Raw genomic sequence first — 66639 nt, 5'->3', positions numbered from 1 at the left:
ATGACCAGCGGCAAACCTGACTAAGGATCAAGGGATCATTGAATTTAAAAGCGTGCCAATTTGTGGCCGGTTGTTGAGCTCGTAACTGAATGTCTGAATCATTGAATTTAACACCAAAGTTTTCTATTTACAAAATTTTGTTTGGGTTGGGTAAACTGATTGGGCCGTATTCATGCACCGGCCCAATGATAATTTCACATTCAACAAGAAACATCCACTGTCACAAGTCATAACTACTTGGATTATGGGTTTCTCTATTCTGACACCATTTTTGCTATTCGTACACCCTACTTACACGTTCTCTCTTACGTGCACCTTTCTAAAGGGTAAGAAGGTGTCTAAATAGCAGCTCCCTTATTAACGCCATTCATCTGTCATATAATCGTTCGAGAGTGTTCTTCCCCACATCACTCTTCCATCTATCCTCCACAGAAGTGGCATCCAGGGGTAGAGCTAGGCAATTGGCAAAACTAAATTGAGCAATTGCCCAGACATTACGGAGGCGGTAGTGGTTGAGGCAAAAGCCTAATTGGTTTCGACCAAATACCGAAGTTGGTCATCAACTTAACCGGTTTGAGTCCACGTTATTAAACTCATTGACACACTCTAGGTTATAAGTTCTAATCATAAAGTTAGAACATTACATTGAATGAGAAAAATATTAACACACATTAAACTAAGCAAAGTGGATTCGTAGTTTGGTTAGGTCACGTCATTGTGAACACCACGTACGCAGCAAGTGAGCTTTAACTAACCCACAATAATAATACAATTAGCTGAAAATGGGTGAACCCCGTCTTCTTTAGGCCTATGTTGCACCATGTTCTGATTTGGCTAATAAAATTGTGATGATGTGGTGTTGTTATAGATGACAATGAAGCTTCATGAATATGAAAGGAAGCATGTTTTTAGTATTTTACTTCACATCAAATATACAACTAGTAGCCTCACAATACATTTATCAATTATTTTAGTAAATGTTGCTGAATGCTACTTTATATTTTATATTAATAAAAACGTATCCTGTTTATTTTTACCAGTTAGTAAAATATAAGTTATAATAGAGAATGGATCAGATTTCTGGCTTGGTTTCTCTTTAATAAATATAAAGAGAAAAAAATAAATGCGCTCAGTATAAACAACTTCGATCATCTGGGGAAATAATCATCACTTCCATTGTAACATTCGTTACTTTTCAAACCCGAAAACCCGACTCGTTTTGAATTTTCGGTTTTTGTTTATAAATATACGCATATATTATTTTATATCTCAAGTTTGATTCATGTATTTTACGTGTCATTCGATTTAGGTTTATTGTCGTTCGTTTATTGTTCATTTTGTTCAAATAATGAATCTACGGGATTTATAGTTTCTATCTAAACGAGTTACGATATTACGTTAAACATCCAAATTATAATTTCTCATTACGTTTATTAACGCATCTCAAAGTTCGAGATCCATTTTTTTGTAAGACTCTATTTTAATCTTAATACAATTTCCTAAATACAATTTCAAGTAAAGGTTTCCTTGGTAAATATAACTTAAATCATGATCTTAAAATAATATGAAACTTCAGGGTATTAAGTTGTAACTCTATTATAAATCAGTTTTAAAGAAAACTTGAAACTAGAGGGGCTATATGTGTAAATTAAGTTTGAATTATATTATTATAATACTAGTTTTAGAGCCCGTGTTACACACGGGATAATTCAAATTATAAAATTATAAGTAAAACAAATAATTACATAGCGTATATGAAAAAAAAATGTATTACATCTATGCTTGTATCTATACAATGTGTACAAAAATTGATTTTATTTATATCACAAAATGGTTTTTTTAAATGAACTTAATAAAAAATGTCTGTGCAAAATCGTACCCGATAATGCTTCTTTCTATTGAAAAAATGTATTACATCTATGCTTGTATCTATACAATGTGTACAAAAATTGATTTTATTTATATCACAAAATGGTTTTTTTAAATGAACTTAATAAAAAATGTCCGTGCAAAATCGTACCCGATAATGCTTCTTTCTATTGAAAAATTCATTCTCTGTGTCATATGTGTATAATTGAAAGAATTTTGGTTATAAACCAATTTCGAAAATAAGACTTCTCATATGATAGTAGTTCTAACCACTCAGCCTAAATACAAAAGAGGCGTTACCTTTATTGATATATTTATCAATTTACTACCCATCAAAGGAAAGTAGGATATTAAATTGCAACAATGGATGTTCTTCAAGAACTACGATTTTCGGAGCTACACCATAAAAAAGATGTTGATAAGTTTCAGAGGGCTTCTCAACTTTGTCATAATGACAACATAAAAAATAACATGTTAACCCATTCAATTTTGTGAATATTTTGTTTTATTTGAGCATAGTTTTGCATGCATGCTTCTCATACAACGTTCTGATCACCATTGAAGGAAAAATTAATGTTGACGTGTATAAATATTTGAAATTTGATAAAAGTTAGAAGCATTGATAGGCATGGGGGTGACATGTCGAAAGTGTCGCAATCTTTTCTTAAGTTTTAATAGTTTAGGGAAAAATAGTTAATTTGCTAGATCCCGAACCTTTTGATTATTTCAAAAAATGCCCTTAAAAATAAACTTGAAACCCGAATCATGTTTAAAATTCTAACTTTCATACTTTTGACATTTTAAAGTCAACACTTTGAACCCATAACAAATTTGACGATAAATCTATTTTGCATTCTCAAACTTTTAAAAATATTCAAAATTTTCATTTTTGACCCGTAACAAATTTTGACCTAAATGTAGTTAACTTGTACCAAACAATCTATTTACCAACTTTTAACCCATAAAATCAAATTTAACTTCCACACAAAACCCGAAACAATTTTCATTTGAGAAACATGATTTGTCGTTGATTTTTGACATTCACCAAATATTTGAAATATATAGTAAAATAATATGTTAATATTTATATTTATATTTATATTTATAAAAATATATAGATATTATATAAAAATAGTGTAAAAGAAAAGTGGATAATTATTAATTTATTACATATATTAGGGTATATTAGTTTTGGAGGGAAAAAATTGTGAGAATTAACCAAAACATGACAAGTGTCCCTATTTATTTTACTTTATTAGAATAGGTAGATTAAACCCTACTCCCAGCCGTCCGTGACCCTCCTTATCCGCGTTTTTCCGGCCGGCGACCGCCGGCGACGCTGGATTTCCGCCGAAACAAAAAAACAGCCTTAATCCTCGCTTTTTGACCCAATAAAGTAGTAGAACGTTTTTAGTCTTCATTAACAACAGATAATCAGCACCTTAATTACATTATAACATCCTAATCCCGTGAAGTAATCCCCGATGAACCGGCCGGACTTTATGCTAAATTACATTAACGACCATTAAACACCACTCGTTGCAATTGACGCTATAAAAAGGACCCCAATATCCATCTAAACGTACCTGCAACATCTTTTTACCATAACACTCTCTATATCACTTAAATTATTCCGTCCAACATCTTTTTACCATAACACTCTCTATATCACTTAAATTATTCCGTCCAAGTCTGGTTCCGGCCAACTCGTCTTTCACCTTCATTCCATCACTTTAACAGGTATGTGTTATATAAGCCACAAATCAAAAGCCCTATCATAATCTAAATGAACACGAACCAGATTAACAGAATTGGATCTAGGGTTTGTATAGTGAAGAAGATGACCTTGAGTTAAAGTTTAAATAAAATAAATTTTGTTATGATTAACAAAATACCATTTGGCTCAACTGGGTAACTCACTTATGTCTAATCTACAAGACCTGGGTTCGAACCTTGCTCAGGTCTTAACTTTTTTGTTTTTTTTATAGGTCTTGTCTTTTAAATATTAGTTTGTTATAATGAATATAAATTAAATAAAATCATATAATTTATATAAACTAAATTTCTTTTAATATTAATTCGAACCTACAACTTTTTTTTTTGTTTTCGTTTCTCCAAAACCCGTAATAATATTATATTATTTATTTCCATTTCGTATGCTTTATAATTCCTTTTGTTTTTAATAAATATAAACGCTAAAATAGACGTATTAAGATAAAATTCATGCTTCGTAAATAATTAAATTCTTATATTAAAAATAATTTATTAGTCAAAATAATTTTAAATAATATAGTTCGTTGCAACTTTAATATTAGTTTTCGTAGCTTTGATTCCATTAAACTTTAATTCGGTAATAATAATACGTTAAACCATTAAAGATAACTTTATTCGTTTTCGTCAACCATTATAATTCGAGTTAAAACTATCGTTTAAAATCCGTAATATGCAAACATCATATTTAGTTCGTTAAAAAGTGCCGTTAAGAATATGTTAAAAACTTAAAATTATATTAATGCTTTAAGATATTAAAATACATATTAAAATAGTGTAACATATCTTAAATCAAAGTTAATTAAATCCCGAAAGCTAGCCTTGATTTCTTTGCATTTTCATTATAGTTCGTGACGTTTGACCGCTTTGGTTTTGTTATCATGCCTTCGGTTTTCATTGCAAAGTTTATCTTCGATTTCGAGGTGAGTTTTCTCACACCCCCTTTTTAACGCTTTTATTTTTGGGGGTAGCATATGTATCCTATTTACTCAATGATTTATTGAGTCATATACAAACTACAATTCATTACATGGACTTGTGTGTTTACTTGATTACTTGCTCAGTGGTTTCCTCAATAAGTATGATCATACGACCCCCTTTGCACTCAGATCCATTTGTATCGAGTGGAAAAGGGACCTCATATCCGAGTACGTTGGTAGCCCCAACTGGAAAGGACCTTCGTTTGTTCTTTACACTCAGCTCCATTGCATCGAGTGTAAAGAACCCTTATATGCTCATATCACAAGTTTCATGGAATTGTATGATTTTTACGTATTATATTAAACTATGGGAATCTCACCAGCTATGTTCGTAGTTGACTTTATTTTATACATATGTTACAGGTGTAGAAATACAAGGATGAAACTTAGAAGACACATAGCATGCTTATAGGATATTTAAAGAAACTTATCATTTTTGTTTATTTATTTGTTACAACTTGTATTATTTGATAAACTTGTGTTACATGATGATTTAAATGAAATAATGTTATTATGGTCACCTAATAGTGTCACGTGTGTTTGAGCAATCTGTACGTCACACTCAGACGTTTCCGCTTTAGCCGGGGTGTTACATCCATTCTCCATTCATCTTTTAACTAAAGTAAAATTCAACCAGCAAAAATAAAACTAAAACAAAAACAAAAAAAGTGTTGTGAAACCACCGACGATTTTACAAGTTGTATAACACCTTTTCACATTTGTCAAAAGTCTTGGCCACATGAACACTCCACATAAGTGTCATGAAAGTGTCGGTAAGACACATCCATGTGATGGATGCCAAATTTTCAATCCCAACTATATGGACATGTCCCCTAAATAGTATTACCTTTTTGTATATATATATCTACCTTTGTAATCTAAGTAGACACCATCAAAATTTACTGAATCATACATTTTCTTATTCTCTTGTTTTGTTATCTTCAAGTTCTCATATTACACTAATAATATTGTTATAGTTAGAGCTAATATGATAACACGTTATCAGCACGAGCCGCTTATATCCTAACCAAGAAAGGTAATAGACACAAAGGTATCTACATAAGCATCATAAACACTTCTTTAATTATGTACATTAGATATATATCTATGCATATACATATACTAACTAATATACTGAGTAATAGCAATAATGTGTATAAACATAGTTATTAAAATTTGATAACTATTCTAACTTTTATTTATATATGCACACTAATATCTCATTTAGAAGTTAGATTTATTTACACTAACAATTCTATTCTTATTATTGTGCATACTAATTACATATATTTTATAAAATAAACTGTATTTAATATCTTATTTATTATCTTACTTTAAAATAATTAATATTATATATTATATATATACACACACACAAACGGTAATGTTACCGTTATAAACGGTAATATAACCGTTATAAAAGGGTTATAAATTTTCACTATAAATAACCAATCAATAACCCCATTTCATTTACAACAAACATTCTTCTTATTAAATTTATCCAAGATAAAATTCTCAAAATGATTCACCCGGTTTTGATGTTGGTCACTGTAATGCTTATACTACTTCTCATTCTAATTTTTAATCTCCCATCTGAAGATTTCGGCATTTTCTTTTTCTTTTATATGTTTATAGCTCTACCAATGTATTGTATCTCATTGTTGATTGATATATATGGATTCTAATATTTATCTTATTATGTTTAGCAACAAAATGTCAAATATAGCAAAACTCGAATTCCCTGCACTCAACATTTCTGGAGAAAATTATATGTCTTGGACAGCAAATGTCAAAAGACATTTAAAATCTATGGATGTGTTAGACGCAATCCAAGAATACAATGATTGCTCTGACCAGGATAAAGCAAGAGCTGATGTTTTCATCCATAAACATATTGATGAATTACTACAGCATGAGTATTTTAATTATGATAACCCTTATATGATATGGGAAGATTTGAAAAGCAGATTCGGTCATCTAAAGGAAGTTTTACTTCCTACATCTAGAGATGAATGGAACAGTCTTAGGTTCCAAGATTTTAAGAGGGTAAATGATTACACCTCTGCTTTATACCGAATTTGTTCAAAGCTAGAATTTTATGGGTATCCCGTAACAGAGGAAGAAAAGTTAGAGAAAACTTTCTCCACGTTTCATGCATCAAATATAAACTTGCAAACACATTATCGTTTGCAGAATTTTAAGAGATACTCTGATCTAAATGCATTGCTCCTTGTAGCAGAGAAAAATAATGAATTATTGATGAAAAATCATCAATCTCGTCCCACGGGTTCATTAGCAATACCAGAAGCACATGTTGCTCACAAAAGTTCTCATAAAAATTCTGATCATAAATGGGAACAAAGTCGAGGACGAGGCCGTGGACGTGGACGTGGTCATTTTGACAAAAGGCATTTTAATGATCGTAAGCATCCATTCAAATGGAACAATAACTCTTACGGTCGTGGTCGTGGCCGTGGTCGTGGTCGTAACCAGAGAGCCAATAATTATCATGTCCCACACAATACCAATTCCAACCACCAAAATAAATGGAATGAAGCTGGTAGGTCCGAAAACAATGGCACTTCATGTTTTAGATGTGGAAGTACAAACCACTGGGCAAAGGCTTGTCGCACAGCTCCACATCTGTGTGAACTGTACCAAGCCTCTCTAAAAGGAAAAGAGAAAGAAGTGAACCATGTTGATAACTTTAATAATATCAATGCTGAGCTGAGCGTTGAAGACTTTGGGGTAGAACTTTGAAACAAAGTTGCTTAACTACTATAATTAGATGCAGTTATTAAGTGTGTTCTCATTATCTTTAATTATGTAGTTCCTCTTTCATGTACTACTTGTGTTTCAATTAAATAAAGTTCTTATTAAAATATCATATGTCTTCGTTATACACTTATTTTTTTTCTTAATATTTTTCAAGATTTAAAATGAAAATCACCGGAGCACAAGATCAAACAAATGAAGAAGATATATGTATAGCGGATAGTGGAGCCACGCATACTATACTTAGATCTAAAAAATATTTTTATAAACTGAAACCAACAAAAGGGATCATCAATACAATATCAGGTCCTACAAACTTGATAGAAGGAGTGGGAAAAGCTAATTTAGCATTATCAAATGGTACAAAGCTCAAAATAGAAAATGCTTTATTTTCCCCAAAATCAACAAGAAATTTGTTGAGTTTCAGAAACATATATCATAATGGATATGATACTCAGTCAAGGACTGTTAGTAATGAAAAATATTTGCATATCATAAGCAAAGATCAAATATTGGAAAAATTGCCAATGCTCCATTCTGGTTTGCATTATACATATATAAATGTGCCTCAAGCACATATGGCAGTCAAAGAAAATTGTTGCGATTCTGGTATCATAAACTTATGTCATGACAGATTAGGCCATCCAGGATCCACAATGATGAAAAGGATCATTGAAAATACACATGGGCATCCACTGAAAGGTCAAAAGATCCACAAAATAGATAAAATGCCTCAATGTACATCTTGTTCTCTTGGAAAATTAATTACAAGGCCTTCGCCATTAAAAGTCGATAAAGAAACACCAATGTTTCTTGAAAGAATTCAAGGTGACATATGTGGACCAATTCATCCACCATGTGGACCATTTAGATACTTCATGGTCTTAATAGACGCATCCAGCAGATGGTCTAATATCTCTTTATTATCGACTCGTAATGTTGCTTTTGCAAAATTTCTTGCTCAAATTATCAAATTACGTGCACATTTTCCGGATTATACCATTAAAAGAGTTAGCTTGATAATGCGGGAGAATTTACATCACATGCTTTTGATGATTATTGCATGTCTGTGGGGATTGTTGTAGAACACCCTGTTGCTCATGTACACACACAAAATGGCTTAGCCGAGTCGTTGATCAAACGCCTACAGCTAATAGCTAGACCATTAATAATGAGGACAAAACTCCCTGTTTCTATTTGGGGTCATGCAATTATGCATGCTGGATCATTAATCCGCGTGAGACCAAGTGCAAATCATAAATACTCTCCCACACAACTTGTTTCTGGAAATGAGCCAACTATCTCTCATCTTAGAATTTTTGGTTGTGCTGTGTATGTTCCTATTGCACCACCACAACGCACAAAAATGGGTCCCCAAAGAAGGTTGGGAATATATGTTGGATATGAAACATCTTCCATCATAAGATACCTTGAACCTTTAACAGGTGATGTATTTACAGCACGTTTTGCTGATTGTCATTTTAACTATAGTTTGCTTCATGTCCATATTCATGATGCACAAAACCCCAACTATTTCATTATCACCATCCGACTCTCTCGAGCGTTCCCAATTTGAGCATCCCATCTTCAAATCAAACAACAAATCTCGAATGTGATCGTGTATTTTTTGTTTATGATATGCTAACTACACCATTATGAGAAGTATAATTTGAAGCACTGTTAATAATAAATACATAATCAAAATGTTATATATGTCATAAAAAAGAAAATAATTGTTGTTAATGTGACATACATGTTTGAAGAACACAATTTTAAAAGTAAGACATGTATCGCGGAGCTAAACCGAACATGCCAAGTGTACCGCTGGTGTGCAGCATCACTACTTTTGCACCACCTTTTCTTTCCTGTTGACAAAGTCGACACGCTAACTCCCATCCAGCCAAAGTATATATCGGATCCACTAACACACCTGTTTCTTGAGCTACTTGTTGGCATGCTTCTATTTCCCCTTTCAACACATTCCCAAATCTGTATTTTAAGCCATAGAAAAGATTCCAACTTTATGAGAAAAAATGTCACCTTTATTAACATTATTAAGAGCTTATGATCTAACTATGCTTTCGATAATCAGATACAATAAAGACGTACTTTCTTGGATGCTGACGTTCTACCCAATTTACGAGTCCATTATGCATCATAGGCAAGTCAAAACATTGGCATAATTCGGACATTAAACTTTGTTCCTCTTTTTTGTACCCTTCAACGGTGTCAGCCAGCATCACCGCAGTTACTTCCCAGGGGAGTCTAGTACAAAACAGAAGCATTTGTTAATATTCCAATTAATTCTTTACAATAATTATATAAACATTTTGCGTAATGAGCACATACCCTAAACATAAGGCCCCGATTCCTAAACCAACAGCTGTCGTGCCAGTTCCCGCATCCACAATAATTTTCAGATGCTGGTCTTTTCCAAGTATATGATCTTGTGACAAGTATTGTACAAGGCGAATCAAGCCTATAAAGATTAATATAGTCAGTCGAAACCTATAAAACCAAATCAAGCCATTTTTTATATTCATTTTATAAATAACTAGTGGGCTTGAAGCTTACCTGGCAATTTTATATTCATTTTATAAATAACTAGTGGGCTTGAAGCTTACCTGGCAATGCAATGGCATCGCCTGCACCTCATTAACGATTACTGTCTTTTTTGAATTTGAAGACCGTTCATCGTCTATATCTAGAAAATTTGACCTCATAGAGTTGTGATTTGAAGAAGCTTTAAGTAAGTCATCAAGGTGTACTACACCACCGCCTATTGAATTGGCATGTGATGATAACATTTCTTCCCTGTTAGCATATATAGATCTTGGAACATATGTCATATTTCCATATAACTTGGAGATTAAATTGTACCCTGTTAGAATTTGAGGTTGTTCTCCACGTAAAAGCAAATGCGCCTTCAGTCCCCTTTCTGCACATGAAACAGCTGACAAACACACAAACATAATATCATGAACTGGCCTTTAAGATAGGCGTAATCCAACCCCCCCCCCCCCCCCCGGCTCTAAAATTTAGGGGTGTAAACGAGCTGAGCCGGAACTCGACTAGGCTCACGCTCATTTGAAGCTCTTTTTCTATAACTCGAGTTCGGCTCATGCGCTTTTTTTCAAGATCTGGCTCGGTTCATTTACTATTTATTAATTAATTTATATACATTTTTTATTATTTTTATATATTTTGAGAAAAACCTTAAACGAGCCTAAGCTCAGCTCAAGCTCGTTTAGCACCTAAAAAGAGCCAAAGCTAGGCTGTTAAGTGTTAATTTAATACATAGAAGTCCAAAACAGGTAAAACTTGAAAATACACAAGGCTCAAGCTCAGGCTCGATAACTAAACGAGCTTTATTTGACACTCTGCTCCGCTTCAGCTTGAAAAAGCTCGGCTCGTTTTGAGCTTTTTATCCGTCCGAGCTTGAGTAGCTCGTGAGCAGCTTAGCACGTTTGCACCCCTACTCTAAAAAGCCTCAAGTAATATATGTATGCATACCAACGGCTGCAGCGTGTGCACTTTGGCAACCTCCACATGTAACCTATAAAAACGGTGTAATTGGAACCTCAAGTCATCATTCCTAATAACATTTTATACACATTACACATACACAACGTATGCACCCGTACAAGCAATTGAATGAAGAACAGAGCCGGCTATGAGGCAGGGTCGGATGGTCGACGGAGCCCGGCCCGACACCCCAATAGGCCCGATTTAAAAAAAAGAAAGTTATTAATGTATAAACCCAGTTACTTAACTAACTTATGGCCCAAATTTTTTTTCGCCTTTGGCCTAAAAAATTTTAACGATTCTCGAAGACGGCCTTGACAAAGAACGTTATAGTCATCGACTTATCGTACGTCATCGGTTCCTGAATAATCTTCAACCCCAATAGGCCCGATTTAAAAAAAAATTATATATTTTTTTTTGAAAAAAAAAATATATTCTTAATGTTTAAACCCAGTTACTCGACTAATTTATGGCCCAAATTTATTTTTTTCTTTGCCTTCGGCCTAAAAAATTTTCACAGCGACGCCCTGACAAAGAACGCTATAGTTATCGACTTATTCTACCACATCGGTTCCTGAACAATCTTCGACAAGCGGAAGCAATGCATCAAGTTTCCTCGCCTTGTTACCATTCACCAGCGGATGCAACAAATCATCACGAACGATATAAAACGACGACGACTCGTCATTATCCCATTTCCTTACATTCTCCCCCAAACAAGGATGTGGATTGTTGGAAAATGTGGTTTTACCAAATTGCCCTAAATGATGTTGAGTTTGCATATTAGAAACCCTAATTTGGTGGATTTTGGTATCTGGATTCATTAATGCCCATCTCCTGTTTAATATTTTAAGCATAAAGTCTTCACTACTACAGGTGACCTATAAAGCAGCATAAGCTCGTTAGTTGTGAGTTTGGAGATTAATCGGATAGAATGAGAGTGATGGCGTACGGACCTGATGAGTAATTGAGTGGAATTGGTGTCTGACAGATGAAATTTGAGAGTTTCGTTGAACGATGAACTTCATTGTAAGCTGTGAAAGTTCGCAACAAATCTAACGTTTTAAGTGACTGGATTATGTAATGTTATGTGTTATTTTAATCCTACTTTAGTATTATTTTTTTTTAATTTCTTACAAATCAACAGATAACGTGTTCAGTTTGTTTTCCATTAAGTAAGGGACAACATAGTAATTTTTTTATTCCTCATGTACTTAACCCGTAGGTCAAAAACTAAATGAGTCGAACTAGTTTTTAATAAAAATAAACGAATCAAACTACTTTTTTTAACAAAATTAAACGATTTGAACTAGTTTTTTTAACAAAAATAAGTAAACCGAACTACTTTTTTAACAAAAATAAAAGAACCGAACCACATTTTTTAACAAAAATAAACGAACCGAACTGCTTAAAAGTCAAACAAATCAAACCACTTTTTTAACAAAAATAAATGAACCGAAACATTTTTTTAGCAAAAATAACCGAACCGAACCGAACCGAACCGAAACACTTTTTTTAACAAAAAAAATAAATTAACCGAACTACCTTTAAATTCATATTTTGCATCATGTAGTAGACATGGTGAAATATGGAAAAGATACATTTCATAAGTCATGAACTGAAAAAAAAAATATAATTCATAAGTTTTACTTATTTTTTTTAGGAACAACTTTTATTAAACCAAAACTAGCAAAAGCTAGAACAAAAACAAAAAAGTTACATTATAAGAAGGGGATTTTTAAGTCACTCGGTCAAACTAATAGTATTTTTGCTATCTGTATTTGTAATCCATGAAAACGAATAAACAAGAAGATTGTCGAAACTAAGGTCTTTTCTACTAACTTCTATTTGAAAAACAACTTCATTTCGAGCCCGCCATAAGTTTTACTTTGTTCATTAAATTAATTCGTAGGTATTTTAAGAATTACAATTATAATAACGGATCTTATTTATTTTTATCGTTTGACAAATTATGTGTAAACAGTGTAATACACGAGTTCAAAAACTAGCATGTTATATTACAATATAACATGATACATAGAAATAATCAAATTTTAAACAACAATCTCAAACACCCTTAACCAAACCCATAAGAGTATGTATACTATATGCATTAAATAATTATACCATCTAAAAATGTGAAAAGTAATGTTAACAAACAAATGAACTCCCTGATTGCAATTTCTTTATGTAAATATAAAGAAACATGCTAACTAGAATATATATTCTCTTTTTTCATGTCGTGTGACTTGAAAAAAATAAATCAAAATAACATTTGGACTAATAACACCTAAAGCCTCTCTTGCATCGGAGCACGCCTGCATTAGCTGTGATTGAGCCCACGAGGGAAGATGATCTTGCGCTCAGGCTCGATGCTCTTGCATAACTCTTGGAAGCTCCTTTACCAGATGGCGTGAAGTATGCACCATTTAACATGAGGTCGCCTTCCGAACGCCAATTCCAGCTTTTCCACTCATCCTCAGATGCTTCCTTCCGCTTTGTCACCTACACACAACATAACAAATTTAGAACCATATAAGATGATTGTAACTTCTTCTTATACATATGTACCAACTCTCACATCTTTGCCATCATGAGAATTAGGAGCTAGAAATCTATTCCCTTGACTATTGATGGTTGGTGAAGCACTTCCTCCAATTGCATCGGAGTATAGTCATTGTTCACCACATGGAAATATCCATGCCTACATCTATATTCATAAAAAGAACAGGTTTGTAAATTATAGATTTTTTATTTGTTGACTCTTAACTTGAAGGGGTTGTCAAATTGACTTGTTTATATATAACCCAATCCAAACATAATTCGTTTAATAAACGGGTTAGATGTATCAACCTTTTAATGATGTGAACCCCGTATAGACAACCCAAAAGCTAATTATTTTCTTATCTCGAGTAATGAGTTGTCACCCTACTATGTATGTATGTATGTATGTGGGACTTGCCTTGGCATCCTTTGAACAAGACCTTCACCAAAATGGTTAAATGCAATGGTGACTTGCATGTTTTTGTCTTGAGTGAAACTATCACTATGCCCTAATAGCATAACCTTTATCATGATGTGTCATGTAATTATTGGATATTGTGATGGCTGTAGATCCATGTGTGGCATCAATCAAGCCGTCATGACAATTAGACAATGAACAATGATCCACCCATATATGACTTCCACCGAAAATAGAGATCCCATCACCGTCTGATATTGTTCGCCGCCCATAGTGGTCAGGCGAGTCACGAACATCGGCATTCCCACCTTGCTTACAATCATGTATGTTGACTCCATGTATGATGATGTTTGTTGAATATTGGATGGTGATGCATGGTCCACCGGCTATATGAACATTGGCACCACGACCATCGATGGTCTTGAATGAGTTCATCATGAGTTCTTGTTTAAGTTTAATAGTCATGTCATGTGCAAATATGATCCATAATAGTTCTTCTTGGATCACACCGTATTTTAATGTTCCTTGTTTAGGGTTAACCGGATCATCATTTTTAGAATCCGTCACAACATATATTTTACCATCACGTCCTCCTATCGCCTGCTTGCCAAATCCAATTGCACAGTCGGCTAACCGTTGACGGTGGTTTTCCCAATTCTTGTCACATCGCCAACAATCATCAATCGGATTTCCTGTCCCACATAAGAAAAATCCCATATTTCTCCTAGATTCGTTTATACTCCTGCATTGCCACAAACAAATATTTATGAGTATAGGTGTCACTAATTAAAATGTTAATGTTTTCATCTAAAAAATCAATATTCGTTCACTAAAAATAACATTTTTTTCAACAAAAATTAAGTTTTTACAATTTGAAGAATCAAACTCACATTTTCCTAAAAAAAACAACAATTTTCACATCAAATAAACAAATTTTAGCCAACACATGGTCGATGGACCCTTATGACCCTCCCATGGTTCGTACATTATTTAAATAAACATTCTTTGATGAGAACTAAAAACATGAACACAAGCTAAATATAAAAAGAAGTAGCTTAGGTTATCCAAGGTTTACCTATGAAAATGATGCACTACAAGCTTAGGATCTTGTACATGTGAAGATAAGGTGGAAATAGGGGTAAGAAAAGCAAGAATGAGAGCTAAAAAGATTGTCAACCCCATGTTCTTCCTTCTTGAGAGATTCAAAGAAAGAAAATAGTATGTGTCAAAGGTGAGTAGTGAATGAGATTATTAATATTGAATCTTGAGTGTGCATTCAAAGGCACATGCACCTTCACGCATACAATAATAACCATTCTCAATAAATATTATTAACAATATTATAAACTGGAAAAAATATTTTTTTAGTGTATAAATTTTCGTAGAGACTGTATGAATAGGGATATGATTTATCTGTTTTTGTTAGAGAATTATATTTTTATAATTGTTTTAGTTGTGACACACTAATGCTGCATCTTTAACTACTTGATCTGTATATTAAAGATAATAAAGTTTAAAGCAATCTTTTCATGAACATATGTATGTGTTTTGGTTTTGATACATAAATTAATAAACCCTTAGTTTTAGAGTAAATTATGACTTATAAGTTATTTATATCTGAAAAATGTTAGTTGATTGAAAATGGTCTTTACAATAATGTATATTGAAAGCAACTCTTTAATTATTGTTTGGCATTAAACTTGAAAGTGACAAGAAAAACTAAAGGGAGAATTCATACACATTTTTTTAAACTTTATTAATGTGATCATATATGTAACTAAATTTTATAATATCAGCTATATCAGTGACCATTTATTAATAGCTTAACCTTTATAACAATCTTACATAAGGTGTATAAGGTGCATGCTTTTTCTCAAATCCGTCACGTTTGATAATTCTGTTACCCTAGACGGGTTACCATAAATTCAACTAATGTGATGGACGATTACAACTTTTACTTTTAAATGTGATAAATGTCGAGATCACAACTAAGTCTCTCATTCCAAAGGATACGAGTGGGGATCCGAATTAAACTCTATTCCCTCGCCATTTAAAAAGGATACAACCAAGTCTCTCATTCCAAAAGTTCACATATTCGATTCATACAACAAAAATGATTCGCTCATGCTTAACGTTTTTAGAAAACTTAATACAGACTTTTGTTTAAAGAGTCATAGAGATATAGTATTCATGCCAATGCATGATTTTATAACCATTTCATATATTTACTTAATAATCTTTAGCAATTCAGCTTACAATTGTATAGTGGGCCTTCTAATTTTTAAGAACTCATAAAATATAACTTTTTTTTATTATTATTAAAAGCGATTAAATCAGTATTAACAACATTATTTCTTCCAAAAACAATCTCTAATAGTGCATTACAACATATAAGTTATAGGACTTATATGAATACCATGTAATGTATAATTGTAATATATTAACAGACTTAACCGTGCCCATTAGCCCATTAACTTTTAACATCATGTAAGGTGGTCCCGTAAGTTTAGATTTTCTTCATAGTTCATAATTTCATATAGGTTGTGTGGACACTTTGCCCCTTAGCACATGCTAAATTGTAGATACATAAAAAAAAACTATTCTCGTATTGTGAGTTCTGACTTAACAATAATGTTGATACGAAGTCTACGAGTAAGACTTGAGGCTTTTTGTAACGACGGTGAATAAGCAAACGTTGATTGGGATATTCGACTTGGATGTATGATTAAGTTTGCACCCGTTAGCCTCGTCTCACACGCACACAAAGAGAAAGACCTTATGATCCAATTTATGTGTGAGAGAAACAAAGTCCATATTAGAAGAGTAAGAATGTATATCACGTATGATTGGATATTTCATGCCATGCACGCAACAGTCAAAATTTGCAATTGACTCATGAGTTCGATCGACAAAGAATGATGAATGTGACCGCTTACATAGTCATACGACCCAATGACCATTTTTTGCCCATGACCCATATGACGTGACAAACTCTCATGTGCGAACTTGATTGATATCGCGTGTTTGTTTAGCTTCGCCCTACTACTATCTTTTTTGTTTTATAACGATATAAAATGCATTCTTTGTTGTTAAATTATATTTTTTTATTAAAAGATATGGTCGGTATCATAAAAAATCAATTGGACCACGTGGCTGCGATGTGGTGTTGCCACCTCAATCGTTTTTTTTTTAAATACTAACTTTTATGTTATTTTTTTTATTGGAGCCTACTAACTTATGTTTACGATTTAGTGCTAATACATACTGATTTCATGTTGGCTCACCGTCGCAATGCAAGTTTTATTTAAATATATTTAGTTTTGTTGTGTTTGAGCTTGACGAAGTTATATTTTTGTTTTGTTCTGGTTACGTAACCCGATACCAACCGACTTTTGCATAACGTTGTTAACATGATTGATACCGACCGAAGTCGTTTAAGCATTTGTTATAAAGGCCAAAGGGGGACTCTACTCGTCGATCATCCGAAAGCAAGTCCACCGCTAGCTGACCATCACAAATATCTGTTTCGTGGTTGATTGCTTCCTCATAACCTAACCTCTTCTCAATCGACTCTGGTTCGCACTTTCATCCGTTACAATCATAATAGTAATTGCTTTGATTTCAATTCTAATTTATCGAATTATATGCTCGTCTTTTGATACACATTATATATCCGCATTTTGTTCAATTAGCTAGGTATAGATTATACGTTATTCAAATTGACGTACAGATTTAGTGTTAGATACTTAGATTGGAATATGATGTTGAATTTTAGGAATATTAGCTAGTATACTGAAACCCTAATTTGTGTTTTGTGTACTTTGATGTGATGTTTGAGTGTAGCGTTTGGTATGGTTGATTTCATTTGTGCTTTGTTGGTAGTTGGAACTGAACTTCATGAAAAGTAACATTAGTCGGTTTTGACGGTTTGTAGGTCAAACCGTGATCCGAACAGTTAGTAACGGTTTTTTATCACCAGAAACCGAAACCTAACGTTGGAAAACTAACCGTAGCATTACCAACGGTTTGGTTCTGGTTTAGTTTCACGGTCTTGATAGAACGTGCATCTCAATAATAAAGGATTTGTCCAATGGATTTAACTAGTAGGTCTATATTCTAGATCAACTAGACTCTTTGAATAATCAATTAGGGCTTAGGAGCTAACTTATTAAGCTCAATAACACACACACATGCACACGCTAAAAAGATCTCTAAATAACAAAAGTTTATAGTCCGGTCTGGTTTTATACGGTCAGTTTTTGGTATAAACCGCAAACCAAACCATTCGCTATGGTTTGAAGATTTTGAAACCGACCAAGCGAAAATTAAAGAAGAAACCGACCGTGAAACTAAACCAATGACTGGTTTGGACGTTTTCATGGTTTTTAACCGAACCGTGAACACCCCTATGCTGTTACATTTGTACAAACAAAATCAATACTATTTTCCCAAGAGTGTGTAAACTAATAGATTTTAATGAGGCAATGAGCATACTTTCTTTGGTAGTAGCTTAAATTCTACATGATTACAAGTGGTCATGTGAAGAATGTCAATCAAAATGTGAACATTGAATGCTAAGCTTTTTGTGTGGTCACTGCTTAGCAGTATGTAATCTTCTTGTTATCACTATGATAATAGAGAGAAAAAAAGAAAGACAAGATACCCTGGATAATATTTGTTTAGCTATATATGTCGCAATTCTGTGTTTTATTCAGTTAACTGTTTATTTAGTTCTAATGGTTAAGAGGCTATAAATCCATTAGCAATGTACATTTTGTTTCAATTTAGGCTTTTTAGTTGAACAACTAACTCTCTAGATGTTGCAGCCTTTTTTATACTAATATTTATTCTCTTTTTTTTATATCAGAAATTAATCTTACCGGATGAGAAAACGGGCATGAAGTAGGAAAGCACTTCTTTGGCAGGTTGTGATGTCAGTTCTTTTGGCATATTAGGATTGTGTTACTCTCTTTTGTCATATGCGAAGAGTTGGATGATTTTATTATTTTGACTCCATATACTGTTTGCTGCAAAATTAAGGTAATTCTTATAGAAGTTTATTCTTGGTTTAGATTTATTATTTAATCTGCATAGAATGGGTGACTTGTGTTTGTAAAGTTTCAGACTAATCATCATCATCATCATCGTACTCAGTATATCCCACCAATAGCAAAGCTATGGTAGGGTCTGAGGAGGGTAAGATGTAGACAGCCTTACCTCTACCCCATAAGGATAGAGAGGCTGCTTCCGGTGAGACCCCCGGCTCGATAGTAGTTTTGCATCAAGCCTTGGACATAAGGCACATAGCACTCAATCATCGGGACCGGCTGATCGGTGCATGTACCCTTGTCTTTCGGCTATCAACGCCACTACATGATGCCTGATTAACCGTCCGTCACTTTTAACGTTATTTTCACGAGATTAGTAAAATAACGTCAAAATTAGTGCAATTTCACTTTTGCCCACCCGAGGGTTCACACATATATACATCATATGTGCGCACCGCAAGCAGGGCTAATATTTTATTTTGAACCAGGAAATGCCACGCAAAGTAACATATGGAGTTGATTTCGATGACGACTATGATATTTATGATGACTACCAAGAGGACAATTACGATTATGACTATGGCAATGGCATAGATGCTCATGACACTGGTAATTGATCATTTGATCTTTAATCTGCAGAGTTTTTTGAGCTTATTAATGACCATATGATTCCACTTTACTTAACATTTGTAAACCAATAATTGTATCTAAATCTTTATGGCATATTGATTTTTACGATGTCTATAAAAAATAAGCTTTCTATGTTGTTGTGACAATTATACTCTTTGTATAGCTTGGAACTCTGTTGAAGTGAAACCTGAAATTAGACAAGAAGTCATTCGGCAAAATGTTTGGCGCTGCCCCATATGTACATTTGATAATGAGGAGTATATGTCATCATGTGATATATGTGGTGTTCTTCGCAACCCTTTGGTCAGAAGTAATAACAATGGGCAATCAAGCAAAGGTATGCATCTTTGTTTAATGTTTTTGTGCTCTGTAGTTAAATTATCTTACAGAGTAAACCAAAATTTAGAAAGAGAAACTAAGAGAAAGTCAACATTTTGCATGTAATATTAAAAGTCAACAATGGTGGCTAATTGCTAATTTGCTTTAAAAGAAAAGGCATACTTTTGTTAAATGCTATATTAGAAACTGAAACTGTGATGTGACGTATGTCTATATTAAAATTGTTCCTTCACTCACTATTAGTTGTACGGTAGTTGATATTTGACAAAGCATTTCTGTCTAATATACATGCACCGGTTTGCGCTGAAGAATAATTTGAAGTTTAAGGAGTTTACATACCTTTAGGAATTTGGATTTAGGACCTATTTTAATTTTAGGTTTCCACTTTATAGATTAGATTTTTTTAATGCAGCTGGTGGCAAATGCGTGAATTCAGAAGCATCAGTGATGGCAAAGTCTCTTTTTGCATCATTGGAAAACTTACAACCACAGAAAGATGCTTCTTCAATGAAAGATGACAAACTTTCTCACTTTAATGGAAGTACTCAAGCGCAATTTCGTGATTTACATAACGCCTTTGTTTCTGAAAAACATTACAACACTAACATAGGTCTGTACATGCTCTTGACATAGATGGCCATTTTAAGACACATATTAAACCCTTCTTACATAACGACTAACTTTAATGATCCTTGGACTTTCGTGTTTTGACTACTTCAGCCCCTTTCAAGTTTGATGTCCCATCTCCGGATGATGTGGTTTCTCTGGGGTTGAAATCTCACAGAATAGGTTCCAAAGGTACTCTGTAATCATGTTAACATACTAACATGTAGAAGAAAACACTGTCATACTAAAGACACCCAGATATACACATGATCCATATTGGCATGCAGATGTTTCATGTTAAAGTACTTGCTTGTGTTTCACAATCATAATAATATGTTCATGAACAAATACTACCAACTATACTAACTGTATATTTGCTGTTGCTTTATGCCATTTAATTTCTGTTATGCTCAAAATAAATGTTAAGTTTTCTAGTTGAGAGTTGAGACCTGACATGTTCCATTCTGTTCTAATTAAGCAGTTGCTCCCAACTTGAACAAGCCATCAACTTCTAATGCTCCTTCCAGCAAAAAAATAAACAGTGCCAACTCTAGTTCAGGTGCAAAACCTTCCACCATGTCAGCATCACTTAATTCAAAGATTAAGTTTAATAATGTGGAAGAGAGCAGTTGTGCTTCCAAAGTTGAGGCGCAAGCAGTTAGTCTTTCCAGTGAATTGAACAACATGACCGTGACTGGAAAATCTGGAAATTCCAAAGGTAATAACAAGGAAAAGATAGTAACTCGTGCAGAATATAAACCTGAGAAGTGGATGTTACCTGAACAAACTGATGATCGTTTGACTCAGCTGAATCTTGCTATTGTAAGTTTGCTATGTTATTGATCTTAAGATTTATTAAGTTGAATTATAAGCTCGTGACACCATCTATTTGATATTTGCAGGTTGGCCATGTGGATTCTGGAAAGTCAACACTCTCAGGAAGGCTGCTACATCTTCTAGGCCAAATATCTCAGAAACAAATGCACAAATATGAAAAGGAGGCTAAATTACAGGTATTTTTGGTTGGTGTATTAAATGGTGTTAGTCGGGTTGGGCTGGATATACTGGCCAAAATGGTCTCGGGTTGGGCTCGATATAAAGGTCAGAATGGTGTCAGGTTAGACTGGGTTGACCCACTGACACTTTTAGTATGTAACTTAATTTGTTACCATAGACAAATGTTATATTAATTATTATAGAAATGACCGAAATCTTGACTTTACCCGTTTGTCCCATTTGATCATTTTCCCTTTGCTATTTGTATTTGACCCGTTTGAGATAAAATACAGCCCAAATAGACCCATTCATAACTAAACAGGCAAAGTTTTCTCCTATAATTTTTTCTGCTGAACTTGGTTAACTGGATTTATGACTTAATTTTTTATTTTTAATAAAGGGGAAAGGTTCTTTTGCTTATGCATGGGCGTTAGATGAGAGTGCTGAAGAAAGAGAACGAGGAATAACTATGACAGTAGCAGTTGCCTACTTTAATTCCAATAAATATCATGTTGTGATACTTGATTCACCGGGCCATAAAGATTTTGTTCCAAACATGATATCTGGTGCAACACAAGCAGATGCAGCAATTCTTGTTATTGATGCATCACTTGGTGCGTTTGAGGCGGGTATCGATAGTGCAGGTGGTCAAACACGGGAGCACGCACAGCTGATAAAGAGCTTCGGGGTTGACCAAATAATCGTGTCTGTTAATAAAATGGACGCTGTTCAATATTCAAAGGATCGCTTTGATACTATTAAATTGCAACTTGGGACATTTCTTCGGTCTTGTAATTTTAGAGATTCTTCTGTGTCGTGGATTCCGATGAGTGCCATGGAAAACCAAAATTTGGTGGGACCTGCTTCTGATGCACGGTTTTCTTGGTCAGTTTGTTTATTTATTTGCTTGTTTTGTTATCTATATTTTTAAATGATACGCTTTCTTATAGGTTTCTGTAGATGTGACAGTTTTACCTGTTTATCTGTAACTGGGTTGGTTTGGCCGTTTGGGCTATGCTCTACTTGTAACAGGCCAAAATTGGAACAAAAAAAATTTAGAAAGGAAACAGGCCCAAATGAGTTGAAAATCAAGTGTTTTATAAACCTCTCAAATAGTTAATTCATTTCATTAAAAAATTTGGTATTATTGCAAATCCTATTTTGGCACACTGGTTTATAAAAAAGGAAATTGTGGGACAATAGGCTTTCTTATAGGTTTCTGTAGATGTGACAGTTTTACCTGTTTATCTGTAACTGGGTTGGTTTGGCCGTTTGGGCTATGCTCTACTTGTAACAGGCCAAAATTGGAACAAAAAAAATTTAGAAAGGAAACAGGCCCAAATGAGTTGAAAATCAAGTGTTTTATAAACCTCTCAAATAGTTAATTCATTTCATTAAAAAATTTGGTATTATTGCAAATCCTATTTTGGCACACTGGTTTATAAAAAAGGAAATTGTGGGACAATAGGTGCTTTGGGTTGACCCAATCTGAACCGGAAGAAGCCTATTTGGCCTAGTTCTTTTGAATGGGTCACCCAGGCTCAGTTTGGGGTTTCAGGTCGTCTTTTTATCCTTTTAAGGGTTTCAAATAGGTCTAAAGTCGCTCAAATTGCTTCTTAACGCATGAAACCCGTCAAATCATTTTGTTCTTTAGATTTTTGTTGAATATAATGTTTATACTTTTGACACACTATTATTTCTTGAAAACCAAATAGTTTGGCGTAATGCTATATTTTAAGCAACATTGAACGAAGATCAAGAAACTACAAGTTAAATTATCAGTTATTTGGTTATAATACAGGTACAAGGGGCCGAGTTTGTTGGAAGCTATAGATGCTCTTCAACCTCCTGCTAGAGAATACGCTAAGCCTTTTTTAATGCCCATATGCGATGTCATCAAACTTCCATCTCAAGGTCAGGTATCTGCATGTGGGAAGTTAGAGTCCGGTGCTCTTCGTAATGGAAGCAAGGTACTACATTCACTTATTATTTAATGGATAAATTTATCACTGTAAAAACAGAAGGGCTAATTGCCTTTTGGTTTCAATGTTATTAATTATAGGTTCTTGTTCTGCCTTCTGGAGAGATTGGAACAGTGCGATCATTGGAACGTGATTCTCTGCCATGTGGCATTGCAAGAGCAGGAGACAATGTAGCTGTTAGTCTACAAGGCGTTGATGCAAGTCGTGTGATGTCTGGTGGTGTGTTTTGTCATCCAGATTTCCCTGTGGCAGTCAGTGATCGTTTGGAGTTGAAAATCCTCGTTTTGGATATCCAAATGCCAATTTTGAGCGGCTCACAGGTAATGTTCTTACTTATGCGTGTTTATACTATCATAGTCTTAGAGATTATACTTTACATGTAAATACGACTTGCTTTACTTAAAACACATTTTGACTCATTATCCAAAAGTTTCTATAAATCATGCCAATTATATCATTTTTATTTATTATTTATTTTCGGGGACTTCATGTTGATGGTTTTGTGATGGAACTACAAAATGAGCAGTTGGAGTTTCACATACACCATGCGCAGGAAGTAGCAAAAGTTGCAAAGATTGTGTCGTTGCTTGATTCCAAAACTGGTAAAGTAACAAAGAAGTCACCACGATTCCTGTCAGCCAGGCAAAGTGCTGTAATTGAGGTGCATACAACTCTTCTTAATTCAGTGTATATAAGAAACAGACATATCATTGAAATAAAAATATACAATTAACTTCTATTATAGTTTTAGACCAAAATCAATGCCATATATTATTTTATGTTTTACATTTGAACTACAGTTTACTTGATATTTACTACAATACCCTCAGGTGGCGCTTGGAGGAGAGGTCTGTGTGGATGAGTTTTCAAGTAGCAGGGCCCTCGGCAGAGTATTTCTTAGATCTTCAGGGACAACAGTTGCAGTTGGTGTGGTAACCCAAGTTATAGCGCGTGAGCGGAACTAGTTCATCATAAAAGGAGCCGTTTTGAGTTTTCCATATTTTTTACGTAATTAATCAGAGTGTGCAATTTTGTATCGATTAGGCGGTCCCTGTTTTATGACAGAATTGTTGGAATTATTTAGTTTCTCGTGTTTTATGATTGGTTTATATGTTTTTTTAAATGCTTTGTAGCAAACAAATCGTATATTTTGAATGTGGTCATGTAACTAGTCACATCATGTCTGATTCTCTTGTTCGTATTTATCGTTATGTTGAATAAACATAGGTTTTGATTGGAATTATTTTAAATTTCAATTCCACCCCTTATTCAATTGAACACACCATTCCACTGGATATAAATTCAAATTCTTTCGAATTTCACGAACCTAACACGCCCCAAATGCCTAGTTAATAGAAAAGAGAAAATTCCCATAATAACCATTTTAGAAAATGGTTTTCTAGATTTGTTTTATCTTTTACAAAGAATTCCTAAAATGTTCATTACGAAATAGACGGGATGACTTTTTAATAATCCAAGACGACTAGTTCGTAGAGCCAACTAAAAAACGTACATGTGTTCATAAAGCTAACGCGACGACTAGTTCGTGAAGACAATCTAAGCGCCAACAAAACAGTCGGCCCGACGACTGCATTCATGTCTATGTCGGCCCGACTAGATTGTGAACATGCCGACTAGATCGTGAAAACGCCAACTACATCACAACCAACTAGATCAATTTGTTAAAAAACACGGGCCGACTAGTAAATTATGTTGGACAACTAGATCATATCAAATGAAGATTTTAAAAAAGTGTTATAAAAAATTGGGGACGACTAGATCATAAATATGGCGACTAGATCGTGAACATGCCGACTAGAACATGATACAAAAAAATCGGATGACTAGATCATGATACAAAAAAACCTGGAAGACTAGATTATCATTTTAAAATGGTTTGTAAATGGTTTTTTTAACTGATTTAGTCGGTTGTGATTTAGTAGGCATTTTCACGATCTATTCGGCGTTTTCACAATCTAGTCGGCCTGACATAGACATGAATGCAGTCGGCTTTGTTGGCGCTTAGATTGTCTTCACAAACCAGTCGTCGCATCAGCTTTATGGACACGCGTTTGTTTTTCATTGGCTCTACGAACTAGTCATGTTGTATTATTAAAAAGTCGTCCCCCCATTTTGTAACGAACATTTTGAGAATTCTTTACAAAAGATGGATGAAAAACGGTTATGGGAATTTTCCCAATAGAAAACTGGGCTAAAAGCCCAGATAACCGAAGGTGCACCCTAGATCCCATGTTCCCACCACCACCCGAAACCCCCCTTAAAACCTAAACCCTTCAATTAGGGTTCCGAAGCCAATATCCATATGATTTGATTGATCCAATTAATATAATTATAATAATACAATGTCGTCTTCACTGTTTATCCAACGATTCGGTAGAACAAAGAGTCTGACGAAGAGATCCACGAAGAAGTATCTGGAAGAAGCTCTTTACAGACGCCTGCTCAAAGATGGCGGATCGGATGCTAGCGTTCGACAGAATTTGAATGAGTTTATTAAGTCCAGAAAGAAAGCCTACAAATGGGAGGTGAATCACACGCTCAAAATCCTTCGAAGTCGCAACCGCTACGCGCCTGCTCTAAAGGTCTTCTTCATCATCTTATTATTATTACTATTATTATTATTATTATATGATGTTTAGATATAGGATTTTGAACTTAAAACAGTAAAATGCTAGACATTAAGCTTTCATCGGACACGTGAACTATATCTATCCGAACGGAATTTCTAGTTCGTGTTCGAAATGAACTTGTTAGCGAACGGTTTACAGCACAAATTTTTATAGTTTTATTTAATTTGGCTAACTGAAAATGGTTAGTAAGAGTGGTTAGGTGTGTTTTTTTGACATCCGTATTCATATGTTAGTTTTTACGTATCAATTAATCACATAGTACTCGTATGTTTTTTTTGTTTTATAGTTAATTAAATGGCTTAAATTTATATATGATATGAGTAGAAAAGTCGCTAAAAAGTATTAAAAGCCTGTAATGCGAGATGTAGTCACCACCACTAGATGCAAATACCTATTAGTTATAAAACTAAGGTTTGAGTGTAAGATGAGCTATCAGCTACTTGAAAAATGTGACCTAATTATTTGTTATGAGTTAAATTGTTTTGATATTATTAGTCTGTTCTGCTTGACAATTTTATGATAATATCTTGATTTCTAAACTTTATTACTAAAACAACTAGGATTTGGATTAAAAAATTCCGGTTTATTCGATGAACACGCTTGCTTTAATTTGTATCTAAGTTTATGTGTAAAATACACAAGCAGTTGTAGAGGTCAGCAGTACTATTTCACTAGCGTACTTATTAAAGTATTGAAAAGCTCTTAGAGCAAGGTTCCCATCACTGTTTTAGGGCAACATTTCCAGTTTTGTTATAGTTATCATGACCGGCTTTTGGTATTTGTTTATAGATTGTATTCAGAAATCAGGAATGAACATAGCCAAACTTCAGTGTACTGATTTATCTTTCTAAAAGTGTATGAGAAATATCTATCTCTGATTAATGTAACTACAATGGAGGAAGTGAGGAACCCTTCTTAAAATATTCAAGTTAGAAACCTTAGGTAAATCTATACACCTTGAGAAACATATCTTGTGCCCATTTGTTAGGTTTTATCTATAGATGAATTTGGTGTATTTTGTCTTCATAGGTTTTATGAGTAGCTCAAGTTTAGAGTTTGTTACAAAGGCATGATTATAGTCATTTCTGATTTCAGGTTTTTTGGGTAAAAAAACTTATGCTTTTTAAGTAGTGAGGTTTTTGTATAAGCAACAAATTGGATGTGTGAAATGTTCATTTTTATGGTTGAAGGATACTAATAAAAAACAGAGCAGCACCTTAATTGGCATTCCTACATAAGCCTATAGTCTTGTTGGGTAATAGATCTAAAGAAGTTTTCACTTCGACTTTCTCTTCCCTTTTAAAAAGTAGACATTTGAAAGTACTCTATAGTTTAAGATAAACATTAAGTTTTGAGCCTTTAGCAAGCTTTATGAACATCTGTAGTCATCTATTTTGAAGCTTTTATAGATATATCTCAGTGCACTTGTTACGGTTATTAGTTTTCACATCCTTTTTGCATTGATTGCCGTATAATTTTACAGCTGTCAGAAACTATGGCAGAAAGGGAATGAACAAAACAGTCACCGATCAAGCCGTACACATCGATCTAATCGCCAAAACAAAAGGAATAAACGCAGCAGAAGCTTATTTTGTTGATCTCCCTGAACAATCAAAAAACCACTTCACATACGGTCCACTTCTTAACCATTATTGCAAGGAGTTAATGACTGATAAAGCCGAGTCTATGTTTGCAAAAATGAAAGAATTAGAGTTAACTTTAACTTCAGTACACTACAATTGCATCATGACTCTATACGAAAAAACCAATCAACCAGAAAGAATTCCAGAAATCATCATGGAAATGAAGGCATCCGAGGTCAAACTTGATACTTTGACCTACAATCTTTGGATGAGGGCTGTTGCTGCATTGAATGATATCTCTTCGGTTGAACGAGTAATTAATGAATTAAAGAGGGATGAACAAGTTTCTGAAGATTGGACTACTTATTCCAATCTGGCATCAATTTATGTCGACTTTGGTTTGACCAGCAAAGCAGAAGACACTTTAAAAGAATTAGAAAAGAAAAATTCCCACAAAAATCTTTCTGCATTTCAGCATTTAATCACATTATACGGGAAAATCGGTAACCTAATCGAAGTTTATCGCGTATGGCGTTCCTTAAAGCTCGCTTTTACCAAAACTGCAAATATTAGTTATCTAAATATGATACAAGTTTTGGTCAAGTTGAACGATTTACCAGGAGCCGAAAAATGTTTTAGAGATTGAATATCGGGTTCTCCGTCGTACGATATTCGGATTGCAAACGTTCTTATAGGAGCTTATATTAAATCCGATTTATTTAACAAAGCCGAAGAGCTTAGAGAGTTGTCAAAAAGGAGAGGTGCAAAACCTAATGCTAAAACATGGGAACTTTTCTTGAATTATCATTTGGAAAAAGGTGAGATTGTTTCTGCTGTTAATTGCTTTGATAATGCAATTGCTTCCGGTACATCAATGGGTAAAAAGTGGGTCCCGGAGGCAACAATAATTAGGAAGTTCATGGAGTATTACGAGGGTTGTAATGACGTTGATGGTGCAGAAGGGTTTGTGAAGGTTTTGCAGAAAGCTGATGATATTGTTGGTGGTGAAGTGTTGGAATCTTTGATTAGGATTTATGCAGCTGCTGGAAAAACGAGTCCGGTTATGCATCGTCGGGTCAAAATGGAGAATATCGAGTTGAGTGATGAAGGTAAAGTTTTGCTCGAAAAGATAACGGTCAAGTAAGCTTTATTGTTGTTAACATTTATATGAATTTTTGTTTGGAATGAAAGATTTTTAAAAGTTCCATTTTAAAAGTCAGCTGTTTGCCATTGGATCTTGAAGCAGCAATAAGGGATTAACTTTTGTGATTTTGTGTTTTCATTTTGAATTTCATAATGCAAATTCTCATGAGTTTGATTCTACAAATTTTGTATCGTGTATGGTATGCCTAATTGCCTAAATTATTTATTTTTGTATAATTAATTTAAGTTTATTAAATGTGACCAACAGTTTTATATAAGTTTATATTAAAGTTGAAATGGATGTAGTTAAATAAACATTAGGAAAACAGTGGTAAAAAACTAATAAAAGTTAAGGTTTATGTTTTGTGTTAATTATTAAGATATGTTTTTAATGTGGGGCTACCTCACTTGATAGTATCAAATACCTTTTAGAGGTGATGCCTCGTGTTCTCGTTCAAAAAACATTATTAAGATACGATTTTGAACTGAAGGCCTATACATTTAGGTTATAAGCCTATGATGTACTTAGCTCGTTGAACATAAGACCCGTTGAAAACCCGATTGGTCATTGCTGCATGTAGTCGGAGCTGCCAACCCGGCAACCCATATTGGAAAACCGGATGGTGTCATAATTAATTTAAAAAGATTATAAGATACACCATACATATGTTAAATAAAAGTTAAATACTATACTGTTATATGTAGGCTATATTTAAAAGATTATAAGATGCATCATGCATTTGTTTTTTCTAACAAATTATATAAAAGAGAGAACATTGCAAAACTAACATCTTTTTAGGTCCTAGGGATGGTGGCCCAGTAACACAAACAAAGTATTTTAAACTTTTGAAAACTCGAAGGTCCTTGGTTCACGAGTCGAGCCAGGGTGGTTTTGAGCTCGGACTCGAAATTAAATGAGGCAACTTAGCTAGGCTCTAGCTCGATTTTGAAGTTGAACGAGCTTAAGATTGAGCCAGCGAGTCAAGCCATAACTCAAGCCGAGCTTGGGTCGATTTTGGCTCGGTTACAAAAATGATCCAAATCAGCTAAGGATATTTCAAATCAACTTTTTATAGCTAGTTTTATTCGAGCTTTTATCGAGCGAGCCACGAGCTCGAGCTTCGAGCCTCGAGCTTTTTGAACAACCCTAGGTTCAAGTCCCACAAACTACAAAGAAATTTGTCTTGTAAAAAGAGAAAATTTTGCTCAACACTGGATCACTAGTTCAAGCAAAATAACATTTTTTTTTGTTTATTATATATTAGATAATTGATACATGAAAATGTTTAATTGTCAAGGGCATTTTGGACTCTTTCCAGGCCCTCCAAAAAAGACATAATGATCAAAAAGGCCTTCATACCCACTTGTAACATCATAACAATTGGCTTTTTCTGCCACTACAACAATATCAGACAAATTTGGGCTTATTGTGGTTGCCCCATCAATCAATTCTATGTTAGAAATAAATGCAGCTTTCCCAAAGCCTTCTCCTGGGAAGTGACCACTTCCCATTTGAGTTGAAGTGTGTTGACCGGTTACTCCATTGTCAAACACTTCTCCTCCAAACTGAATCATCGTTGCGTGATCACGAAGGTCTGTGAATAGAGTCGACGGCCAGTACCCTATTTGATCACCATCCATACTTAGCCACCAGTTTCCGTTCTCCAGATCCTGTAGATATCGACATCAAAACAAAAATCATAAGTCATAAGTATATGCTTATACAAACCACTTGAGTCTAACACCAGCCAAGCACCCTTAATGACCCGTGTTAAATATTAAAATATTTACCTTATATATTCCTAGGTTGATATTAAACTGGCTAGCGTTATACGTTGATACATCGACAATAGCTCCTCCAACAGTGATCTTATTACTCGTTTGGACGAATCCTGAACACAACAAATTGTATATCCGGATTTATACCCATCGCCCTGCAGTCCAACAAATGAAAAAAATGTTACATTTTAAAAGCTACAAAAATGTTAGTTATCAAAAATAAGACTTACTGTCCAATAAATAAAAAGTCTAGGGGATTTGTCTCCAAATAGTCCAGGGTAAACCTGAAATAACAAACACACAAACAATATCTTAATAACTAAATATAGTAATATACTATATAAACTCTTCAGAGATTATGAGAAAAATCTAAAATGTACACAAGTTCATGCACGTGTTTGAGTGTGCAACAGAATATAGTTTTTCACTTATTTATCTTTCACATCTGGTTCTTCATACTCTAAAATATACAATAAAGTTATGTGTGTAGGAAAAAAAATAAGGGTTTTTACTTGTGAATAATATATATAGATAGAAAATAGAGAATATGATATGAGATATTTTTAAAACATAAACATTTTTAAAGAAAAATGATGTTTTTAATTCAAATATATAGATAGAGTATGTTACTTTGAGAATTTGTGACATCATGATAAAAGATAATTAAAATGAACTAATGAAGTAAATATAAAATGTAAGGAAATGAAGTACCATCCAACCAACTTCAATAACGTTGACATCATGATTGGGAATCCTAGATATAACCCAAATTTGTGAATTGCTATAATCATCTTTATTTGCAATATTTGGAGCCCACACATTTACAATGGCTTTTATTCCATGATATTTTTTTCCCAATAAACATCCCAATGCATGCTATCAAGTGCAAACAAACAATAACCACAAATTAAACTTTTGTCAGGATAATAATATATGGCAAATGTTATGTTTAATTTCCTTCTTATTAAGGCATGTATATGACAATGTTTTTCAGACTGGCTAGTTTGTAACGGTTTTCACCCAGTTACTCAAAATAGATCAATTCATTTGTGTTTCGTCCATTGGCTAGTAACTAAATCAAAGACACTGGTGATTTCCGGTCCAAGCGGCCAAACTCACAGTTAAAATTGGCTATCAAAACAGAAGTTAATACCACTCTTTAATTTTATGAACTCATTAAAAATCCATATTTTTTAGGTTATGCTAATAAATTACAGTTAATGTGTTATCTTTATTTAAAAAATATATAAATGGTTGCCTCGGGTTTGAATATATGGAATCGGTAAATTAATAATGGACGGTTGAAGCTATGTCTTAGGGCTAAAACTCGGGTATTGATGATTGGTAGCCCGAATGGCTCGAACTTAGGTATTGGTGATTGAAAAAGGGTGCTATATTTATAGACATTAAATATAGAGTCAAAAAAGAATAAAATGTATGGAATGGATAAAAAGTAATTTGTTAAAAAACCATAACTTTGTGTTTGACTAAGATGTTTTAATAACTATATCCCATTCTAAATAGTAGAAAGGAATTAAAATCAATTCTAATTAGGATTAAAAAATAAAAACCAGTTACCTCACGCCTTGAGCCACTTGAGTCATTTTTGGTACTAATTTTCTTTCCAAATTTAGAAATAGAACGAAATCTTAATATGTCACTTGCACTTTTTCTTCTTATTGGGATTGTTCCATTTGGACATGATTCACCATTTGAACTCCACAAGTGCTTTGATTTCTGACGTTATTGTCTTATTATCATCTTCTTTCGGTAACTCCAGGGGACCCCTGACAATAAAAATAAATTAACTTTATATAATTATCTTCAAATATCAAAATAATAAGAAAATGACAATGTTGCTTTTTTTTTTGGAACGACCAACTAAGTAACGCCGGATACTTCGTACGCGGCCCCCATTGGCTAAAGGTAGCCCGAGCCGGCCACGAGTCCGGATAGACAGAGCCCCTAGCGGTCCACCTATTGAGGGATTCCCCGGATAAAACCCGACCCCCACGCCCGCCAAACGGCACGATAGCGAGAAGCCGGTAAAACCGAGTGAGATCAGGACTCGAACCCTGACAAGCCAGGGTCATATCTCACAATGTTGTTTACCCCTAGTTTGCACGCTACTTAGCATAACATAAAAATAATTTTAATACTAGTTAACGTAAAAAGATACTTAAATATACCAATGGCATTGTTCCTCTTAACTCAGGGAGATCAAAAGCTGGTTGAAGATGAATCAAAACACAATCTATTATATCACCATCCGGGCTCTGCTTATATAAAATAAAAATTAATAATTAATATAAAAAATATAAATAATAATAATAATAAACAAACACATGTTTTTATAAAACATCAAATAGAGTCTTAAGAGTTACCTGAATTGACTTAACAAAAGGCTTGTTGATCTTCCTAACGCTAGAATTTATCAGTTTCATCTTCTTATACTCGTCACCCGACATTGAATTTTCGTTTTCTTGCCATAAGTTTTCGATACCCTTCACAACGTAAATGGGCGAAAACAAGAAGAAAGAACACACAAGAGCGGAAATGAGAGAAGGAATAATCTCATGACAGTAACTAGACCTCATTGTATGTATATTATTGTGTTGTTCTTCATGAACAAAATTTGACTTGATATAGGGAGTTTGACAACTTTTCCAATTGAATTAAATACTGGGTTATGACCAATAAATGCTGAAGTAATTAGTATTTAATAATCTTTCCAAGATATTTAATGATTATCAACACATATATGATTGTAATCCATTCCACCTTTAATACTTAATAGGAGACTTGTTTATTTCTTTATTTGTCCATAATTTCTTGTTTTATTTTAAAGTAAATTACAGGTGGCTTACGACCTGATAGTGATAAGAAGTCAAAGTTTAATGGGGTTTGCAGTCCAGATGTTATTGGTATTGGAATTTAGGAAGATGTTGTAGGACATGGTCACGATTTATTAAATAATATTTAATAAAATAAATAAATAATTTTTTTATAAAACTTGGAAATTGTAGTACATAAACAGTATACAAATTTAAACGAAAATAATATGAAATATAACATATATACATATCTTGATTCATACCGAGGACCTTGACTTGTGCTCTAATAACAAATTCTTGAAACCGCACCGTAACAACACTCACATCGTCTAGCTTGTATTCAACGAGACCCGAGCATCACCATCGAGTCATGTCTTCCTTCATTCGGTGAACACGTCTTGATCATATGAAGCCATACGTACCTTCCTAGTTGCAAGACTGAACACACTGTGGTTCCCGGTTGTGGCTGAGGATTTCTGTTAAACCGAGGTCCCTTAAAACAGAGTTCAGGCCACCTCCGCGGGCCCGTCTGTTTCCCAGGGTACAACAGCCGAAGCAGTATGTACTGCCGAGATTACCCTAGCACCGGAACTATATTTGTAACGCGAGTTCGGGATCGAATGAGAGTTGGAATTGAGAGAACGTATCATTGCCAGGAAGCCGTTTGGTTCTATGTGAATGGTAAACGAGCGGGGGCTGCGTGTGCATTCGGGTCGTGACTGATATGGTTTGTCGGTGTGTCGGTGTGTGGTGTTTTTATCTAAAATGCTCCCACACACCTATTTATAGCAAGGAAGTGTGATGTGTCATCGGACGCGTGTCACTCACAGAACTGAGGTGAGCTCAAGCGCTAACACCTGGCGTGCTGACTCACCTCAATTATCGACACATGGCAGCTTGTGGCACTAAACTCTCCAGAAAGTGACATGTAGGCTACTGACTCATCACTAGACAATGACAAGTGTCACACTACCTAACCCTACTACACAAAAATACTAAGGCAGCTCTTGAGCGTTCTACCAATGTGGGACAAACCCATTTCCCTTTTACCAATGTTCAAGTTCTCAACTACACGCTTTAGAGTATCGATATCGCATTCATCTTTACTCTAATTTGGACACATTACTAATTTATTTATTAGTAACAAGTATTAATCAATATTAATTATTGTCCAAAATTTCCAACAGATGTTATTGAAGGGTTGTTAATAACGTGTTGAGAAAGATGTTTGATTCCAACCAAATGATGGTCAAGGAGTACGAATCGAGAAGACTTTGGACGTGGCAAAGGTAGAGGTCAGGGTCTGGGAAAGGTCAAGTTGGTGAATGGTTTCGTCGGGATAAGACTTAAGAGCCACACCAAATGTTTCAAGTGCGATGAGCTTGGTAACTTTGCGTATGAATGTCCAAAGTGGGGAAAGGGGGGACGAAGTTATCTTGGCATGATATGAAGATGAAGAACCTACATTGCCGTTAAGGATGAAGGCCATCTGGTTAGCACGATATTGATGAGGTCATATGAATTTTCCGGTAGCGAATTCTATTTATTAGAGAATATTATAGAAGTATGAATTCTTGTAATATATGTTTTACAAACTAGTACCAAACTAATATGGCATGAGGATGACTAAACAAAGATGATTACATTTAATTGAGAAGATAAATAAACTATGTTCATAACAACAATTTGACCTTATAACAAATTTATTCTTATAATTATTTATATTTCTATATATGAGTTTTGTATGGACTAAATAATCAAAGCCGAGTCAACATGTACCGAATGGAATCACATTTGTGGTCTTGTTTGGACAACATATATCTTCCCATCTCGTACCACACCTTCAATGTCTTGTGGAGATCCATATAACTTCTCAATAGCATCTCCTGCGCGTGCAATGCTTGAGAGAATTGACTTCTGGAAGCTTCCATCGATCATTAATGGATCAGACGAGTAATCAAGTACAACCTTTTCTTCTTCGTCCATAGGTACACTGCACAAAAGGAAGATATTTATCAGTATTATATCTTTTTCCAGTGTATATATTAAGTTCTTATTTTTAACTTGGTTATCTTTTAATGTAATTAGCTCTAAATTTTATCTAGAAGGTAAAAATGTTGGAACATTAAAATGGAATTAATTATTGTATATAATTTTCATGGAAGGTTTACCTATCATAAAGTCCTGCACCGGCATAGCCTTCTAGATCTTCACCATTGGAATCAGATCGGAAAATGATGGATCTTCTTATGAAAAGCCCAATGGGCTTGCTCGGGTAACCCAAAACCTGCATAATTTAACATGGTTAACAGCTGCAAATGATGACAACCAGGTTATATCCAACGGACTAACAGGTAAATTTTATTAATAATAACTGGAACGGGTCAAAAGGTCGAAAGTCGCAAAGTGTTAAATGCTTACAACCTCAAATATTTCTATATATTACAAGAATATATTGCTTTAATTGTATAGTTTTTGTAGTAATCATGTTCACAACATTATATATTTATCAAACTTAGGAAAATCGACACGAAAGTGTTGACACTTGACAGGCCTAACAGACCGCTTTTGACCCCTTTGTTATCATCGCTATTATCTTTTTAATTCTTTTTGATAATTAACTTATACCTAAAATGAAATTTGGAAACAGACTGCAGTAATTATAATATGTACCTTGGGAGAATCAAGGTTGTCTTTCTTGGCAATGAAACTTAAAGCCCTACCTGGATAAGCTCCAACCAAAGTCTCCCCAAGTCCCTTTACAACCTGTTAGCACAAAGGAAAGATATATATCCGATACATGGGGCTGTTTTAGGCCAATATAATAATGCTAATATTTTTTAATGACCTCAGCATATATCTCTGATGGATCTCCTGAAGATGGATTTGTGGTATGAATAACAAATGCATAGTCAGCGTTTATTATTTCCTGAACCAAGACAGCCATGCACAAGAGGTCATGATCTAGCTTCACTTTTCGTGTACTGAAGTACGCTCTCTCGTTCCATTTTGAAGCCCAAACCTGGAAAATGACAACCAAATCCATTCCTCGTGTGTAAGCGAAGTGATAAGAAAAACCTTAAACTTTCAAAAGACTAACCTTCTTTATAGCAATCCATGCTTGTTCCCATCTCTGTTGACCTTCATCCCCGGGCCATGGCATACCAGAGCTTTGCATTTTGTTTTTCAGCTCTTGTACCTGAAATAACAATCATCATTAGCATTTTTTTTCTCATTTTCACAATTTTGACCATTGCAAAACTAATAATTTAACGATAATATGGAAGTTACCAGCTGGGGTGGTGCAACAAGCTCCAAAACTGTCTTGTGGATCTTCCCAAGGACATCAAAGTCTCCCGCTGCTAATTTTTCCTTCAATACTTGTAACTTTGCAGACACCCCCTGTAAATTTAATGCATTCTTTATAAACTAAACTTCATTCACAAATTTTAAAATTTTCTCAAAATTTAAAGATATGGAGTACCTGATTTAGTTCATCGGAAAGAACTTTCTCAAAAGTTCCAAAAGGTAACGCGACTGAAGTAGGAATGCCAAGCCAAGATGGGACTTTTCCTTTAAGGTAAGCAATGTTACGCGATTTAGCTCCAACCTTAAAAAGTTTAAAGAGAGTGAAATACAAAATAAACACTATATGTTAGTGGATAAAGAAAATCTTATAATGTACATAAGAGTGATAGCGAAAGACTAACCATTTCACTTGTGAACTCCTCAGACGATATAGCAAATTTACCAGCAAACTGTTTTTTGACCAATTTTATGTTTGGTGGTTGACCAACTTCTTCTGTGTTATTTGATTGCTTTAGATCTCCCTCTTGCACCTCACTAAGATCATACACACAAGGCAGGGAAAGTAAGTTGAATAAGAACAATTGAAACGAATGTAAGATGAGATAATTATTTTACTAAGCACCAAGGCATTACCTATAAGTTATATCAGCTGATGTAGGTTTTAGTTTCAACAATTTTCCTTGTTTTGTCCGAAGATCATCCAAAATATTGGGATCAAAACATGTTGCAAAGCAAACCTACCAAGGAAAACATGAATCATCTTCAGAAGGAATGCCTCAAAGGTAGAGGTGGCAAATTTGACACATTGCTCTAATAGGCTATATGGGTATCATAAATAAAAAAAACTACTTAAAAATGGAAACAGGTCAAACATGTCACAGGTAGCCAAAATGTATTTTTATTGCATACAACCTCCTATATCGTTTTACTCAGAAAACTTATTGTTGCAATATATAGTTTTGTAGCCATATTTAACCCGCTACCTGACCCATTTTGACCTGCTACCTGACCCGCCCATGATTCCAAGGGTAATGATGTTTTCATGTTAGACCAATACCTTGCTGTTCCTTGCTCTAACAGAAACATGAGATAAAACATCTGGCATGTCAAGTGTTACTACAGCAACTGTACCATCAGGAATTTCCTCCTCTCCCCTCACAGACCTTGCCACTAAAATAGTTGGCAATTCATAAGTTTTGTTTTGAACAGAAAGTAATTCATCAACCACCACAACATATCCAACAGCTTCAACCGGGCTGATAACCTGCCAACTGTCCACAGGAAGAGAAGTTGAATGACATCATAAGCTGCAAACTTGATTAACCATAAAGGATGTAAAACCAACCTTCCCAAATGAGCCACATTGCGAAGAATAGGGTCAAGTCGGTTAACCAATGATGATAAAGAAGCAGCCGATCCAGCACGAATCATTTCTTCAGTGAATATGCTCACCTGCAAGGATTTGAAGAGCAAGGTGGATTAACAAAAGTTGCATAAAGCCACAAAAATGATGTTTTCAACCTTTGGCCTTATGGGAGACATGCCAAAACTAGGCCTTCAGTTGGAAATGCATTAAACATACTGATGCCATCAATTTAACTAATGACATAAATACCCTTTTAAATAATAACCACGTATACATTCATAAATATACCCTCCCATTATGGCTTAATTACCAAAAACTTACCAACTGCCCCCTTTTCTATTGATAGTTACTGATTCCTATTTAAAAAAAAATAATGCATTTACAATTATATGTAACAAAAAGTAAAATATTCCTTTGAACAAGTTAATACCATTTAAAAGTTATCTTCAGTATATTCAAGATGAACACAATATTGGCATCTTATTGGTGTCTAGTTTTTTTATATTATTTTTTTTATGACTATCGCATTATAAAACATATTCTTAAAAATAATATAACTATGTTTTATAATTGTATTTTTAATGAAAATTTAATGTACAGCCCTATATTATCAAGTAGGGTTTGGATCAAATACAAATTAAATTAACGAGCTAACTGTGAGAATCAAGTAGTGCAATTATATTTACACTACTTGTAAATATAATGACACTACTTGATCCTCACCGTTAGCACGTTAATTTAATTTGTACGTTAACTTTCCCCTAATCAAGCATTTACATGATTTACATCTATTCAACTATTATAGTTGCTATCTACAGTATATCAACAACAATCACTGTATTTTGAATCCTAAAATTATAGCACAACACCAGATTTAAAAGAAGAGAAGATAACTCGAGATCATATACCGCCCATTGGTCCAAATTTAGTCGGGCCCCAAGGTACTCGGCAGAAGGTTGCAAAAGTTGATGATACAACTCTCCTTTGCTTGCAAGTGCAAGTCGGGTTCTATCAAGTACTGATTTTGCATATAATGCCCAACTACCATCACCAGTCTCCAACATGACAAGTGATTGATTCCATCCCTTTAAAGCAAACAGAAGCAAAGAAGTGGCATTTAGTAATTTTAAAGCAATAAGCGATAATCAGTAGAAACCAGACCCACTCAACCCCAATTGAGTTTTAGCCTTCTGAAATGAAAAAAACCAACTTTTATAACAAAATAGTTCCCAAAAGTTTATTTCCATATTATTTCATATCTGAAGACATACAATTTAACTGGTAAATAAATTGAGTGAATCTAACAATTTTGCCAGGGTAAAATGCATAAAAAGGCAACATACTTCAGCCTGATTTCTATTTGGATGAACAAACAAGTTAAAGTTTATATATAGGGATCGGTTTTTATATCCCATATCAGGGTGCCATGTCAATGCCACATCAAGAGAACGATCAACATGGTCAAAGTGACCAAAATGTATACTGTCATGTCAACATCCTGATGTGGCAATCAGGTCGGCTTACCCCAAGTTAGCACTTTTGAAAGTTGGTTACCTTAACTAAAATTTGTTGTCTAGTATGTTATATTTTTATGCATTTTACTCATTTTATAATCCATCTTCAACACATAGAATGGAGTAACATGATTACACAGGGTACTAAAACTACCTTTAAGCAATAAATCAGATCCTCATTGTTATCTGATGAGAGTATGAGATTCTCGAGAACAAGAGTGATTAAATACATTACTTTCTGCCAAAACATTGAGGTGAAACATGAGATATTTATTACAAACTAAACAAACAATAATATAAAAGATGGTGATATATATGATTTACCTCTGGCTTAGCACTGTTCAGCTCCTCATAGCTCCTTTCAATGGCTGTCCTCACAGTAGAATCCAGGGCAATGTCCAAAAAGAGAAGATCTTTGAGCCGGTCATTTGGTTTGGAAAGTAATGGCCTAAGTTCCTCACGTGCCTCTAGTAGTCCCTAGATGGAAAAAGAAATAGTTCATTTATTATGACAAGAGAAAATAATATGTTGTAGTTTTATTTGCATGAAGATTGAAGGTAAGCATTGGACCTCAAGAAGGGATTCCACATTTTTATCCTCAACATGCTCTAAAACAAATTGAAGAAGTTCCTGCATGAATCTTTGTGAATTGAACAGAAATTGTGGATTTCAAGAAATTCATTCCTTGCTCAAAAATAATTACCGGAAATCCAGATGGCAGACCAGAAACAGGATTTATATTCACCCCAACCATGAATCCTTGACCCTGAAATTTTAGAATTAACAAAAAAAGAAAGAAAGAAAGAAATAGAGGTAGCGCTTATCTAAAGCATAATAACTCAGGGTAATCGCATAAATTTCAATGTGCTTTAGGAAGATTTCTGTTTTCAGGTAATGAACTTTGTTTTCACCAATAAAAACCACTGAACATTCGAAATCTTTTGACTTAACATGATCTTCTAAGTTAACCAGTTTCCAGAAACCACATCAGAAATAAGTCAATGTGGTCAAGTTACAACACATCAGTTGCCACATCACCACTTTTGACCTGGTAACTGGATCAGACTACCTTAAGTCAAATTTTATATTAGTTGGCTACCTCAAATCAATTATTTTGGAAAGTTCAATGGTTTTATTGCTAGAAACAAGGATTGTTACCCTATTTTAAAGTATCATGTTGAGAAGACCAAGATATCTTTACCTCTGATTTATAGCCCATGCAGTTTGATATTGCAGATTCAAGATCTGCTCCTGAATGAACTGCCTGCACCAAATGAGAGACAGATTTGAGAACCAGCAGAAGATTGTGCTAAGATAGAGAAGAGGGGGGGGGGGGGGACATTGCTTTTGTAATACATTCGAGTCAGTCACTAAAAGACAGATTTTGTCTTGTTTGGGTTATCGATGAAAACACCCCATAGTGACCCAAACAAGACAAAAAAGTATTTTAATGTTCTCATTTTATGACTAAAACAAGACAACTTAACTTGCATTCACATTTTATGCAACAAAAACAATACTAGCAAAGAGTTCAAACCTTTAATGTTCTCATGTAGTTTCCCAGATCACGCAAAAGGCCTTCCTTTTGGCCACTTGAGAATTTTGGCTCATTGCGAATGGCCCGATCATAACTTAGAAGTCGTTCTTTTGTTATTCCATTCGTATTCAGTGTGTTCCAATAAACACTAATGTCAAAGTCACTTTTAATATAATCAATTAGTGCCTGCAATAACGTGAGTAACAACATGTAACATTCCAGGCATGTTACAAGACTCAAAGAATATAAAGTATCTTAACATGCAATATACCTGACAGATCACAACATCATCAGGACTGGTGTTATTATGTAGTTTCTGATGCCATTCTTCCATCATTCCTCCTGCACAATCATTATTTCTCTACAATTGGCAAATAGGTGAACTAATATCAGCTTTGACAAAAGAGGTATTTATGAAATTTAATGACACAAAAATGATAAAAGAAAATTTTTGCCACCTGGATGACTAGGATTTCATCACGGATACGCTGGCCAACATCCCCTTCACCTCCACGCCCGACAGTTGACATGATCATTCTCAGAAGTTCACTATACTGTGGATAATTCACGTATACGTTTTGAAGCAAGTCTGTGAGCCTATCCTGAGCTCTGCTTATCTCACTGCAGCAAACATAGACATTAAGAGTTTAGACAACGCCAAAATCAGGAAGTTTGAGAAAGGTGTTTTTTTGTGGGAAAACAAATATTTGTAATGTACACACATGATACATCTAACCACTGAAGATGCAGCTTAAATGTGGGCATTTTGACCCATTTATCTTTTATAGGTCAAAAGTCACCCTAATTCTGTTATTAATGCACCAAACCTTCTAATTGTGAATTGTTCTATTAGAAATAGCTTTACTGTAATAATACAGTTTTTTATATTATATTAATCACAGTAACTATCAATATACATGTAAATTTTCTAAACAAAAAGTAGTCAATTCGGCGGGGCACGTCTGACCTAATTACCCAATCTGCCCAATTTGCCACCTCTAGTGTAGCTCAAAGAAGAAATGAGTGTGAATACACTTGTAAAGAAAGTTCAGTTGGAGACATTACCGTGGCTTTACATTGTAGTTTATATTCCAAATAAGCTGTCTTGTGGCCATAAAACGCATCCATACAAGAATTGCTGCCAGACCCAACTCACCAATGTCCTTAGCTTCTTCCACTAGATCTGCCGCAATGTTAAATCTGGGAAGTGCAGGAAGAATTCATTAACCATGATTAATAATAATAATTAACACAATTAGTAGCATCTTAAAAGGAGGTTTCACTATAAAAAGACGCGTAAACCATGAATATAATGTGGCTCATTTTGACACCTTAAAATTTTTCAATCAATCTATAAATAGCTCCTATGAAACCTAGCAAATTGCTCAAGATCCAAACACTAAATGTACAAATTCTGATAGCATACCTCCCTCATTCTTAGCCTACAATAGAAGTATCAATTTTACAGTGTTGTGTTGCAGATATGGGATTTTTGGGACAGAATATAGACGTAGTTAGTTACAGTTATTTTATTGATTCGGATCTACTAAATGGATGAGCCTTGTCCCTTTAGGGAAACCTATATATGGAATACAACGTAATAAGAACATCTAAAGGGTCCGACAAACATTACTAAATACAATAAATAAATCTAACTATGTATAGCTTTTCTCTAATAAAATGTCTTAAAGAGAAAATCATTGTAAATGATAGTATTATAAAACACAGTTTACATCTTCACAGATTTCTCAGTTGGCAAGTGACAATACTAGAACGTGTGGAATAAACAGCATGATATCTAAAAACAAACCCTCAGGTGTAAACATAAATATAAAAAAAATCTGAAGTAAAAGGTTAAAATCAAAAATCTTGTCAGGTGACATTAACTGAGTTACTGACCTATGCATAAAAGATTTTTGTGCTTCACTTTCCAGACCTGCTATTTTATCTAACAAGGCTTTAGCGGTACCTTTCCCATCACCAGCATCCTTCATAAGAAAAACAGGAAAACAGAAAAAAAAATTATGGAAGAATTAAAATAGGAAAACAATAAATTATGGAAGAATTATGGGGGTTTCGGCGCAGCTTGTTGCCCGCTTTCCTGCCACTTTATTGTAATCGTTTTTGAGTTTAATGATATATATACTTTTCCAAAAAAAAATGCATGTAAACTATAGTAATTAATTAGATTATATAGAGAGGAACCTTTGTTGCCTTCTTGGGTCCAATGAATTCAACATAAAAGTCTGAACCATTATTCTTGATCCATTTATTACCAGAAAAAAGAACAAATGGCAACCCGACAAAACCCTCTTCAATTTCTAATTCAAACAACTGTATCTGTTACACAACAAAGCAGCCATAATTGTAATATTAAATATTAATAACAATAGGACCTTCATATAACAGGTATTCAAAAAGGATTTCTCTTGGCAGACCTTGTTAGTAGCACCATCAATAGAGATAGTAGAAAACTGTGTGTCAGCTGCTGTAGCTAAAGGAGTAGACCCTTGTGGTAATAAATGATTAGGTGGTGCCTACAATGCGCGCATCAATTTAGTACTCAATAATTAGCTTTATCATCAAATGTTTGATGCAATATCAACCAGCTTTAACTAAGAAACTTGCCAGCCATTCCCCTGCTTTCTTTGACAATGCCCAGTGAAGGGTGAGTGGCTCCTTTATGCCTGTAGCCAAATGAACTCTTATCTTACTAGAAGCCTTAGTTACAAGCACCTACAGCATACAAAGGTTTTAGATGGAATGCAATTACTTTCATGTAGAGTTGCAAACCTCAACCATTTCCTTGTGAATTAGTCAATTCAGGGAATTTTTTTGCTCTTCACAGGTATAAAAAGGGAAAATGTATGTGGCCTACTTTCTAGGTCACCCAAGTATGCATCTAGTTTCATTTATACCAAATCCGGCCAAAAACATGTTAAAAGACAACACGGGATACTTATTTTCGAAAGAAAAGAATTTTAGCCTTTAAAACTGGCACCCCATCAAAAGTATGTATTTGCAAAACTTTTAAGTTTTAAGTGCATTTTCGTCATCAAGCATGTTTTGGCCAAAATTGGTATCAAATAAAACCTTATACATACTTGGGGTGGACCGTAAATTGTATCAGTATATGTGTGGCCATAATGAAAAAAGTTGACTACTAGGGTACACATACATTTTTTTCCAACAGCAAATAAAGAAAAGCAAGCTGAAAAAGAAACAGTTCAAAAGAGTAGATAGTCCCCCAAAGCGGCTTTCATGCATAAAACTTCCTAAGCCATTTTACTCAAAAAATTTGATCATTATTAAAATCGTATATCTTTAATCATATTTGAAACATTAGTTATTTGTAAATAACTAATTATCCCAGCCCGTACCAAAAAGTTACCCCATTTTGCCATCTCTGCTTTCCTGAACACATATAAAGTAATAAATTCTTACCAAAAGCTCCTCGTCAGCAAGTTTGTATGTCTTCTTGTTTAGAATATCTATATCACTTTGTTCTTCTATGCCTTTAGAGTAAAGTTCTACTGCAGAAAATGTTTTTGGCTTCATTGGCGTTTTTTCCACTGTCTGCTTTATGGAAACTGGAATATGTTTGTTGAGAAGTTGCATGACGTCCCTTTTCTTCCTCTGAATCCTTTGAGTGGAGTAAGGTTTTTTCTCCACAGGCTTTTGAACCTTAGTTTGTATATTTCCTTTGGAAACATCAGTATCTTGTTTAGAATTTGCACCATCTTTTTTGGTTAATCTTGTGCGTATGTCCTCTAAGGAACTGCCTCTAGCAATCTCTTCATATAGCACTGCACGAGCTGCTTCATATTCCATCTGTGAGTTATTATTTTAGTATTGTAAGTAAGTAACCAAATGCAAAGAACAGGCATGCAAGTATTCTACAAGATACAGAAGCACCATATATAAGTTCTTCAGTCTAGCTTGAACATCTAGTAAGACTAGTATCATATTAAGTAACTTTTGAAATGCCAGCTTGGCTTTAAAGAAAGAATAGGCTTTGATATTGGAGGATTTAACCCTAAATAACAAAAAGATAAGTATTAAGTGTATATAATAGTTCTATGCTTCAAATATTCATCATAAAACAGGCCATTGTTTTTAAACAGGTTCAAACACAAAACAAGATTAAGACAACATAAAAGATATTTGAAAGTTTACTTGCCTTTTCCTGTTCCGGGGTATACATTTGTTTCCCCTTCTTCTCCCATCTCAAAAAAGATTGAATCTGTACAAGATCTTCAGGAATTACAGCATTTGAAACTGGTGTTTCCATCGAACGCAGCTTAACATGGAAGTTTTGACCACTATTTTTGTACCTAAATGAAGTAGGGTGGGGCCATTAATGTAAAACTGAATGTACGCTTCAACATCAACAAGCCTAAAAGATATAGCCTTACCATTTATTCTTTCCTTCATCTACTATTAGGAACTCAAGAGCTTGAATTGAAGGATCAACAACTTCTACTTTCAGTAATGAATTGGAACCAGACTAGGAGGAAAAGATGAATAGGAATAAATCATTGGTGTTAATACCCACAATACGAGAAATTTTCCTCATGCATTATCTTGTATATTGGCCAAGTCACCAATTTAAATTTTAGTAGAAGGACAATTTCAAAGTCAAACCATTTATATGAAAACGGTTTTTCAGGTTGTATTTTGTTAATAAAGAGTCAAATGTAGAAAACCAGCTAAAACTGAAACATGTCAAATGGGTTAAACGGGTCAAAATTCGCCTAAAGTGCATTCAAAGCCTACAATGTCCTAAATCATTTTACCTAAAACAAAATCTTATTAGTTCAACAATGTTGCTTTATAGTTAAATACTTACCAAATACAATAAAATGAACAAAAAGTGTTTGTGACCCAACCAACCCATTTGGCTTGCACATAAAAAAAGTAACAGTTTTGTCACAAGCTCGTGTTTCGACCCGTCCATTCTGGTACCTCTAGAATTTAATATTTAAGTGTAGCTTACTTTTCTTTCCCTATAATTTTAAAAAAAGATTAAAATTTTTCTAAAAAGTGTAGCTTACTTTTACAAAGGGAGTTCTAAGAGCCCTGTCCTTGTATACTTTAGTCCCTTCAGGACGATGACCAGGAAGTACCCATTTCCTGGAGACATGAAAGTTACGAATAAAATCTTGAACGGATGTAAATAAAATCCAAACCTAGTAGAGTTAGTATCACAGAGATTTTCATGAGTCACATCTTACTCTTTTATATTTTTTAGCCCACCCCAATGTAGATATAGATTGCCAGAAGTGTTAGTGAGCTGAATCTCAACCACTGGAATAGAAGAGACTTTAACATCGACCTGTAAACAAAAAGACGTACAGATTTTTTAGTACATAAAATTCTACTGAGGTTTATAATTAAGTAACCTAATCGTCATCTCATATTTTATTCCATAGATACCTGCATCTCAATATCTCCTCCCAGATTGTACCTTTCTCCTAGCTGCTACAAGGGGAAAAAAAAGATTCAATTAAACCATGTACCCGAATTACTGTTTCAGTCATGCGACAAAATATGTCAGGGAATAATAGTTGTTCATAAGGTTTTAACTCAAATAATCTGCTCAATGGAGGACTGTTCTGACACTGAGATACATATCAGGAATCTTAGAGGCTAAATCCAAAAAGGTATTGCTCACTAACACTAAAAGAATCATTGGGCATAGTTTATCGCTGATTAGCTGGTTCATGGTAGGTTATTCTCATGTATGGATTACTACCTTAAAATCACTTTACTGAGTTAGCAATCCAATATGTTTAATCTCCTTAAGTGACCTAACTACAACACATAACCAGTTGTTTCGTGGCAAAATCAGAAGTGCATCTCGTCCAATCAATAGCAAAGGTTGTGTTTAAATTATAAATCTTTTGTGGGAATTCCTGACTTCTACATGTCACATGTCATGATGGTTGTTGAGTACTTGAGTATATATTTAATCCTGATGTTTGGTCCCTTCACATGAAACTGCTATGTCCAAGGGAAAAAGTGTGAGTCTTCTATAAGTTATCATAAAGAAAAGTGTAAGCTGCTTTTGTACATCTAATACTTTATGTAAACAATGTTAAATTTTACCATAGCCCTCCTGTTTTATCTTTTAAGAATATCAATAGTTTATTTATCAGCAAGCAGTGAAGGACACACTTCTAGCAGATCACTTTACTAGGTGCATGTGCTCATAGTATTCCCTTTTCTTGGCCAGAATGGCCAATTAGTGGACAATAAAATCACATATCATAATACTTTTAGAACCTTTTCATCTATAGCAGCATATTCATTATGTAAAACGCAGGCAAAACCTATGATCAAAAGATAACCCCTAGATATTAGCTCACCAGTGCCCTTTGGCATCACATCTAAATTTCAAAATACATACTCTCTTTGTTTATCTTTAATTCCTTCATAAACACAATTAATTAAAAGATAAGCATGAATTTATCATCCTAATTTCATTAAAAAAAGGAAATAATAACACACAATTGCCATAACCCACTTCAGAACATGTAACTTGTTAGTCATATCAAAATCCCTGAATTGATAATAAAATGAAATAGAAGTATGGATGAACATAGTTTACCGAATACCGGTTCCGTACCGAACACAATCGGCACCATTATTAGAACTCAGTTCTCATGTTTTTGATATTGGTACCATTCGGTTTCGGTATTTTCATTGGTACCCTATGCAGTCAATATCAATGCTATAGCGGTTATCGGACCTCTAGCAGAATATCGGTACCGATAATATCGGCGATATTGACAGATGTTTGACTGATATTGGACCAATATTTGACTGATTTATCACCGATTTTCCCAATATCAGCTTTTAAGTCTCAATTGCCAGTTATTAGTGTTTTATGTTAGTGTTTTAAGTCTTAATTAGTTCCTACTTGCTACAATTGTTAGTGTTTCGTAAGTTGCAAAAGGTTAATTTGTTAATCGTAGGAGAGTATACTAAAATTGCTATGTATATAAATTGTGCATGATATTAAAATTACCATATCCCACCGCAATAACTATATATGATATTTTTCCGCATTGACTACATAGGCAGTAGCAGTAGCGGAATTTGGTATACGTTTCACTCAGAAGTACCTCAGAAGTCGGATCAGTAGCTAAAACCGCTTGCACAAGACCGGAAACCAAACGCTTCGTCTGCGATCGCGATCTCCTCACAGTTAATCTGCCGCCACGGAAACCACTGGCTAATAAATAGGTCAAAGCGAACGAAGACGAGGACGATTTCCGTATCCGCAAAGTCGCTTGAGCTTGAATCAAAGTATTTCCGGCAATGCACGTAGACGAATCTCTTTGACTTTGATGCTTTAAAATGACCGTCGATTGAAGCAAACTGTGTCCTATTGAATTGCTCATATTCTAATCCTTCAGTAGATTCAATCTCACTGTTTAACAAAACCTAATTACAGAGCAAGCATCAGTTATTCAGTTAATCCGTTATTATTCAGTTATTCAGTTAATCAGTTATTATACAGTCGCACGTCCCACACATAGTGTATAAGTTTAATTGATGAACTTACACTGATTAATCGAGAAGAGCATCAAATTATGCAGGAAATTGACGAATTAGATCTGAAATTGTAGGTGTGATGAGAGTTATAGGGATCTGCAAAGTGTGTTGTATTTGTATTTGTATATCTGGAAATGAGAGATGAGTGATGGAGGTTGAAAATATTGGTTGATGTAGAATGCGGTTAACCGGTGGTTAGGGGAGCTTCAAATATTAATATTATTAATTATTAATATGAATATTAATTAATATTATTATTAGGAAGGATGGAGGTCCTTTTAGTTATGTTGATTGATAGATAACACCTTCATGTTTTGGATAGTTTCAAAATGGTCCATGAAGCTGAATAGTAATGCTCCAAGATAGAGATGAGTTCGGGACAGTACTTGTATCGATCTCGAAAATATCAAACCCGAAATTTGAAAATACTTGGTACCAAAATATTTGGTTCGGTACCGGTGTTTCATGCAAATTCAGGAAATACTGGTACCGAAAACTCAAAATCTGGTACTAGCGGTACCAGTTTCCGTTTTACTCATCTCTATTCCTCAATATTCAAAGGGATTGGTTGGGCTTTTTTTTTCTTTTTTTAACGGCAAACTAATCTACTCAAAAAATATATTTTATCAGCAATCGAAATATGGTAGAAAGAAAAAAAAGATTTTATTATTTGATATGGTCTAGTGGAATTCATATGTATAGGAAGATTATGTTGTTTCATATATATTTTTTCTCTAAGGAATTGGAGTTTTTTAAAGTAATTACAATTGGAACTGAAAAATGATAAAAGGGTCTAAAATTTATAGATATTGGAATTCAATGAAGGAATTTGAGTTTGTAATACCGTTAAGTGACAAAACAATCACAACGATCAGAAAACTGCACTCATCGTATATCAGTCGTCGTCACTGTTGTCATACTGCTACTGCCACCACCCTTGCATCTCTAGCGCCACAACCTAAACACATTAAAATATTGAATACATATTTCAGTTCTATTAAATTTGGCGGACTGAGCATGCCTTTAGTGATGAAACAAATGAAACTCTTTATTATGTCGCTATGCAAGAAATATTAAATATATCTAAAGTCGTCATGCGAAGAAAACAAACGGTTAAAAGTGTTGTGATATAGGGAAATACAATGTAAAAAACATAGCGATATATGATAAATATCCCTTAATGTTTTTAGCAACATAAGTCGCTCATTATATGTAAGTATGCTATGTATATTTTAACTCTTTTTCTAATGTGTTGTGATATAAATATATAAGAGTTAAATGCCATTTAGTACATGCGGTTTGTCCAATTATGCAACTTTAGTACCGTCTTTGAGTTTATTGCAAATGACTCACTTTTCTAAAACTTCAATTTTAGTACTTTTTTCTATCCTTGTCTATTTTGTCTGTTAAGTCAGGAGTAAATTAGTAATTTCGATTATTTTATTTATTTTCTCTTTTAGCTAAGTGTCATTTTCATACTTTTGGTTTGTTCAATTACGCAACTTTAGTACATTTTTTTGAATTTATTGTAACTAGATACTTTGATTAGTTTTGGATAGACAGGCAAACAAATATATGTCATATTACAATTAAAATATCATCTCTAACCCTAAATGAACGTATCAACCCCCCCTCCCCGCACTCATTGATCCTTCAAACCCAAACCATTGTTCATCTTCAAGTTCAATAAATTACGATATATTGTTTTGTCCATGTGATTCGTCAACCGTCATTCATCTACAAGTTCAGTTGATGTTATACTAAGAGGTGCGAAGTTGGTGAGATTGTTATTTGGCTTGATCCTTTGATGTGTTAAAGAGCTATTGTTATTATACCCGAGCTTTTGAAAAAAAAATCAATGCACATAAAGAAAATGCAAGAAAAATGGCTAAGATGAACTCGGATCTTGAGCTACTAGAAGTAAATTGGCAATCAAGAACAAAATGCAAAAAAATATGTTATACATTTCATGAATGTTTTTCATCTTCTATCATGTATTTATAGTTATCTTTTAATTGTAATATGTAATATGTAATATCTCTTTTGGTTTGTCTGTCTATCCAAAACTAATCAAAGTATCAACTTGCAATAAATTCAAAAAAAGGTACTAAGGTTGCATAATTGAACATACCACAGGTATGAAAATGACACTTAGATCAAAAAAGAAAATAAATAAAATAATCGAAATTACTAATTTACCCTTGACTTAACGGAAAAAATAGACGGGTTAGAAAAAAGTACTAAAATTGCAAGTTTTAAAAAGTGAGATAGCCATTTGCAATAAATTCAAAGACGGTACTAAAGTTGCGTAATTGGACAAACCACAGGTACTGAAATGGCACTTAACTCAATATATAATATTCCATTTCAACGTATTTTGAATCTTGTTACGATGTCAATGAGCTTGTGGTGGAGTGGTAAGAAAGAGATTTGGTATTTTATGTGACCAAGATTCGATTCATACCAACGACATTTAGTTGTAGTGGCACCAGGGTGATGATGGAAGACTAGGTGAGTAGGTGACGCTCATTAGTTAGATCATTGAACTGAACGAGCTTTATTTCATGACACTGTCATGCCTTCGGGCGAGTGTTCACGGGTGTTTGCATTAGGTGATAGTTTTTCCCATATCAAAAGACGAGTGTATCTAGATCAAATGAATTTAACCAGCAGCTCACTTAGAGAATTCGTTGGCCCTTCTAAAAAAAAACAGAGAATCTTGTTATGTTATTTTTCTATAAGTCAAGGGGTGTCATTATATTATCATACCCAAATCAAGGGTAATTAGTTTTCCTTTTCTCTTTTTGAAAGAAGGGTAATTAGTGTAACTTTTATACATGATTAAGAAAAAAGACCAGCCACGTGGCGTATTTTCATGCATGGACGTTTGAAAGGCACGGAAATAGAGCTTTATCACGTGCGTGATGCTGAATAAAGAGAAACTTCCGAAAAGTGGGCCATCGTTGGTGGGCCCTAATTTGCCTTGATATTTGTTTAACGACTTATAATATTTGTTAAGAAAGGCCCTTTATTTTCCATAGAACTTTCAATTAGCCACCCTGAAGATAATATGTGCATGTTGGATTTTTTTTTCTTTAGGTTTTTATAAAATATCTTTACCAAATAATGATTTTAGGAAACTTTAGTGGGGTACATGTGTTTCATTTTCCACTTTATTTGTGATACATATTGGTTTATTCAAATTCAGAATTTATATAAAAATCATAAATATTGTTTGTGTTATCTATCATAATAGAAGTGAGAAAAAACCGACTAATTAGAGCATCATACTCTATTCATTATATTCTGTGAGTGATATTTTTATAATGTAGAGATAGTGGTTTAGGATATTGTGAGTGGAGGGAGGGAAAATACAATGATTTTTCTGTATATTTGAAAAGTTATCGTTTACCCTCTATAATTTATTAATATGCGTTGAAAGTGGTTATGAGCAAATGCGAGAGAAAATATAATTGTAAAAGTATAAAAAAAATATTATTTTAATTGAAAATGAGAGAGAAAATATAGTATTTTTTTTAATCTTGTAACATTTTATTTGAAGATAAAAGAAGAGATGACAATGCTCTTAATCCAACACTAAGATAATTGACAAAACTAGGCCTGATAACTTACACAAACTATGAAACTATAGCAATTCAATTTTGTTTTATTTTCTTTATATGCTCAAGACTGAAAATTAATGTTTCGTTTCGATCATGCCTCATTCCAAAACCAAACCAAAACACATTAAACATCTTTATAAATATTGTTAGGGTTTATGGCTCGAGCTCATTATTCTGGTTGTAAATTGGTTGACGATACATTTAGGCTTTCGACCAAAAGTGACTAAAATTCATTATTTCAGATCAAGTTTTATAGCCCAAACAGTGTAAGCCAAAATGCAAAACTTAAAATGACCCATAACAAAGAGAACTCATATGTAAAACTGAAAATGAAACTAAATAGTCTTCAAAACTGAAATATTCGATTTTGGTTCATCTTGATCCACCAAAACCAACTCATGTGCATCTTAACTTAAGCACACTTTTTATCAAGTCGGCTCGAAAAGCGGGTTTTGAAATGGGCGATAGTTCCTGACACGTATTCGACATGTAAAGACCGCCAAAACGTGCCAACAAGTTTTCAAGTTGGACATTTATATGTTAGAGGGGTCGATTCGTGTATACTGAATGTGAAGGGTGCTAAATGTTTCTTTTATTTGTACTTTAATTCATTTGATGATATTATTGAGAAACTCGTATGTGTTCAATTGTGTAAGTTGAAAATCATGGGGCCCAAAATGGTGCGTTGCATCTTTTTGAATCCGTTTGAAGTTATTGATAGATCCAAGATTCTTCCTTCTAAACACTTCTTCCATTATTAATATATTATATTATATCTTGAAGAAATATTATTTTAATGTACGAAAATCAGTTGCCTTAATCGTTAGATGTTAGTAAAAAATCTACACGGAAAATATCATACTATTTCTTAAATATGTTTAATTGTAACAATTCTCAACTGCTTAAGGGCTTGATCTTAATATATTCATGTTTCATGAATCGCGATGCTATAGACGACGAGATCCCATGAATCTAACTTATTGAAAACTAAAATGACTTGTGAGATTGTGAAATGTCATGTATATTACAAAAAGCTGAAAATGCGTGTGTTTCTTGTGACTCATCTCGAATTCTATTTTTTCACCCCGAATTCAATTTTAACTATCTCACACGAATCATTTTTTTTCCATGTAATGGTGATCGATAAAAACGACGGTTTACAAATAAGTTATCCGACGATTTCTTTAACTCATTTTCAAGTTTTCAGGTACATATAGTATTACTATTGCTTTAATGGAGATATTTGGGGTAATGAAGAGCTAAACAAGAGAAGCTGATTGAACATGAGAATACAATTAAAGAAAAGGCGGAATAAAATGTTCAACTTTAAATCAATCGGGTTGCAACATGCAACTTTGCAAGTAAGTAAGTAACCAAGATTTTTAATAAAATGTGGGCTGAAAATTAAACTAAATTGGGTTGAAGTAATTGCATGGGCTGCATTCTCGGGCTTTCGGTTGAAGCACGGCATGGAGATTAGTTAAATTTTACTGGACTGAATTATTTTTATCTTTTTGTTTATTTATTTTTTTATAGAAAGCCCAAGAGAACTGAGAAAAGATTATGTGGGCCTTGGCAATGGAAAACAATTTATGGCCTTATGGGCATTTTTATATTATTTTTATTATTTGACCGTTGAACTGTTCATAAATCCATTTAACTCGCTTACGGCATGATTTGAGCTTTAAACCTCTAAATGAAGAGAGCACCCATTAGACCCCGGATGCTATTGGGCCAAATGCCCACTGGTTCATCTCACGGGGCTCTAAGTTGGCACTTGGTGAGACTTTCCGGTGAAAGTTTGGCGACACACACTATGTTTTCCACTTTTCCACATGATTTCTTGTTTTACTTTGATGCATTTTCCACACTTGTATATTTGTATTGTGATGGTTGGTTTTATATTTATTTTGTGATATAGTTTGGTTGTGTTACTTTTTGGTTAAATAGATGTTATGCCGGCGTTGTTAGATATGACTTGTGTTTAAAGGTAATCAGTTAACAAATTTGTGTTATTGTAACATCCGATCAATCGTACCATCAATTTTGTTCACTTTGACCACAAGGAGTTCATGAATTTATTTGGTCTCTCATCATGGGGTTACTCCCAACTGAACACATTTAACTGTGAAGTTCTTGTAGGATTCATGACCAATACGCCTAAAACACGTTGTTGATATTTGAGAGTTGAGACTTGAGACAATGATATTTATGGCCCAATATCTCTTTTGTTGACAAAATGGAAAGATGTATGATTTGCCTAAAGTGTTATAGTTATGTCACATCTATATCAAACATACTGTTAAAAGGTTCTAATCCACTCACTTGAATCTTGCAAATGGTTTTTAGTACTCCAAACGATTGATTACGTGTTGACTCGACATGTATTTTGTCCATTTTGGTGTGATTGATTACGTGTTGACTCGACAAATAGTTTTTAGTACTCCAAACTATCGTGCCCAATAAAACCTAGCTACTTTAGGTAAGGATTGAACGATAAGTAAATGGATTGTGCTCTAGGCTAATGGCACGATCAACATAAGCATGTCTATGCAACCTATTAATCACTGTTCTCACTTATTAAATCTTGCAACTAAGCAACCGATACCAATTCGCACATATTTTCATGTGTTACTTGCTTCTTAATCTCATTCCAAATTATTTTAACTTAAGTCTAATCCAACAAATCTCAATCAAATCCTTGTATTAAACAACAAATATACCAAGTGTAAGATTTACAATCACATAAATTGTCAAACAAATAAACTAGGGTGTCATAATTTATTTTTATAGAACAATAAGATTTTTTTGTTTTAAAAAATGTGGGTCCCACACAGATTCACAATCCCATAAAGCTCGCCTTCTTGTTATCACGTAGCACCTGGAACTCAATCTTCCTCTTCCATTGTTATTGTTAACTTAATTATATAATTAATTAATCAATCAATTATTCTTCCACTTCCTAACTGTGTCCAGTCTATACGTACACATCCTGTATATATACCTCACCTACCTTAACCGTTCTTATCAGTTATCATTATCAATTCAAGCCTACATGCTTCTATCCGTTTCTGCAAGCTAGGTTAATTTCGTGATCTAAATGTAGTCAAATTAAAGGTATGAATTTAGATCTTCGATTAATTACTTTTAAGTTTTAACTGTTTTCATGTATTACGCATGATTTAAGCTATTACGATTTGATTGATGATACGTAACTGTGTGCTATCGATGTTGTTATAACCGTTTTCTCCAACGACGAATTTGATTAGAATTGATGATTTAGATCTTCAGCTGCTTTGGATAGTTATATAGTTATTAAAATTATGAGGTTATAATCATACCTGCATTGTTGATTATCGGAATTATATGTCTATCATGATGTTAATCAGTCAACGAGTTGTTTGCTAGATTTTACGGTTTTGAATGATGATCGTAAGTAGGGGTGCAAACGGGCCGAGCTGCTGTGAGCTACACGAGATCGGCTTGTTAAAAAGCTCGATCGACCCGAGCTTAATCGAGCCCGAGCCTAGGCTTCACTTATCGAGCTCGAGGTGGCTTGCGAGCCTAAACTAGTCTGTCATTTATTTAATTTTTTAAAATATTTATTTACTAATTATTAATTAATATATCTAATGTTATGAAAAAATAAATAAAAATAACCAAGTAATATATATTATTTTATACATAAAGTTATAATAGAAAAGAATATATAAAAATAATTATAATTATATAAAAAATAATTTGATTAATAGTAAACGAGCCAAGCTCGATCTCTGTGCAAGTTAAACGAGCAGAGCTCGAGCCTAGTCGAGCTCGGGTTTAGCTCGGCTCGTTTGCACCTCTAATCGTAAGAAGAGGTACAAATCATAACCAGTGTAGAAGAAACCGGTTACTAACGGATGGTTAGGTACCGGTTAGGGAATTTCACATAGAAACCAGTCAACTGCTAGTGATTAACCAAACGTAGGTTAGTACGCTTAGTGTTAATAAGGTCAATTTCAATAGGTTATTATCAACTTATCAGTAACATAGAATAAGGATTTTCCACTCAAAAAACTAGTTAGGAATTAGTTTGATCAATAACCGGTTACGGTTAGTAACTGATATTCACCACTAATGATAAGCTGTGGATTGATTACATCAAACGGTTTTGATTCGTCCACGTGATTTTGATAGAATTTGATACTCATTATATGTTAGTTCGTGGTTTATATTGTAAGAAAATGAGATATTTTATGGAAGAATTAGTTACATTGATTAGACCTTTAGACACTCTATGAGCAAGTGATAAGTCTATAATAAACGTGTATAAGTTTATTAGATAGATTGGAATCTTGGATTGATCTTCACAACAAAAGTTTGTCTGGTAGAAAGTTAGAAATTCAGATCTAAAATCATGCCTACATTGTTAATTAGCGAAAGTATTAAATTGTTTTCAGATGAAAGAAACTTGATCCTCATCATATGTTAGTTTGCGATTTAAATCACAAGGAAATTAATATGGAATTTACTGGTAGAATTGATTACCTTGATAAGGCCTTTAGATACCATTGCGGACCAGATATAAGGTGCGGGGTCAAGCGGCCTCATAAGTTTTTAATGCTACTTTTTATATTAATTATGATACCATTTTTAAACCGACTTTAATTATCTGTCGTGGCCCCCTGATTTTTGAATGAATTAGAGAAACAAATTCATAAGTCCGCTAGTGATTATGTGGACCTGAAATAAGGTGTGACTTGTGAGGTCGAGCGACCCTATAGTTTTTGAAATTTATTTTGTTAATACATAATTTTTTTTTAATTTTTATTTATATTTTGAGGTGTAAAAATATATTACATAGAGAAACGATTAACAAAATTAAAGTATATGTGAAAATCAGTGTGTGTATATATATATGGGTTTAAAAATACATTAATTATTATTTAATGTAATTCAATTTCCATTACTATTTGATTGAAAACAAAAATTACATAATTAGATGTTAAAGCTTATAAAAGTATGAGATATATTAACATCAATGTTTTTGAAGAAGCAGGATAAAAAAATAAATAGTGAGAAAGAATTCAAAAAAGAAAGATTACATAAGAGACTTTTATTTATCATATAATATAGATATAAATATAGATATAGTTGGATATACATTACTTGCCTTATCAATTTTCGACCGCATCTAAATTTTTTTATCATAAACCCATTATTCTTGAATAAATTTCTAAACCCGTCACCGATTAATAATTAATATATCAAAAACTTATTGAAATCGGAACATAATAATATTGCGAAACCTCATTTCTTCGTCCGATGATTCAAAAAAGTAAACTTTTGGTGTGTATCACTTTTTATTGTTCACGTCGATACGTAATCTCAATATATTGTTTATTTAACTCTTTTAGAATCTGTACAGCATATTGCTAAATGTCAACCCTTGGCCCACAGCCATTTGATGATCAATTGAAATGCAATGTGTCATGGACTCATGGAGTCTGATTTGAATGTTTGATTCGTCGGTAACAACTTCATAGTTCATACATATAATATAATGAACTTATATTCATGTTCATACATATTCCATTACAAGACATATTGAACATGATAACACAAAATCAAGGTGTACCATAAGTCCATAATAGATCAAAGTTGAAAAAAGTTGCAAGAACTTAAGCTACTTTTTTGCTAATGATATAATATATTCTTTTATGTATTATTGTTATAATGCTATTAATTATCTTTCATGCATAAAGTAACATAAAGAATCAACAATGGACGAGGTAATTAAAAACATTCTCTTGTTGAATCATTCTTGTAGTTCTCTGTTTAATAATTATTATGCCATTAAAAAATGTTTTAACATTTTCTTGTTGAGTAGTTCTTATAAATTTTATATGTGTATGTTATTGATATATGTTCACATAACTACCTTATGAAAAAGGTTATGAAATTATGCTTTTATACTTTTTCCAAGATGCATGAAATGCAAATTATTTGAGAAGTACATAAAAATAATAATATAAACCACATGGGTCGGTGCCTATTGTTGACTTTGTTTACTACTTACAATCACGAAGCCAACCAGTCTGCTAAGTAACAATATACGAGCCATTCTTTCTGGTTATTAAAATGCTCATGACTTCTAACTTTCACACTTTCTACACACATGGTTTTGTTTTTATGCAGTTTTATATTACTTATTCAAAATTTTAAGGAATCTTAATGAAGCACTCCATAACCAGTATTCTTCTTCTCACCCCATACTCGAGCTTGGACCACAATTACACCAAGCCTTGATATCACTTTAAGGCACAAGGTCAATCAATAATTTATTATCGTAAGAGAAAACTGACTCAAAAACTCGTTACAATAATTCTGTATTGATCACGTCTAAAGCCTCTAATCAGGCCCCTATATTTATAATCTAATCCTAACTTGATAACCAAGACATTATTATATTAATCATATTACAATTAGTATACTAAACCCCCTTGACGGACTTATCAACGTAAGTCCTTTCATATTACTTATATTACTTGTGAATGCGGTTCGAAATTACCAACAGAAAGTGCACCCTTTAGTCAAAAGATTCTTGGATCTGAAAACAGTCCATGAAACTCTAATAGCTCTGCATCTTACACGTGTCCCATACAGGGACGGATTTATTCATGTGAGTACCGGGTCAAGCGAACCAGGTGTTTTTCGAACCGTAGTGGAGCATTTAATAGCGACTTTTTTAGCGAACCATGTGTTTCTGGGCTGAACCATATATATAATTCGTTTCAAATATATACATAAAACATATACTGGCTTAGTGGCAAGGCGTGCATTGTGTTTGAGTGCAGACCCGGGTTCGAGTCTCACACAAGACACAACCTTATTTTTTTTTGCCTTTTTCTTTTGTGCTCTATTACCCTTATAAACCTTTCTTAAAAACCCTAAACACCCCCAATTTCCCTCACTGTCTGTCTGTCCACCTCTACCGTAGAGAAAGAAACTCGCCGAGACGCCGACCACCTCACAGTCACACAGACAGACGCCGACCACCTCCAAATCTCCAATTCCATCTGTAGCTCCCACAAATTAAAAACCCTAAATCCACAATACACATCCTCCGGCCTCCGCGTTCGCCGACGGTGACGACTCCGACACTCACAGTCACACAGTCACACCAGAAACTCGCCGTCGCCGTCTCACCGATAGTCCGATACCCTCCGGCAGTCCGGCCTCCGCGTTCAGGTGCGTTCCCGAATCCCGCCCCTTTTGTAGTTCGTTAGAATGAGACTTTTGATGATTGAGTGTTCAAAAAAGATGTTAGTTTTTTAGGGCTTTGAATTTTATTTTTGCTTTTACAGAACTTAAATTTGATAGATTATGGACCGTTTTTTATCGAGAAGGCCACGAGACCCTTCACCATCTAGTAGTAATAATCTGGCAAGAGTCGAATTGGATGATCTTCCATGGGATCCTTCAGATCGAAAGCCGATTTCATCATATCATCCTAATCAAAAAGATGAAATTAGAAGAACATATTTGCTAAGAGGGCCATGTCAACCTATTGGGCATAATTTCCCGCAACGAGATTTTGCTAACTTGGCCACTACATTGCTAATGTGAAAGAAGATTCGAGGTTTGACAATCTTAAAGGGGTAAGTGATCTTGCAAAAATGATGGTGGAAACAAGAAAACACATTGATTATCCGTTGGTTTATCGTTTAATAAAATTGTCACTAGTTCTACCGGTTGCAACGGCTAGTGTTGAAAGAAGTTTTTCTTCAATGAAGCATGTGAAGACGGAACTACGTAATAGGATGGGTGACGGGTACATGAATGATTCTTGCATTTGCTACATTGAAAGAGAGTTTTTACTACAAGTTTCGATCGAAGATGTAATGCAACGCTTTCAAAAGATGAAAACTCGTAAAGAACAACTATAAGGTTAGTTTTTTTTTTATTTCGAAAGATTATCGTTTTTAAGTCCCGTGTTTTTTTAGTTTCTAATGATGATGTTTTTTAGTTATTATATCGTTTTTTATTATATGATTAATCTTTCTTGACCCGAACCGTTAAACCAATCCGAATCGTCAACCCGACCCAATTTTTTTATACGCGTTCTTATATATTTAGAGCATCTTAAAATAGCGAACCAGATAAAAAAAAATTCTAAATCCGTCACTGGTCCCATAATTATAAGCATGGGTTCACACATGAGTACGAATCAAACGTACTCCTTTATATCGTCCTTGTTGCTCTAATGTTACAATAATTGAATAATTTCAGTTCCTTTGTTTCTCTAGCCAAAGATGAAGGCATCAACACACACAGCTTCAATTCTCACCATTTTAATCATAACTCTACAACTAGTATCAACAACAGAAGGTGATGCAAGATCCCAAGTCATCAAAATGATATGTGACCCAGAAAAAGAACACAATCAAACCCTTTTCATCCCAAACTTCGTTGGCATGATGGGAAGCCTGGGCTCCCAAATGCGTACTTCAACTAGTGCAACCGCTATTGTCGGTACCGGACCCGATGGTAACTACGGTTTTGCTCAATGCTACGGTGATCTTTCTCAACTAGATTGTATGTTATGCTATGCGGAAGCACGTACTGTTCTCCCCAGTTGCTTTCCTAACAACGGTGGTCGAATATATCTCGATGGTTGTATTATGCGTGTACAGAATTATAGTTTTTACCATGAGTATACTGGGCCTGATGACACTTATGTTTGTGGCAATGCAACAAGAAAGAATGTAACGTTTCAAGCTGCTGTGAAGCAGGCGGTGTCGAATGCTGTAACGGATGCGTTAAGAAATAGTAAGTATTTTGGTAGGGGTGAGATGTTGGTGGATAGTGGGAATGAGTCGGTTTATGTGTTGGTGGACTGTTGGAGGACTTTGAGTCCGAGTTCTTGTCTTGCATGTTTGGATAATGCGTCGATGGAGATATCGAAATGTTTGCCGTGGTCTGAGGGTCGTGTGTTGAACGCGGGGTGTTTTATGAGGTATTCGGATGCTAATTTTCTTAATTCTGGGCCGCTCGCAAACAGCTCTGCCAATAGAGGTAACAATAATGCTACTGAATTAAATTATATAACTGGGACCGGGCTGGGTTGGGTTGTGTTGGACGGGGCTTGGTTGGGCTGGGCTGGGTTTGGTTGGATTGAGCTGGGCTCGGTTGGGCTGGGATGGGTTTGGTTGGACTGAGTGGGCTCGGTTGGGCTGGGCTGGGTGGCTGGGTGGGGCTAGGCTGGGGTGAGCTGGGTTGGGCTGGGGTAGTTGTGTTGAGCCGGGCCGGGCTGGGGTAGTTGTGTTGGGTTGGGCTGGGCTAGGCTGGGCTCGGTAATCACAGTCATATTTTGCTAAACTTTTTATGAAAAGTTGATGAGTTGTATACTTGTATATGATTATAATGCTCTTACTATAAAAATAGGTTCTATTTAATTTAAAATGATTTTGTAGGACATAATGAGCTTTAAAAAACATAAGTTGAGGTCTTTGATTTTTAAACCTGTGTGACCAAATTTCCTGTAGTTAAACGAACGAATGACCTTCCAAACGAACAAATGACCTCCCAAATGAGTGACATCCTAAATGAACGAATGACCTCCCAAACGAACGAATGACCTCCAAACGAACAAATAACATCCCAAACGAACGAATGACCTCCCAAACGAACAAATGACATCCCAAACGACAAATGACCTTATAAACGAAAAAATGACATCCCAAACGAACGAGTGACCTCCCAAACGAACAAATGACATCCGAAAGAAATGAAGCACTCATTGGAAAATTAATCGAAATGCAAATTCTATTTCTAACCGAAAGAAACAAGTGTTACTACTATTACAATGTATACTCAATTAGATTTTTCTAACATGGTATACCGATAACCATTTATTAACAAGAAAAGGTAGTAGGTAATTGCTTAATGCATTGGTAAAATATGATGAATATATAGTTAAAATCTAAGTCAAAATTAATATATTATTGAATCTTTACTTCAAATTGTAAAGATTTTACCACAAGAGCATTTGGAATATGTGACTTGCCATATTGCAGTCTCACATGTAATGATACCATTGACCATTGTTAATAAAATTTTAAGAAATTAATTGAACAGTTACAAATAAAATCAGCATAATCATCGTTCGAGTTTTCTTTGCGTCTCATATGTTTTTTGTTTACGGATTTTGCAGGGAAGATAATTGCAATTGTTGTTTCTGTTGTTAGTTCTGTGGCACTTATCATAGTTGCTTCAATGATTGCTGTATATATTTGGAAACACAGATATATACAGAAGAAAAGAAAAGGTATAAGCCAGTTTTTAAAACTATTACATTGTTGGGCTTGTTATAATTTTAGTAACATAAATATTTTGCAGGATTCTTGTAAAATCCTAATGATTGCTCAATGTTTTAGGTTCTTATGATGCCAAGAAAATGGCAAAGATGCTTAATGACAGCAGCTTAAATTTCAAATACTCCACTGTTGAGAAAGCCACAGGAAAATGGGATGAGTTAAATAAACTGGGACAAGGAGGATTCGGGACCGTCTACAAGGTTGTAATTCAAACTAAAACTGATAATTTTGACCCATGTTTCAGGTTACACTTAATCTCTAATGGGCCAAATAGGTAAGATAACAAAAAAATTGATAAAAAGATATAGCTCAAATGTGTCAAAAGCCGCCTAAAGTGCGTTTTTAAGAGAAAATTGCACAAAACAGAAACAAACTTTACATTTTTTCTGATTTTAGTAACCAGTTTAAACTTAGCAAAATAGAAATCAAGTTATAGATACTAAAGTAGTTTGACCTGTTATACAACTTGCACATTTTGTCACTTCCGCTTAAATTTGGTTATAGACACTGTTACATAACTAAAGCAGAACATTTAAATCTTCTCAGGGGGTACTTTCAGATGGACGAGAAATAGCAGTGAAAAGACTTTTCTTCAACAATAAATTCAGAGCAGCAGATTTCTATAATGAAGTCAACATGATTAGCAGCGTCCAACACAAAAATCTGGTCAGGCTGTTAGGATGCAGCTGTTCAGGGCCCGAAAGCATTCTTATTTATGAATATCTACCCAACATGAGCCTCGACCACTTCATTTTTGGTAAGTTTAATATTGTCAATCATTATGTTTTTCTTTTGAAAGTTTGCCATCTTATATCAAAATTTTATTAACTATTAGTATTATATAATACATGTAATGAATTTGTAAACTTCTGCAGATGCAATAAAAGGAAGGAATCTAAACTGGGAAAAGAGATATAATATCATCATTAGTACAGCAGAAGGCCTTGTTTACCTTCATGAAAATACCAAATGTCGGATTATTCACAGGGATATTAAAGCCGCTAACATCTTATTAGACTTGAAGTTCCGTGCTAAAATAGCTGATTTTGGGTTGGCCCGATCTTTTCAAGATGATAAGAGTCACATTAGCACTGCGATTGCAGGAACATTGTAAGTATCTTAATTTCCCCTTTTAAAAGTTTTATATTAGTAGCTAGTTTGTTTATTGTTTTTTGAACATCAACAGAGGCTATATGGCTCCAGAGTACCTAGCTCATGGTCAGTTGACTGAAAAAGCAGACGTCTATAGCTTTGGTGTTTTGGTTCTAGAGGTGGTTACTGGAATAGAAAACAATAAAAGCAAAAACACTGAGTATACGGAAAGCTTAGTTGCTATTGTAAGTATAATAATTTTCTTTTATTTATTTTTTATATATTTTTTTAGTTTTTGCCGGGATATTGTATGCATAGGCCTTCTTAGATTTTGAAACAACGTTACTAATCGTATGAAACTCGCTTAAAACTAAGTGAAGGATTGATAAATGACAAAAATACCCATAACTTAAAAAGCTTTTTGGTTACGGTGTTTACTGTTCGGTTTGGTCAGGTCGGTGGGTCGACCCAACTGGCAGGTTTTACTGGTTTGACAGTTTAACGGTTCAGTTTTAGTGGTTTGAACTGGCTCTTTTATTTTTCTTTTCGAAATAATATGAAAAAGTATATATGAATAATAAGGTTAATGGCCTGTTCTAAGTTCCAGACCAGACCAAACTGTTAAACTGTCAAGCCATCAAAACCTGACCGTTTGGATGGTTCGGTCGGTTTCAACCTTTTATGAATACTATATTTTTGACATGTCTATGAGTTGTAAAAATGAACAAGAAAATGCCTTAGAAATCACTATCAACTGTATTTGACTAGATTCAGGGGCATATTTGTCATTAACAGCTTTCCGTTGATAACTGGCATAAATGAAACTGATACGAGAATACTAATCATTATAACAGGCATGGAATCATTTCCAGCAAAATAAGGCAGAAGAAATCTTTGACCCGAACTTAATCATAACACCACTTACCAAAAAGGAAGCGACAAAAGCGATACAAGTAGGACTTCTTTGCACCCAAGAAGACCCGTCATTAAGACCATCAATGTCAACAGTACTAAAAATGTTAGCAAAAGATAATGAACCATTACCTGCCCCTTCTAACCCTCCTTTTATGGATGAGGATGCAATGGAACTCAATGAGATCACACAAAAGTTACATCACTACTTTAACACTGATAATTCTTGTTCAATTGCTACAGTTGACCACAGTCATTTCTATCCTAGATAATTAACCATGGTTAGTTTCTAAATCAACTATTTATGGTTTGGAAGCAAATGTCAATTATGATATCTTTGTCTGTGGATGAAGTAACTTTCCTTCTTTATTTCTATTATTATTTTTTATAATTTTTTAAAGTTTACTCAAGACTTGGTTTTGATTTGTTTACATTTGTTCACATTAGTTGTGTACAAGATTTGTTCAAAGGGTAGCCACTTGTTTTTGAGATTCATAATACCCAAATATTCTTTATTTATTTTTCTTTTCTGTATACTAGTACTTATAAGTTATAAATGCTTTAAATTGAATATGATTTCTCTTACACTTGGCTTGGGTTATGTACTTATGTTTCTCTTTTTTCTTGGATTATACTTTGCCTATTCATAGATAGTTGAAACTAACTGAAATATCGAGCCAAAGCATGTGGGACGGTTTGAAATCCAAAAGGTTCAGTTTGGCGACTTTCTGGTTTAACAAAAGGTTTGACCTCGTCATGTCTGGTTAACCAGTTTAGAACTTGGAACCGGTTACGAAACAATTTGTATATTTTTCCGGTTTAGAACTTGGAATCAGTTATGAAACATCCATTTAACTTATTATTTATATTTTTTTTGCTAAACCGCCACAAGCTAACCATTAACCTACCGGTTGCAGGTAGGTGCAATTTATTTATAATTGTTTCAGTCAAAAAATTAATTGTTATTGTGGGTCTAGTCAACACAGAAAAGGTGCAAGTCTTTTAGGTGAGTCAAACCCCCCCCCCCCCCTCTTGTGCAGTTGTGTCAGTTTTCGTCCGAAAAATTTTATACGCAGTGTAAATTTACCCGTTTTCATCCAAAATTTAAGCACCCCACCCCTCCCCACCCAGAGGCCATTTTTAGCCAAAAATTTGAGGCCGACCAGAATTTTCGTCCAAGTTTCATCACTGGGTGAGTGGTGGACTATGAATAATTTGTTTTAATTTAGAAGTGAGTAAGGTTAGGAATACATCGTTAAAAAAATAAATATATATAATATTTAAAATTTGTTTGATAAATTTAATTATAAAATCCTTGGTGCAAATTCAATACCAAACAGACACACCAAACCATACTAGTCCCACAAATTATTGACCGTCAAGTCTTCGACGGTCAATCACGCAAGCTGTGATCTTTCGATGTAATTAGCCTAACCACAGATTCAAGTGGGGCAGTGGGCCACATCCAGATATTCATTAGTCAATAGTTGACCAATTCTTCTAAGATGATAATGCTTTTATGCTTATAAGATTAAGATCATCAGATGTGTGGATACCATTTTGCATTTCAGTTTAAAATGTTATGCTAGCGTTACATCATACCCTACACCACTCTACTATCTTTTGTAATACAATGAAAATGATTACCAACTCACCACTCTCCTTCATTTTTAAATAAAATAATAATATTTTTATAACTAACGTTAACTTAATCTTATCTTTTAAAAGTTATTAATATAACTAAAATTTTCGTATGTAATATTATTCCGTCAAGCCCGACAGAATAGATATGAACCCCCGACGGAATAGATCAATGAGCGACCGTTTAAGTGTATACGTGTGTTTAGATGCGATTGGTTTAAAAACAAAAATATGTGAGATACTTAGATAGATCCA

At 34.1% G+C, this 66639-nt stretch overlaps 4 protein-coding genes and 4 pseudogenes across 8 annotated transcripts; 3 read left to right on the top strand and 5 right to left on the bottom strand.

Annotated features, from left to right (window-relative positions):
- Positions 1–1067: 1067 nt before the first annotated feature.
- LOC143544298 (small nucleolar RNA Z103) lies at positions 1068–1177 on the bottom strand (annotated as a pseudogene).
- A 7960-nt stretch (positions 1178–9137) lies between these two features.
- Positions 9138–11785, bottom strand: LOC143544263 (D-cysteine desulfhydrase 2, mitochondrial-like; annotated as a pseudogene). The gene is made up of 6 exons (XR_013137222.1): positions 11483–11785; positions 10908–10950; positions 10019–10347; positions 9744–9873; positions 9504–9659; positions 9138–9383 (listed from the first exon to the last, which is right to left on the bottom strand). The product of XR_013137222.1 is annotated as a D-cysteine desulfhydrase 2, mitochondrial-like (transcript).
- Positions 11786–13199: 1414 nt separating this feature from the next.
- On the bottom strand, positions 13200–15099 carry LOC143544242 (putative pectate lyase 5; annotated as a pseudogene). The gene is made up of 4 exons (XR_013137215.1): positions 14957–15099; positions 13882–14623; positions 13501–13629; positions 13200–13424 (listed from the first exon to the last, which is right to left on the bottom strand). The product of XR_013137215.1 is annotated as a putative pectate lyase 5 (transcript).
- Positions 15100–19420: 4321 nt separating this feature from the next.
- LOC143544262 (uncharacterized) lies at positions 19421–24447 on the top strand. Its single transcript, XM_077036398.1, has 11 exons — positions 19421–19538; positions 19723–19896; positions 20311–20508; positions 20619–20696; positions 20986–21326; positions 21407–21517; positions 21901–22385; positions 23302–23470; positions 23563–23802; positions 24009–24143; positions 24313–24447. Exons 1-11 carry the CDS (start codon positions 19421–19423, stop codon positions 24445–24447), a joined length of 2184 nt encoding a protein of 727 aa, XP_076892513.1.
- Positions 24448–25840: 1393 nt separating this feature from the next.
- Positions 25841–29060, top strand: LOC143544260 (large ribosomal subunit protein mL101 (rPPR4)-like; annotated as a pseudogene). Its single transcript, XR_013137221.1, has 2 exons — positions 25841–26085; positions 27617–29060. The product of XR_013137221.1 is annotated as a large ribosomal subunit protein mL101 (rPPR4)-like (transcript).
- Positions 29061–30152: 1092 nt separating this feature from the next.
- LOC143544241 (protein neprosin-like) lies at positions 30153–33235 on the bottom strand. Its single transcript, XM_077036384.1, has 6 exons — positions 33023–33235; positions 32828–32914; positions 31350–31514; positions 30869–30922; positions 30737–30793; positions 30153–30530 (listed from the first exon to the last, which is right to left on the bottom strand). The coding sequence occupies exons 1-6, from the start codon at positions 33233–33235 to the stop codon at positions 30153–30155; spliced, it is 954 nt and encodes a 317-aa protein (XP_076892499.1).
- Positions 33236–35234: 1999 nt separating this feature from the next.
- LOC143544288 (alpha-glucan water dikinase, chloroplastic-like) lies at positions 35235–48621 on the bottom strand. Of its 2 annotated transcripts, none has more exons than XM_077036422.1 (32): positions 48326–48621; positions 46635–46679; positions 46433–46533; positions 46253–46331; positions 45614–45705; positions 45379–45532; positions 44643–45029; positions 43827–43934; positions 43637–43735; positions 43404–43538; positions 43098–43186; positions 42264–42398; positions 41657–41819; positions 41470–41559; positions 41199–41384; positions 40863–40925; positions 40365–40427; positions 40232–40291; positions 39986–40138; positions 39816–39899; positions 39056–39232; positions 38127–38233; positions 37839–38052; positions 37415–37518; positions 37183–37315; positions 36957–37082; positions 36764–36874; positions 36573–36671; positions 36321–36494; positions 36146–36238; positions 35644–35759; positions 35235–35465 (listed from the first exon to the last, which is right to left on the bottom strand). In XM_077036422.1, the coding sequence occupies exons 1-32, from the start codon at positions 48602–48604 to the stop codon at positions 35261–35263; spliced, it is 4224 nt and encodes a 1407-aa protein (XP_076892537.1). In that variant the 5' UTR covers positions 48605–48621; the 3' UTR covers positions 35235–35260. The 2 variants fall into 2 exon arrangements, with proteins under 2 accessions (XP_076892537.1, XP_076892539.1); XM_077036424.1 differs by having other exon boundaries at positions 46635–46676; positions 48326–48611.
- Positions 48622–60669: 12048 nt separating this feature from the next.
- LOC143544268 (cysteine-rich receptor-like protein kinase 2) lies at positions 60670–65062 on the top strand. The gene is made up of 7 exons (XM_077036404.1): positions 60670–61438; positions 62577–62690; positions 62800–62939; positions 63286–63496; positions 63615–63849; positions 63926–64076; positions 64686–65062. Exons 1-7 carry the CDS (start codon positions 60676–60678, stop codon positions 65013–65015), a joined length of 1944 nt encoding a protein of 647 aa, XP_076892519.1. The 5' UTR covers positions 60670–60675; the 3' UTR covers positions 65016–65062.
- The last annotated feature ends 1577 nt before the right edge of the window (positions 65063–66639 follow it).

Source organism: Bidens hawaiensis, unplaced genomic scaffold, assembly GCF_021521415.1.
Source record: "Bidens hawaiensis isolate Kalapana, Puna unplaced genomic scaffold, B.hawaiensis_p1.1 tig00013505_1, whole genome shotgun sequence".
Lineage (NCBI taxonomy): Eukaryota > Viridiplantae > Streptophyta > Magnoliopsida > Asterales > Asteraceae > Bidens > Bidens hawaiensis.
Note: the sequence above shows the minus strand (reverse complement) of the source record. Positions and strands in the feature narration are given on the sequence as shown.

Excerpts from the sequence above, each read along its gene's own strand:
- LOC143544268 (XM_077036404.1), top strand. The coding sequence starts at position 60,676 with ATGAAGGCATCAACACACACAGCTTCAATTCTCACCATTTTAATCATA. Across the intron at positions 62,940-63,285 it reads GATTCGGGACCGTCTACAAG|GGGGTACTTTCAGATGGACG; the intron begins GTTGTAATTCAA and ends AAATCTTCTCAG. Across the intron at positions 64,077-64,685 it reads CGGAAAGCTTAGTTGCTATT|GCATGGAATCATTTCCAGCA; the intron begins GTAAGTATAATA and ends TCATTATAACAG.
- LOC143544262 (XM_077036398.1), top strand. The coding sequence starts at position 19,421 with ATGCCACGCAAAGTAACATATGGAGTTGATTTCGATGACGACTATGAT. Across the intron at positions 23,803-24,008 it reads CAATTTTGAGCGGCTCACAG|TTGGAGTTTCACATACACCA; the intron begins GTAATGTTCTTA and ends CAAAATGAGCAG. Across the intron at positions 24,144-24,312 it reads GGCAAAGTGCTGTAATTGAG|GTGGCGCTTGGAGGAGAGGT; the intron begins GTGCATACAACT and ends CAATACCCTCAG.
- LOC143544241 (XM_077036384.1), bottom strand. The coding sequence starts at position 33,235 with ATGAGGTCTAGTTACTGTCATGAGATTATTCCTTCTCTCATTTCCGCT. Across the intron at positions 32,915-33,022 it reads CTTTTGTTAAGTCAATTCAG|AGCCCGGATGGTGATATAAT; the intron begins GTAACTCTTAAG and ends TTATATAAGCAG. Across the intron at positions 31,515-32,827 it reads TAAGAGGAACAATGCCATTG|CATGCATTGGGATGTTTATT; the intron begins GTATATTTAAGT and ends TGCACTTGATAG.
- LOC143544288 (XM_077036422.1), bottom strand. The coding sequence starts at position 48,604 with ATGAGCAATTCAATAGGACACAGTTTGCTTCAATCGACGGTCATTTTA. Across the intron at positions 43,187-43,403 it reads GACCCAAGAAGGCAACAAAG|GATGCTGGTGATGGGAAAGG; the intron begins GTTCCTCTCTAT and ends TTTCTTATGAAG. Across the intron at positions 36,672-36,763 it reads TTGTTGCACCACCCCAGCTG|GTACAAGAGCTGAAAAACAA; the intron begins GTAACTTCCATA and ends TTGTTATTTCAG.